The following is a 72,089-nucleotide window of genomic DNA, read 5'->3' on the forward strand; positions in this document are numbered from 1 at the left end:
TGTGTCAAAAGTTTACTCTTTAATTCATTATGTGATTGTGCATTGTCCTTCTCTTTATTGTTATTGGTGCTAATTTTTATTTTTTCATTTGCATAGGTTTATGCATTTTCATAATGGAGATTACATAAGAATCTCAAACCATATACGGCCATAGTTGAAAATAGAAAAGATATTACAAATGGATTGTTGCCATTACTTATCTTCTAGGAATCACAATATTTTTGTGGAGTTTGATGTCTGCATTACATAAAAAATCTAGGCTCTTTGTTAAATATTTTTATGATGCTTCATGTGAGTTAGTCCCATTTCTTGGACTTTGAGATTGCTTTTTGTCTTGTTTGAAAGTATAGTTACACTTACACTTGTGGTCATCGTCCACCTATGGGGATAACCCAAGAATGTATTCTCAACGTGCATTTATTCTTTATTTGTAGTAAATTGAGCTATTTATGCAGCCTAACACATTACTATTTTCCACATCACCCACAATCATCATCTACTCTACATGTGGGGCCACATTGAGATCCTCATATAATTCATACACCTTCATTCTTATCATGTTCTCATAGTTCTCTCCATTCATCATTTTTATATCTTGTATGACTATAAAGGGATAAAAGTGCATCTTGTGGCACTTTAAAGCATGCAAACAAGCCTCTTTCTACTCTGTGACAATGTTGAATTCTTTAGGAAGTGCAAGTGTCCATTAAACTCAAATGACTCCCCTATGGGTATTTCAATTGATTGTCTCTATTTTTGTAATGAATTTGTTATCACTCCATTATATTTCTTTACTTGCAACCTCTTAACTACACATTAACAAGAAAGAGAATGATCAATATGAAAAACAAAAGGTAAAACTTAGTCTCATGTTTCTCTATATAAGACAGTAATTACAAGCAACATTATCAAGCTAAGCCTTGTTTATCAAACAATTACAAGCAACATTCCATTTAAAACTTAGTCCCATGTTTCTCTATAGAACAAAACATTACAATCAATATTATCAAGCTTGAACATGGCATATAAAATTTCTTTTTTTTTTAGAGAAAAGAAATTATGAACAATGCATTTACAATAAGAAAATTCAATTTTCTATTTTATAACAAGAAAACAATGTATGCACCATTAGCGTCATATTAGAATTAACACACTTGTATATTCCATTGTCACCTCAATTTTGTAATACCTTAGAGGAAGGTTATTGTAGCTCCATATGTGTACTACCAAAGCACATCATGTCATCTTTTCCACCCTTGCAAACATCGAACAAAGGCCTTTGCACTTTTTGTAGTATAATGAGGATGTGCACAACCAAGCTCTTCAACACTTAGAGATGCTTTCATCTAACACAGATTATTTATTGGCTACATTTTCCTTATTGTCTGTAATCGTTTCTCATTTTAATAATTCATCATTGGGCTCTCCTTTCTTGCTTGCTTGATGGTATCCTCCTCCTTCCAAAGGTTTTGTGGCACATAGGAATGACTAAATAACATGGTACTAAGTTGGGGGGAGTCTCTTTCCCTCCGGAGTCCATCCCCATCTCCTTCTCTGCTCCATCTATTTTGTTCACAGTCCATTCTTTTTGTGATTGGTGTCCTCTACTAGCTCTAGCTTTAAACTTCTCTGGTCTTTCAAATGCAACCCACCACTGACTTCGTAAGCTGCTTTAATTGTTCTGCATAAAGGGCATCCTTCATGTTCTATTGAAGTTCCTCATTGGCCTTTCGTGAAATTATTTGACACATTTTCTTTGAACAGTTCACAACTATTCTTGTGGTTCTTTTTCCATAAACTCCTTTTATTTGTTAAACTATTGGGAAGTCACTCAATTGCAAAATTTTAGCTGAGTGCTACCCTGATATCACCCAATAAGAGTATGTGTCTATGTTCTTGCTAGTTGCACTACTATCACCAATATTTCCAATTACTCTCTTTCCTTTGACTTCTTGGTCGACATGTCAGTGCTGTCACTTGCCATGTCCGGTTTTACAACACAATGTCAAACACCTTGAACAACACAAATACTCCAAACACGACCACTTTTAATATGCTTCATTTACTTTGCATTTTAGAATGACTAAGATTGTAAAAGGAACACAAAATTTTAAAAAAATCCATCCAAGATTCATTTTTAAATGCAAAATTTAGCCCTAGCATTTCAGCTCACACGCAAGATCAGTTTTGAAATTGATCTTGACTAGCAATGTAGGGCTAAGGCTAGGCCCTTCATCTCCCCCTTAAAGATTGGTTTTGAAACCAATCTTGCATGGAGGGATGAAGGATGAAGTGTAGTGGATACTGCTTTAGTCTTGGCTCCGCAACTTTGTCATGGCAAAGCAAGAAGCAATCAATAGTGGCATTGTCTTCCATCGAAGTAGAGTATAGAGGATCCACCAATGCAACATGTGAAGTAATTTGGTTCAGAAGGCTTCTTTTAGAGATTGAGATTCTTTCTAGAGACCCTGCTGTGCTCTATTAAGATAATATGAGCAGCATTCAATTGGAAAAGAACCCATTGTTTCATGCTAGAACAAAACACATTGAAGTGCATTATCACTTCGTTCATGAGAAAGTTCTTAGTGAAGAGATCGACTAGCTACATTTTTCGACACAAGAACAAGTAGCACACACCATGTGCCAAAATTATATGTTCTTTCATATAGTCTTTCACCCACTCAAGACCGATTATAAAACCACTTCTGGATAGGGGATGAAAATGCTCACCCTTTATCCAACCAAGAAATCTAATCTAGGAGAAAGGTAAAGCCTAAGTATTTTATCTCCCTTTTGGCTAGGGATGAAAGGCAAAGGCTTTGCATCTCAGCAAGATTGGTTTTAAAACCAATTTTGGTTGTAGGAGTTTAAATTTCAATGGTGTTAGATTTAAATTTTAACTTTAAAATTTGAAATTTGAAACCCAAATTTGAAATTTGAAAGGCTTATTTTTTACTTTTCACCAAAGATCGTTTTTAAAATTGACCTTGGATGGGGGATGAAGGCAAAGGCTAGGCATTTCAAACTTCGAGTCGAGATCTGGGTTGTGAGTTTGAAAGGCCTATGCTTTGACTTCACCAAGATTAGTTTTAAGACTGATCTTAGATGGGGGAATCGAAGGCAATATGCTTACTCTCACCCCCCTTCCATGATTGGTTGTAAAATTGATCTTGATGAAAGGCATAGCATTTGAAAGGATTATGTTTTACCTATCACCCAAGATATCTTGGATGGGGGATGAAGGCAAAGGCTAGGCCTTCCAAACCTCGAGCCCAGATCTCAGTTATGAGTTTGAAAGGCCTATGCTTTGCCTTCAGCAAGATCGGTTTTAAAACCAATTTTGGATAAGGTGATGGAAGGCAATATGCTTAGACTCTCATCCCCCTTCCATGATCGATTTTTAAATCGATCTTGGTGAAACGCAAGGCATACACCTTTCAAACCCACAAACCAGATCTAGGTTTAGGGTTTGAAAGGCCTAGGCTATGCCTTTCACCAAGATTGGTTTTAAAACCGGTCTTGGTTGTTGGATCAAAGGCTATCGATCTTGACATTTTATCCCCAAAGCAAGATCGGCGGCTTTAAAACCGATCTTGGATAGGGGATGAAAGGCCATATACTCAGCCTTTCATCCATAAACCAAGATCGGGTTTTTAAGCTGATCTTGGTGGAAAGTTTAAACTTTACATAGAATTTAGCAATCAAATTTGCAATTTGGATTTCAAATTTCAAAATTTTCAATTTATTATTATTTTTTTTGTATTCCTAAAGTATATTTTCTATCTTCCACCAAGATTGGTTCCAAAACCGATCTTGGAATAGATTTTCAAATTTAAGTTAAAAGACAAATCTTAAATTAATATTTCAAATTCAAAATTTTAACCTAGGCTATGGCTTTTACAACCGATCTTGGTTGATGGATGAAAGGCTATCAATCTTGGGCCTAGTCTTCATTCCCTTAAAACTGATCATGGTGGAGTCAAATTTTAAATTTGTCATTTAATTCTTACATTTTTATTATCCTAAAGTATATTTTCTATCTTCCACTAATATCATTTCTAAAACCGATGTTGGAATAAATTTTCAAATTTAAGTTCAAAGAAAATTTTGAAATTTCTATTTCAAATTCAAAAATTTTTGAATCTGGGCTTAGGGTTTGAAATGCCTAGGCTGTGGCTTTCAACAAGATGAGTTTTACAACTGATCTTGGTTGATGGATGAAAGGCTATCGAATGGGCTTGGCCTTCATTCCCAAACCTAGATTGGTTTTATTACCGATCTTAGATCGGGGGATGAAAGGCCATATGCTTAGCCTTTCATTCATCAACCAAGATTGGTTTTAAAACCGACCTTGGATGTGGGATGAAAGGTAGAGGCTTAGCCATTCATCCCCCAACCAAGATCAGTTTTAAAACCGATCTTTGGCAAAGTTTGAACTTCTATATAGAATTTAGCAATCGAATTTGCAATTTGGAATTTAAAATTTAAAAATTTCCTTCCATTCTTTCATTTTCTTAATTACGTTAGTATATTTTCTATCTTTCTCCAAATCGCTTCTAAAACCGATCTTGGAATAAATTTTCAAATTTAAGTTAAAAGACACATTTGAAATTTATATTTCAATTTTTTTTTTGAATTTTCCACTCTTTTCAATACATTTCTATATTTAGGGGGGCGGAGAGAGAGAGAGAGAGAGAGAGAGAGAGAGAGAGAGAGAGAGAGAGAGAGAGTAGAGAGAGATTGTGACAGAGCATGAGAGAGAGAGAGTGAGATAGAGCATCATGGCGAGCCTACCTCGAATCTCCCTTTCACTAATGACAGCAATAACGAATCACGCAGTGACTTGAAATGTGAGTGAGAACAAAAAGAAGAAAGAAGGTATATTGTAGTCTACAGAATACCAAATTTCTATGAGACTTAAGCAACTAGAATTATTTAAGGACTGAGATTTCATCAAGCCAAAATGTCAGCTAAGAAGATTGAGAGTGTATTAGAAGACTTATGTATTACATCAGGTATAGACTGAGTGTCTCCACATCTACATTGGTGTCTTAGTCAATTTAAAATCCTTAATGAGAGCAATGCTTTCCCACTTGCCATTCTTTTGAGATTCCCATACTTTTCGAGTGAAACACAATGTCCAAAGGGTGTGGGTTCACACTATTCATAGTGTGTTTAAACATAAGCCCTCACACACTCTTAGCCCCCATTACCCAAGAAGGATATCATATTAGATGCCCTAGAGGAAAATAAGAGATGGGAAACAAATCCTTAAATGTTTTGGTTAGAGGCCTCTTAGTAGGGGATACCCTTATGGTATATGCCAAAGCCCTATTCACCATGATGGGTGTCAACCTTACTTGTGAGGTAGCCTAGATGGTAGGCAAGGCCAATGCATTGGTAAGTGAAATTTCAGAAAATAACAGATAAGTCGACCCTCATGAGCATGAGGGCAACATTGAAGGAACAAGAACTTTCTTGGATGATGATCTCACACTCCTACAACAAGAACACCAAAGGGAGGAGATGGTACATGTGATGGTAGCGAAACACGAAGGGAAGTGGGCTACTTATAGAGTTGCCAACATGGTTATCCAAGAGAGGGTTGAAATAATATAAAGGGAAGAAAGGGCATAAGGGGAAGTGGATAGCACATGATGGTGTTGGGCCCATCAGATGAGAGCAACTGGGCACATGCAACATTTTTGGGGTGGTTCAGGTAGGGAAGGTAGTCAGAAGCCTATTGGAAGGCAATCGGATGCCGAACTCATGCAATCGGACTACACAGGCAAGCAGGGTCTGGCAAGAAAGGGATATCCAATAGGAATGCTTCTCTCACCTACTCGATTTCAATCCTAACATGTGCCTGTAACTCTAATAGGGTCTGATGAGCTTCAGGGTGCCCCTAAATCCGATTTCCTCTGGTAGGAATCTACTTGACAGATGCTATTGGAATAGACTTCATGTGCCCAACCTCTCTCTCTCTCTCTCTCTCTCTCTCTCTCTCTCTCTCTCATTTCTCTTCTTTGTCCTCTTGTGCTCTTCTATGTTTCTCCCTGTCACGCCGCATGTCATGTGTAGGTATAGGCCATCTCGATTGCCACACCATGTGTCACCTTGTGGCATTCCGTGTGCCACTTGGGCCGTTGATCAATGTATTGCTGCTCCGGTAGCGCACTTGACACGTGCACCGTCTGATCTGCCTAGTGCGAAAATCATCTCCGTCCATAGTTTGCATGCAAGCTTGGAAACTACTGACCCATGTCATGGTCTGTCCCCACTACTAGTCTGACTATTGCCCCACATACGACATGTGGCAAGTGAGCCCTCCGTTTCCTCCGAACCTCTCATCCACGTGGCACCTGGTGCGCTCATCCCCTCTCTCCCCGCATCCGAGCCTCCCTCTGAACCTCCCTCCAAGCCTCGAAACTGCTCCTCCATTGCCAAACCTCTTGCGAAGCTCCATCCTTGCAAGTTTGGTAGATCCCTCCTTAATATATAGTAAGATGATTTGTTGTATGTAGAGGCCGCAGTATGCTACAATATGTAAAGGCTTGCCTTTGTTGGAGGTGCTTGGAGCATAGAGTCTCCATATCTCAAAGCTCTCAAAGCATCTCTCTCTCTCAAAGAATAGAGTTAAATAGCTCTCAAGCTCTCTCAATGAGTGGAACTTCCCCAAAACAAACTGAAATTCTCTCCGCATGGAAGATGACTCTCAATCTAAAATTAGAACTAACCTAGGAGAAAAAACATGAGCTCCTAAGGCATGCCTACAACTAATCTAGGAGACTAGACCTAAGCTCTGATACCATGACAAAGTGCCAATCGTGTACTTAGCCTAATCTATCACTCAGTGAGCATAAAGATCACAGAGGATCAAACCATAGAAGAAACTCCATGAGAGAGAGAAAGGAAGTATGAAACACTCAATCTATTCCATGTGCTATATCAACAATACATGATAGGCCTCTTATATAGAGAGTGCCCTTGGAAAGTTAACACTTGTGGGATCCTCTGATCCACATCTCTCCTTGTGGATATCCTTGATCCACATCTCCACATCATGTAGTCCACATCCTAGGGTGGCTACTTTAATACATTCCTTATCACATGCCTGCATTTAATCTATGTGCTCATGGCACCATATCTCAACAGTTCATGACTCGGGATTCTCCTGTCATCACATGGTTCTTCTCCAATAGCTAGCCTCGACCTCCGAGTGTTTTATATGTTGGCACCTATCCTGCACCCAATCACATCCAATTAGGATTACAAGAGCGAGCATCTTCACCGAGCACAGCACCAGGTTGGGTTTTGAACGCGAGCATTTTTGGGTTAGTCAGGTGAGGGAACTGAACTGTCAACAACCATTGATACCAAAGTGCTGGACGAATTCATGAGGTTTGCATCATCTCCAAGGGGGGTCGATATCTCATCAGAACAAGTGGCTCATGTAGACCACATCAATGGTATGGTCAAAGCATATTTCAACATGAGTGGGGGCCGGAGGGTCATGTACTAATATGGCTAGCAAGGTGGTCGAGATGCTGAATGTTAGATAGGAATGATCAACGCTAGTTGGGGGGAGGGATAGTAAGATCATGCACATGTGATACAAAGGCTAGGGAACCCATTAGGCAACACTTTGTACTCGCTTCCCCTCCATGTGGAAAATAGATAATCCCTCTAGATAATAGCCATCTACGAAAGCCATTCTATATGACCAAATCATGCACTGATCCCATCTCTAGTAGGTGTCAGCTATATCCTGTGACCTATGGTGCATCCTCTAAGTGCCTCATTATCCCAAGCTCTGGTTAGATCTATCTCTAATATACTGAGTGGGTTAAATCCAAAGTCAAGCAAACCCACCTATCTAGTCCCAATGCGCACATTGAAGTCACCTAGGAGGAGGAGATCCCCTTGCCTAGAGAACTGCATGATGTCACCATATAGTTTTATGACCCTCTAGCATGGTAATCTCATGCACATATGACAATCTATCTGAGGGGAAGTAGCATACTGCAATGAAGATCGGTCATGTGTTAAGCAATTTCTCTCATATCCACATGTGGCATGCATACTTCTCCTTCCGCATCACATATATAAACAGTCTCAAATGTGATCTAAAGAGTATTGCCACTCCCCTAGAGCCTTGTATCCCTGTGCTCTCTCCCCAAGTGTCCATGCTTTCTTACACCCTCAACCATGAAATCCACCTCATGTTACTCTCAACTTTTGCAAGCATTCTCTCCCTCTCTCTTGCTCCTCCTCCCCCACTCTTCCTCTCTCCCTTTCTATGTTCTAGTGCAATTCAAGAACTTCAATCTCTTCTACCCTTTCCCCTTGTCCCAAACCTAATCCTCAACCCTTTTTCAAACCTTACATCCATGTTTGAATGTTGAACCCTTATTCGCTACATCCTTTTTCAATCCAAACTCCTATATTAGCATTTCTAATGCTTTACCACTTTAAGTTGGAAATTTGAGATTCATTTCTCCATTTTTATTGTTTGTACACTCCATCTTTCCTAGAACCCCTTCAATCATCCATGCTTTACACCTCCTTATATCTCTAACATTATTAAATGTAATTGTCCAAGCTTTGACACTTAATTGCTTATTCTATGTCCGTGTCATTGTGGCTTGCATATGAAATGATTGTATGTGTTGTTTAGAATACTTGTGATCTGGTATAATTAATAGACTAGTGGGGAACCCATGAGTTGTTGCAGTTGACAAAATAATAACTCATGAATTCCATTTGTGTTATACTCCTTTAGCTATCACCACCTTTGTTATAAGTAGCATTGAGATTTGGATTTGCATGTTGGTATTCTTCTACCAAGTTTCCATCCTCAATAAAGAGCTGACATTGATTGTGAAGGCCCAAATTGTGAGCAAATGTTAAGGATTCTTATTGCTAGCAAGCAATCATAACTCAGAGGTCTACACTAGCCTTCTTGTGGAACATCAATTGTTCATGCTTTACACATCCTCTCAATAGAGCATGGATCAAGGACCTATGCTACATACTAGTGAGCAATTTGAGCTAACACGACACTTGTAGGTGAACAATACCCCAACTTGAGCTAGCACAACCTATGTTACATAGTGAAGTTGGTACCTTAAGCTAAGACAACACCAATTGCAAGTTACACAAACCTTGCTATATTAAAGAGAGAAAAAGTGACAATATTTTATTACAATGATCACATGCTGAAGATGGGGATCCAAATTTATAGGCATCTCTTGAATCCATATATAGGTTGTTTGAGGAAATTATTATTTAATGCAGTGGAAGCTTTGCTAAAATGAAGCTTACTATGCAACTAATGAATTCATGATCATAGAATGCTTGGATACCAAAGCATTGAATTTTGTATAAAGACAAATTTTGTATTCTATAATTGTGATTCTTTATTAATTACGTTATGTTTTTTAAAGTTTATTTGAAGCATTGTGAGTTCTCAAAATTAAAACCTAAGCATGGCTTAACATAAACATTATGATGTACTCCTTGATATAATGCATATTTTATCTTTGAGAAATGCACATTATTGTAATTATCATAGTAAATAAATGTGTTTAACTATAAGTAACTATAATACATTTTTTGGTATGATGATGTCACATTCTAAAATTTTGCATTTTATGAAGTTTCTAAATGTGATAATTAACTAAACATATTTAGTCATGTCATTAGTACATGTAATGAAAGAAAAAATGAATTGCTATTTTATTTAAAATGCACTTTTTATGATTATCAACACCTCCTTAATTCCAATTGGTATGTTGAGGAGGATCTATAAGCACACAAAAGTATTCAAGGCACATCAATCCACATAATTGTATATGGAACAAAGTATACCTTTAGTTGCCACATGCCCATAATTGTGTATGGAACAAATAGTACTTTAAATTTTCATGTGTCCATAGGGATATTTACCCCTCAACAAGTTCACACCTTATGGGGTGGTAATATATCCCTAATATTCCTCCATATGCCCAAATTTGAACAAATATATGATGACAAATGAATTTTGGGTCACACAATTGGCCCCAAACAAGACTTTGTGTGGGATGTTATCAATTGTTTGCATATATAAGATCATTCCACATTACTCAGCCAACCATCACACACATAATTGGCCAAGTATACATGCTGAATATGTGCCTCTAATAATTTTTGCTCATATTATAAAGTCAAGATGTGTGCCTCTACTAATTTTAAGCTCAAACTATAAACTCAAAATGTGTGCCCCTACTTATGCCAAATCATTAAATCATAGTATCAAAAGACCAATTATTGTAGTTGCCACCATGGGTCCCAATTTGCAAGTGACACCACCCCACCAACACTATAGTTCAACCTCAGGTGTACCATTTAAGACATATTTACCACTATAGTCCCCAAAAGAAAAAAACCCAGTATGTGCTAGTAGGAATGCAAAATAGTTGTATAGTTAGTCTCTTGTAGGCTCTAATCCCGATTGTCAAAATCAATGTGTTTCCATCATTTCCACATAAAACCAATACAAGAAACATCTACATACTATTCCAATCTTTCAAGGCCTAGTAATGAATTACCTCTCCAATTCCCATATTGATAGGATGATGAGGATGCTCTACAAGTCAAGTCAATAGATCCAAGGCATATCAACCACACAATTGTACATGGGATAATGAGTCCCTCAAATTACCATATGTCCATGGGGCTATCTAGCCCTCAACTTCACCCCTTGTGATGGTGGAGGTTTGATCTAACAGCATGTATGCTCAAACAAGCAACATAATGTGTTGTTGTAGAGTAAGATAAATGAAGCCACTATTCTCAATGAAGATGCAAGGGCATGCGGCATCCCTAGTTGTAGCATAGGGAAAAGGTAGGATTAGTGGGGTATTATTTCTAGAGATAATATTGAAGTATTATCTTCCTAGTTGTTGTAAAGTAGGGAAAAGGTAGAATTAGTGGAGTTATCTCCGAAGATAAGAAGCATCACCTTCATTCTTGGGCCCCATGGTGTAGATTCTCATTTGAAGAGACAATTGTATATAGCCAAGCAACCCATATTCAACCAGCAACAACTTCCTCATGTGAGCTCTATTTGAGGAATAGATTGGTAGGCACTTGGTCCACATATAAACCAGAAAGTCACTTAAGTTTGGGTGAGGGTTTAGCATTCCACACATGCTAGAGTAAACATCCCATAGCCAAGTGTGCTTGTCTATGCTTTGATGTCTAGAAACAGGTCATAAGGGACTAATAAGTAGTTGAAATTGGAATCTAGTGGATTCTTTGTGTAATAGGATAGCTATATGTCTATCTAAAAAAGCATGGTCGTCCAAAAACGTGGTGGTCCAAACAAGCATGATGGCTTGAACAAGTGCCATGGTTGAGCTTGTGGGTTTCAAAAAGGGGATATTAGAGGGGATGTAAGTTCAGATAAATCAGCTCAATGTGCCCATTAATCAGGTTGAATGCATCCGTTAATTTTTTTGGCTCACGGGTAGACTAATACTAATTCTATTTTTTCAAGATCGTGGTGACCTATTAGGCAAATTTTGCTTATATTAACAAGTGAACACAAATGCTTGTGCACACTGTCCCTATAGTTAGAGCATATATGAGCAATGGTAATTTTTTAATGTCCTTTCAAGAACTAAATGAGCAACTAAATTCGTAAACCATTTCCCATAATTATGTGCTTGGAATAAGTGTGAACTTCAACTATAGCACAACCATGGTATTTGATATCATTAGAACAATCTTCCTGGAGATACTACAATGTAAAATTGGCACTTTGTGTTTCTTCTTCTAAAACATTCATGAACAAGTTTTTTTAAAAGAGATCATTGTGAAATAAAATAGTGTTACTCAAGTCTATTCCTACATTCAATCAACTATAGATTCATAAAGCACACAAAATCTAACGACTAAAAACCTTCACTCAGTTCAGAAGGCCAGGTTTCTAAAAGGGGATATTAGAGGGGATGTAAGTACGGGGACACCAAGAAAATATTCCATCATGTGTCCTCTCCCCATATTGCATTTTGTCAAGCTATACTAAACGAGGATCCTCATTTGATTTTTTTTTCTCATGTGTCAAATAAACCTACCTATGGTCCTAACTAAAATTTTTAATCACTTGTCTCAATATCTACCGAATAAGAGAGAGAGTGATTTTTTCAGTATAAAGATATTAAAGTCCTTGAAATTTTATCATCTTCAGAGGTGAACGTCTTGATAACAATGACTACGAGACATCGGCAAAGGACACCCCTTAAAAAAACTACACCTGTCTGTAATGATGTTGTAAATCTTGTAATGAAAGAAACTTTCAAGGTGATTTCGGTTTTGTATCATTGAATTGAAACATCGAATAATGCTTTGTATCATCAAGAAATTGACAATCCATATATGTGTACGGTTTCGGTTTATCAAAAGCTCCATTTTTGAGTTCTGATAATTTGTATTTGTATAAATTCATTTCCTTTTCTAAGAAAATTTGGCAATACAATAGTGTTACATGCACAAAAGAAAGAATTGCAAAAGTGAAATCATACATCCAAGCAGAGATAAATGGAGCTCAAAGTGCACATACAACATCCAAAACATGCATCTCTTCTAAGAAAGGTTTTGTGTGAATACTTGCATATCAAATCTTGATTAAAGTCACTATAACATTAAATTTTATTTAATCTCAAAATTAAACCTAAGAACTTCTCACAAGTAGTAACATCTTGTATGCATTTCATATCATCAATCCTATAGCTCAATTTTTATAGCTTTACCCTTCATTTAAAGGTGATAAAAAATCCACATCAAATAAATAAACAACAGTGGAATTTTGTGAGACTCATCCTCGTCCTCATCCTCATCATGCTGATCCTTTTGGAACAATCACTTATCATCCTCATCCTTATTAATTAATTCCACAAATACATCATTTTTCACTCTTAAATTAAAGACAATGGCTCTACTTAAGTAAGAACCTTGATTTTGATGAGAAGTTGTGAAGGCTCTCTAAAAAAAAATGTACATATTCCTTCACTTTTTGCACCTTTTGTAATAAATTTGTTTTAATTTTACAATCATCAACATATTTGAATTGATGCATATAACTGAAACTAGAAAGAAAAGATTTGAGGGATGATTAAAACAATTTAGAAAGTACTTTTAAGTATAATATTGTACTTTAGACAAGAAAAAAAAATGTGGAAATATGCAATGTTTAATACCAAGATTTTATTCTACAGCATTTAAACTTTTATATGTAAATTAAAAAATGACAAGCTCAAACGTCTCAATGTATTTGATGTATGGAAAACCGACATAGTGCCACATATGCATTTGAAGAGAGGAAATTCCAATAATATGAAACCGTTGTTAGCAATTCGATGAAGGTGATGTGAATTTTGTGGATTTTGTTAATCAATTTCTGACCATAATGGACATCACTTGGGAAAGTAATTACCTCACATAGTACATGATATTTTCTTCTATGCAACATTTTCAATTTTGCATGCAACTGATGAGTTCCATGCATTGCATGCTAACTGGGTTTGTGGATTAGCAACAAATTTTATCTGTGCCCTTTTTCCCTATTTGGATCTCGCAGAGGCCTTATGATTATTTACCACAATAAGAACAAACAATAACTGCATGCTTTGATTTAAATCGGTCTACAAGTAAGGCTCATACAAGGTCGATGCTCATCCTTGCAAGGCACCTGATAATCTTGGATACTCGTCGTATAGTAAAACTCGAAAAGTAGCACCATGTTGTAGGGCAAGCTTGCGAGAAAAATCGCCTTCATGCCATCTTCATTGACAATAGTTGCTTCATGAGTGCCTCCATGCTCCCCAAGATTATCCTCCTCACTCAGAGTTGAATTTGTCATCCATTTCATCAGTGAACAGGTGAACCTTTTGGGAAGTGTCCTCGTGCCTGTGACGTGTTAGAAGGGGATGAGGATCTTGTAACATTGTTCACTGTTGATCTTAACCTGCTGCAAGTTTTGGTAAACATTCAATGCAGCAAATCTCAGCCTTCATGTTGTTTTGGTTGGAATCAAAGCTCTAAAAGTTATGTGCAACTACAGATCAGTTCGCAGAAGCTTAGAGTAGCATGGACTTTCCATTTTTCTTCAGAATCGTTCTAACTCTCAATATTGTCTTTCTCCATATCATCTTCAAACTAAAGAGTACTTGGTTAAGCATGGACTTTGCGTGTTTCTTCTCAAATGCTTGTCTGAGCATTTTGCTGGTCCTTTCTCCTCAAGCAGGTGGCGCATATGTAGCTTCCATACTTGAAAATTTCTGCCATTGAATACTTCTCTTTTGGTTCTCTCAAACAAAAAGATCAAATGAAGATTGCAGGTACAGATTTGGACCAATCTAGGGAAAAATGAGAAGCAAAAACCAATCCGGGGAATCTGGCAAATCAGGAACAATTTGGGAGCATTGGTCCAATGCAACAAATCGGGTACAATCCGGGAGAATCTGGTCCCGTTAGGAACAATACGATAAAATCTGGGCCAAAACCGAGTTTGACGTATACAGTAGCCATTTGCAAAAACTCCACTGCAGCAGTTTGACGATGCTAGGGCTTCTTCGCAGAACTTCTTCAGCGTCATCACTTACTACCGGATTCTCTCAGTTTGCTATCACAGCATCTTTTCTCGGATCCTGCGGTATCTTTCCCAGATCCTTGATCTTGCCCAGGACTATCTATCCTACTGTCGAATGTCCCGCGCTCAGCCTTTGGGAAGGGTCCGTGGAAGCTTTGACACCAAGTTGTAGGAAATTTCACTAACGCATATCCAAGAAGCCAGTCGTGAAAGGAGAAAAGACCCACGTCAAACAGGATCCAGAAATGGAGAGAAGAAACAAACGACTAAATGCTGCAACTTATCCACCTAAGCAAAGAGAAAGATGCAGAGATATTCGACATGCAAAAAGAAGATACTTCCATTACTACATTACGCCTTACATCATGAATCGTGCTGTAATCTTGCCACCCATCTATATGTTTACATCATTGCTTGCTTCATCATTCTACTAACTCCACTAACTTTGGATTACAACTATCCTTGCTACAGCAAATACTCAATTAGGAATTTGACTACACCTTCATTCAAAAAAAGTCCCACCATGGTCGAGGATCATCATTCAGGTTCACCGATTTTGTGCTTTTTTACTAGCATAAAGTTTTTTTTTAATATTATTTTTTTCCATTTTGTAATTCTTATAAGAGAGGTCCTGATACCTGCACAACGTCCTTGCAATTGGTGGACTAAAATATTTTTATTAAAAATAAGTGTACTTCAATTGCATACTTCAAATTTTGGATACTATACCTAAGCATGAGAGCGCTCAATGAAGCAACATAAAGCATGTGATATAAACCAAACAGGATACTTGCCAAGTTCCTAGAACTTTTCATTCACCTAGGAGCAATTGTTTGATGATATTTCCAAAGTCAGACGCAATGCATACTTACATCTTTAATTCCTATGGATGATACTAGCAACAATGCTTTTATTTTTTCTAAGGCCAAGCCTTACCTTTATTTAGATATCCAATATCCAAAACAGACATAAGCATCTCATGCGATGATTTACAAATAAAATACCTTACCAACTTTAAACAGACCCATTAAGCCTTTAACCCTACAAGTCTTAAATCGTCAGTTGTTTTCAGAGTTCCTGGTGGGAGAAATTCTGCTAATCTTTTGCCATGCTCTATAAGAAGTCTCTGGCGCTCCTTTTCAATTGCAGCCTCTTTCATTGCAGCCTCTTCCTCATCTTTCCTCTGCTGTTGTGCAGCTTCCTCAAGCTATTCACATGAATACAAAAAAAAACAGCGATTAACAAATCGTTTTCATCCAATCACATGAAAGCACAAACACACATCTTGCATGAAGTCCTGCAAAATGTTTCTATCAAGTGCTTGTTGACATTGAGGACATGAAGATGAATTCATCTCTTTCACCGATATGTGCTTTTCATTCTCTAGCATGAAATATATTAACCTCATCGTTAAGAACACAAAAAGTATATATAGAAACTAAAATGCAGCCTTTCTGTTCAAATGTGTGTGCGTGCACACATCACCCAAAAAAAAGTGTATGCGCAAGCTATTGGGCACTATGGACTCATGGAAGGGCTGAAACCATAGGGTCTTTAGTGATCAGCTGCATGTCCCCTCCTTGGGGACTTTTTTTTGTACTATAAAAACAAATAGATTTCACCCAAAACAAAAAGTGTTTGTATGTGTGTGCGTGCACGTGCGCGTGTGCACATGCGTGTGTACGCGTTCCCTTGGTCTCATACACTTTCTGAGGCCTTCCACAGATGTTAATCAATGACAGACTAGTAGTTCGAGCTAATCTCTTGTAAGGTCAACCGTGGGTTTGATTCCTTGTAGGCGCACTGATTGTTGGCCCCTCCTTTCAGACAGTAATCCTTTACGGATGTCCAGCTTGGGAACCCAGGCTCTCTGGGATTTACTGGGAAAGAATAGAAACTTTACATAAATGTTTATTGATAGGGGAGTTAGGGGTTAAGGCACATACACCCTACCCCATCCTACTGGCTGAAACACAAACCAGAGCCTCACACCAAGACCCACGCACGTTTTTAAAAACTTGGTGGGGAAGGATGGGTTATATACATGGAGATGGAGAGTTTTTACGTCAGGATACAAACCGGGAGCTGAATTGACTCATAAGACGTTGATCAGGGATCGAACACACACACACACACACACACACACAACAACACAAACCAGAGCCTCAACTACCAAGACCCACGTGGGTTTTACAAAACTTGGTGGGGAAGGATGGCTTATACATGGAGATAGAGAGTTTTAAAGTCGGGGTACAAACTGGGAGCCGAAATGACTCATCAGATATTGATCAGGGATGGAACACACACACAACAACACAAAGCAGAGCCTCAACTACCAAGACCCAGGTGGTTTTAGAAAACTTGTTGGGGAAGGATGGCTTATACATGGAGATCATATATCAGGGAACAAACCAAGAGCTGAAATGACTCATCAGATGTCGTAGAATGGAACACACACAGAGGTTCACAATAACATGAACCAGAGCTTCAACCACAAAGACCCACGCAGGATTTACAAAGCTTGGTGGGGAAGAGAGAGAGAGAGAGAGAGAATCTACCTACAAAATTTTGCAGTCTATGAAAAAGGATTGCTCATGTTTCTTCAACCTAGCACACATATTTTGAAACGGGAGTTAGCTACCTGTGCTTCAAAGGCGTCCTGTTTTGCACGCCACAGCCTTTCAGCTTCACGTCTATGCTCCTCAATTTTCATCCGTCTTCTTTGCTGGCTCAATTGCTCAAGTTTATGCTCCTGCATTGAAAAAACGTGGCCAAATCATGGATTTAGATACCCAAAATATGATTATATTTCTTTTTCAAGGCCAACTTGACTAAGGCAAGAAGAATCACTGCTGCAGGACAGACAAAACAACATTCTTCTTAACAGAACCACATCGACAGTTGGCGCCTGCCTGCCCCTGCCCAAAGCTGTATACAATCAGCAAAATCATCAAGAATCTAGAGATGAATGTGGAGGTTAATGAGATCAACACATACAGCAAAAGGAACAAGAAGACGTTCTACAAGATAGAATGTAAGCCAAATATGGAAGAAAGAATTTGTCGGCCGAGATTGAACAATCAGTAGGGAAAAAGACGACATGTGCTGGCCATGCTAGAGGCATAAAAGGTTGGACGCACATGGTTAAAAGATGACAGAAGTGGGTATGAATGAAGCTGAAGCCTCTCTGCAGGTTGATGAAGCACAAGTGACTCGTTTTCACAGGCAACAGTCAACAAGGAGCTAATCAAGCATATGGAAGACCATCATGAAAGCACAGTTGACTCGTCTTCAAGACCATCCATGGTCAACGATGGAAAACTCAAGAAAAGAGGGGCACCTAGGTGTCATAGGAGTTCATTGATGCCTTTCCCATGGAGCAATGGGAGGACAAGCAGTAGACAGTGGACACAGGCACATGCAAGAATGATGCAACAACTATGTGTTTGTTTTGAAGAGAGTCAAGGTATAGACTTTATTTTTGCTTTGAAGCTTAAGCATGGTTGTTTGTTAACAAGGCAGGTCGTTTGAGACATGCATAAGAGCCTTGTGCAACCCCTGGGCTTTTCCTTGTGTAATGCTTTAGTTTTTATGAAGAAAGCCCAATGTTTTCTTAGATTCATAAGATTTGGAAAAAATTAAATCTTGAAATATTCTTCACACATCTATTATTGCTAAAGTTATCATCTTTTACAAAGCTATGGCAGGAACTGCAAAAACAAAGATTACTATGAGAACAAACTTTAATAACAAGTATATGTCTAACCTCGGCCAGTTCCTCCAACATGATCTTCTTGAAATACTCTTTTTCTATCATCTCCTCCCGTTTTCGCTGCTCCTTGAGATTTTGATATATCTCACTAGCAGCTCTGAGATTCTCACGGACGTGCTCTCTCTATTAAGAAATTAAAAAAATATATATTTTTAATATTAATCTTCACATTACTTAGTGTGTGATGTCTTGCTCAATCATTCAGTATCTGAAAAGCAAAAGCAACGAGGAAATATCCCTGCCTGTATTTGCAGCTCCTCTTGCCGCTTCTGATATTGAGCCTCAGCTAACTCAAAGAAGTAATCATTTATGGTTTTCTCAAGCTCCTCCTTCCGACGCGCCTCCTCAAATTTTCCAGCTGAGAGTGCAGCATATACCCTGTATAACATAATGGTAGAAAGTTCAGTATCTATGGTGCCTTTCTTCTCATCTCTGCTATCCATGCTACCAAACACCTGTACATCCTGATTGACAAGACCTCTAGTCAAGATATTATCTTGGTACCTCTCATCTTGTTCTTTTCTAATTTTTGCCTTTGCTTCCTGCTCAGCAACACGTTGGTCCAAAAGTCTCTGGTAGTCTTGAATCTGCCTCTCTGCTTCCTCTTCCTCTCTTTTCTGAAGTATAAGTTATCAACATTGCAAGGAGCTTTAAATCTATAGTTAACTGATCCACACATCCCACATATGATGAAGGAGTTTCATAATTGTCACTTTCACTCTGCATTAAGTTACAACATAGCTACCCTTGTCCAAGCTTTCCCAGCCCCCGGCCCCCACCCTAGTCTAGCAAACCCCTTCCTCTTTCTTTTTGACCCCTTCCCCCTCTAAACCCAACTATTGCAAATCGGATTAGAACTTTTTGTTGAGTAGAGGGATCCACAAAGATACAACTATTTGAAACGTGCATGTTTCTCAAATACTTTATGAATATTTACGTTGTTTGGTCGGTATTACAGAACATCGAACTAGTGTAAGACAATATGTTTAACTTTTTAACATCCATAATATCTTCAAGGTTTGAATTTGTGTCTGTAGCAGCCATGTACATACCGATGCCAAATGAAGGAGGCTTGCAGTTACTACTTATGTAGCAAATGTCCCGGAGTAAAACTCAAACTAATAAAGAATTATATTAGATCTAATACTAAAGTACGAAATGTGGGGGTCTAAAATAAACAGTCCCATTCCTTTGTAAAACCACATCATGCGGGGATCAAAATGATCTCTACCCAAACATGAGAGAGTGAAAAAACAAAACAATGTATCAAGAGGAGAACCTATATAGGTTTGTTCCTGTGGAGGCTCCGCATCAATGGGGAGCCCTTTCTCGCAAGAGGGGCCTTTGAAAAGACCCAGCAATGAAAGCACTACCACCTCCTCTATCTGATCTCATGACTTTGATCTTTCTGCCTCTCTGGTTTTCTACCATGGCTTTGAATTCTTAAAATCTGAAAAACACTTCAAATTTCTCTTTCAAAAAGTAGACCCAACAATATCTGCTATAGTCATCAATGAAAGTCAAGTAGTAAAGTGAACCATTGATGCTGCGGCTCTGGGTATAACCTGGTCTCCTCTTGGATTTCCACTCTTGATTCCTTCTGTTGCAGTATCCATGAAAGCACCAATAGGAGGCTACGTACCAAGCTCGCGGCAGCGAGAAGGACCTGGTTGGCCACTAAAGCTCTACCTACTAGGGAGAGATTAGCCAAGCTCTAGTATAGAAGCTTGCACCGAACACCCCTGAAACCTTGATCTTCTGTTGGAGCTCGCCCCTATGAAGGGTCTCGAGGTAGATCTCCTAAGGAAGGGACTGTGGACCCTCAACTAGTTTGAGTAAGAAAATCCATCATCTACCACAACAAAGGAGGCTGTTGTGTCTGGTGGAGCCTCTAGCACTATGCCAAAAGCGTGACCAATGGAGGGGAGGATGGCCTTGCAGTCTCTCGGAAGCCTCGAAAAGTGAAGCGTCACCGAGAAGTGTGTTATCTGTATCCTCCATTGTAAAGCCATGGTACCACAAAAAAAGGTAAACGGGTGGGAACCAAGGTAGATGGGGCTATGCTCCACTGTAAAGCCATGGTACCACGGAAAAAGGTAAATAGGTAGGACCACTTTCGTATATTTCTCAATTCAATGATGCTTGGAATATGATTACAATAGCAATCTCAAAAGTTCGAAAGGAACCAATGAGTCTAGAAGCTCCTAAACATATATCATATATAGTTCAAATTTCTCCTTCAGTCAGTCAAGGAGTAAATTTCAAATTAGGAGGAGAAGGATAATCTACAAGAGGATAATCCTGATTTGCTAGAAGCTAACAACTAGGGCATAGGAATGCATGTAACATAGTAGAATAGGTACTTGGGAACATGAAGTTGCCTAAAAGTCAAATTGCCATTTGTGGGCGGCAGTTGATTTCAACAAGAGTGTACTAGCAAGGAAGAAGTTAATAGTGTAGTTTGAGCAAGAAAATGTAAGATTTCCAAAAAGAAACATGCAAGAATAAGCCAAAAACAAGCAAGCATTTGTTCTAAACAAGGGAACATAAGAAAGCCATGAAAAAGAGAAAAAAAGATGAAAATAGCTTGTTTGGCTTTTACTTATGTATTAATCATATAAATAATTATGCTAACATAAATTAGATAATAACTCATGCTAGCCAACTTGGAACCTTGTCTAATGGATTCATGGAAGTTGGGAACATGGTAGCTTATTATGATGAAGCAGTGCCTGAATTTTGAATAATTTGAAGGAAGAGAGAATCCCAGATCACATAGTGTTTTCTTAGTTTCTACCTTGATCACTCACATGACCTAATCTTGGGTTTCAATTGTCTCAACCTTCCCTTATACGATTCTTTTTGCTTCTACTTCTCCTACTTCTTGGCTGCAATCTATTTATCAACACTTCTGTCTTGAAATATAGTTGCCCATTTGTTTTGGATACATACTGAATAATCAAGAAGCTAAAAGAAACCCACTGGCCCCTCATTCAACCAATTCCTTATTTTTCTCCCCTGTACTTTCAAATCATCGAGCTGCATGTAGCTTATTGCCTTCTTCGTAGTAGTGGGCATGGCCTTCTTTGCTGCATGAGATATCCTATCCTTTTGGCATCTTTGGCACTCTTGAGTCTTGGTGTTCACTCTGGTGGAAATTTAGCAAACTCACTATTCACGCTCTCACACAATCTCACAACCACAAAAACTAGAAAGTCTATGGTGATCTAGGGTTATATCTCTAAGCCCAATCAAGCTAAAATCTCTAAGTTTCATACCTACCAGAAGCATACATAGAAATGAAAATAGCCATTCAAATTGATAAAAACAAATAAACTCAAATCTCAACAAAAGAAAGAGAGGATAGGGTTCGGAGACAAATAGCAACATCGCATGGGATGCGAACAAGGATCACTCCCTTCTAAAGATAGACTTTGAAAACTTCTATTCAATAATTCTTGATATGATTATAATAGCAAATCAAAAGTTTGGATGGAACTAATGAGTCAAAAAGTTGTTAAACATATATCATATATCTATTAAAACCTTCAAAAAGTATCCATGATGAGTCCCAAGGTAGAACTAGTGATGCCAAATATCAAAACTCAGCCCAAGAGTGTGGCTGAAATAGTAAGGGCTGAGTAGAATAGGTGCTAGGATGCTCTTTATGATGTGGTAGACCAAGTGAAGGGCCTCAGATACGTGCACAAGAGCTCAAGGAGCAATCACAATCAGGAGACGAAGGCTAATTTGCAAGATAAGGGCTGATTCACTAGAAGCTGAACACTTAGTGCATAGTGTTGGCATGTAACAAGGTGCCACACACTTGGGAGATAGGAAGATGCCCAAAAGGCACTCAAAATTTGTGAAGAGGGGTATATTTCAGCAAGATCAAACTAGAAAGCTTGAGCAAGAAAGTGCAAGATCTCCACAAGCATACATTCAAGAATGAGCCAAGAACAAGACAAGGTGCCACACACTTGGGAGATAGGAAGATGCCCAAAAGGCACTCAAAATTTGTGAAGAGGGGTATATTTCAGCAAGATCGGAAGTTTGAGAAAGAAAGTGCAAGATCTCCACAAGCATACATTCAAGAATGAGCCAAGAACAAGAAAACATCTATTCTAAGCAAGAGAAAGCAAGAAAAGCTAAAGAGACCTATGAAAAAAACAATAAAAAGCTAGAATTTCATTTTTTGGCTTTTACTTGTACATTGATCATAATTTAAATAATGATGCTGACCTAGATTAGGTCATAACTCATACTGGACAACTTTGATTTAACCCAAAGTGAAATTTAGGTCTAGGTCTAGATGTGCACTATCTAGTGGTGATCAAAGTAAACTTCTAGAAAAGAAGAAGACATACATTGCCTCACAGAAGCAATCTCATCTTGACCTCCTTACCCAAGCATCATTGCTCAACACACCAAGGCTCACCCCCAAGACTCAATATGAAGGTGTTAGGAACTAACAAAATGTCAAAACCCTATGGATATGGAAACCTTGGGGATGTGTGAATCATGTCATTCTCGTACTGCATGCTAATTACCTACGATCAATGGAGGCTGATCGGTAAATCAAATGAGCCCTATAGCTGATTATTTATTTTAATGTGGAACCACCTTATGCACTAGCTTTCAACATTCTGTCACCTATAGTGATTAGTTAGCACTAAAAAAAGTGTTAGCTATGGCTAGCCTCCCGAAAGCAGCACCACTAGAGCAAATAAACTGTACATTAATGGTGAAAGCCATGGAGAATGATCATTGAAGCTAGAGAGTACTAACGCATTGAATTTGCACTAGCTAATGTGTGAAGTCTTGAAACAAGAACTCATACAAAAACTCACACATGTGATCAATAAGAAGATGCATGAATAAATAAAATAAAAATAGAAGTGGATACCCATGGGATACATAGGCCTGTCACACATTGTCTATGAGTGTTCCTACGTGTTGGTGAAGACCGAGAAGTGTTCCACTACTGTGGTTATGTTGTTAGAAGCTTTCTAGAGAAAATGAAATTTCTATTAATGTCAAGACTCAGGGATGACAGCATCTATCTCCAACATACTCATGCTGCCCCTCTCAAGTGTCAGAGGGCTCTCACACATGCCTTTGTCTCGTTGGGGAGTTGACTCCATGCTCCGAAATAACTAGCCAGGCCACTGTCACACTATGCCCAGCCAATGTGCATCCTCCTCAATCGTTGTCAGAAATTTGATGGATTTGATCCAGTGGATCCTAGCCATTTGCAAACCAAATTGGGAGGTGCATCCCTATGAGGACCACCCCCTGAGAGTGAAGAAAATAGTCCAAATCCTATGCCACAAAAAGGAATAGGAATGGAGCAAGACGGCAGCCTTGGCACAAAGAGAGAGAAAGAGAAAAGGCCTCCCCTGTATGACCAAGAAATTTGCAAGAGCATCTTCCATGTACAAAACACATACTTGGAACTCCATGTTTGCATAACTCAAAAAAATGATTTCCATGTGTTAGGGCTGCACTCTAATACCAACTATAGCCGTATGTCCATCGCACTTCAAGTAGGTTGGCACGTTCATTGAGTTTGGGACAAAAGTTATAGGCCTCTTCTTCATGAGCGCAGTTCATGCTGTACACCTTCATATACTTCAGTTGCTCAACTATGCTTGATGGCTTCGGCTGCTTGACAATTGCATCCACACGCAACAGGAATTTTACATGCGCTGCTCGGTGAATTCCTTTAGCTGCCTTGATTCTAGGTTTGATAGTCTTTTGTTCAACCATGTATAAGGGTTCCTGCTTAAAGTTATTCGTGCTTGTAGGGAATTGCCAATTCAACTCCTTTTAATGATGCAAGGTGTGTGAATCATTCCTTGATACACTAGAACGTTTCATTTGGGGACTTCAAGTCAATAGTTTCCTATTTAACTACAGGAGTTGCTTCCAATACTTTTGATGCACATGATTCCTTAGTGCACATTATGACCTTAATTTGGACGATGTCAAGGGGTGGAGCCACCATATCACATAGTGTCTTCTGCACTTGGTTCAGCATGATGCATGATTTTGAAGAAGTATACTACATATGCATGCATAAAATGCGGACAATTTTTTTGGGATTTCCAAATGTTTGGAATAGGTACCAAAGGTTTGCAAATGTTTAGAAAAGTTAAACATTCTTAGACACTTCAGACACCCAGTACCATTGGGACTCTTGATGGAGTTTAGTGTTTCCTTTTGAGTCGAAGGACAAAGTTTGAAAGACAGTTTCCAGTATCACAGCGCGGGAGACGATTTCTAGTATCACAAAGTGGTATATCTAGGTTGCAGGATGCAGTCTGGTGATGGGGGGCAGCAGACTCGACCTATCACCACCACCATCTATTATGGTATGGCATGATATCATCTAAACCCTGCGAGTTCTTGGAAGCAGGTATGGAGGCTTCTAGAAAGCCCGCCAAAAGGTATGAGCAAATGGTCTGCAGATATTTTTCATATTTTCATGGATTAAGGTATTTCCCCCTTACCTATAGGTGTCCGCTTCCAGGGTACCTAGGCAGTGAGGTAGGACCTGAGAGGTCGACTGCAGGACAGCCAGCTTTCTTCAGCACCGATGGAAGGCTGAATCTTGAGTTTCAAAGCTTCTAATAGACTTTTCTTCTCATGAAAAAAAAGACGGGCTTATTCTGATGAGCCCAGCACAACCCAGTAGGGTGATGAGGATCTTCAATTTCCAATCTTCACTTCATACTTGCTATTGAAGCGTAAATGGTCTTAATTTCACATTGTTACCAAGTTGACAATCATCAAACAACATCTTCAACAGGAAAAAGTCCTCTATGCTAGAACAATATACACACAACACGATGATAATGAATGTGATTATTTACAAGAGTGTTACCTTCTTCATTTGCAATCTGGCTTGCTGCTGGAGATAATCCATCATATACCTCCGTTGTTCTGCTTTCTTGGTTCTGCCGAAGTCAAAATATGACCAAAAGAAGAATAACATTGTTGATTCGAGGCGAAGAATGAGCTTATGTATGGCATTTATTTTCTCCAAAGTACTTTGAAAATATCCTTTAAATCAAAGGAAGTTTATGCTGTTTCCTGTTCAAGTTCTTCTGTTAACTTTTCTCAGTCCAGCTCAGAAAAAGTCACCATGCCTCTTCAAATTCTTTATTTCAATGCCCCCACTTTTTTGAGGTTCAGTATTCAGCTTCCCCAAATTTATTAAATTTGAGATGCAATTCTATGGAGATCAAAATCAATGTAAGGCCAAATTTTTTACAATTGCAACAATATGAGCTACTAATGTTTGAAGAAGGAATGTTCAGGTTTGAATCTTGATACATTTTGAGTTTGGCATCACGATCAAAGTCTTCTTTAACCTCAGCTATGAGCTGCACAACACAGGTAGCCGTGGGAGCATGCAGCTATTTAATTTTAGGATCTTTTCAAAAGAACCATAATCAAAATAAATTTCTAGGCTTTTTGTTTACTATGCATTGTAAGAAGTTCCGTTTCAACCCAAATTACCTTATCCATTTTCTCATGTTCCTGAAATTTTTCTTCAAGTTCTTTTTGTTTTTGCTCTTCCTTCTCATGCAGCTGCTTGTCTAGACTTTGCTTTGCTATAAGCTGCAGTCACCTGAAAAGTCAGTAAGAATTCATCTAAGCCACCTATGTCATTTGAATAGAAAATGATATATTATTTCTAGAATAATAACCACAAGGGAGGAGAAATGAAAATCTAAAATCCCGAAGCCCAAATAAAACAAATGAGAAGTTTCAAATACAAAGCCCGGAGAACTACAGGACCATTATGATTGGACATGTCATGTCCAAGATTTATGCATCAGTACTTGATTCTAAGGTCAGCAGATTTGCGGAGTGTCGAGGACTTAGAGCCGCACGACAGGCCGGTTTCAGGCGGGATCATGGGACCATGGACCACATTCTCGCGCTTAAATGTATCATCGAGGAGGCCAGGGCACGGAAGCAGAGGGTTTATTGTTGCTTTGTGGATTTTCGCAAGGCATTTGACACGGTTCCAAGAGCCCGCCTCATACGACACCTATAGGATTTAAGTTATGACCAGGAGATCATTTGGGTTGTCATGGCACTTTATGAGCGAGTTTCAGGCAGAGTCCGGACACGATCTAGATGGATAGACGAGATCATGAGCACTATCGGGGTCAAACAAGGGTGTCCATTATCACCTACCTTGAATGGCCTTTACATTGACGAGCTCGAGACAATGATGTAGACACAAGGGAGGGTAGGTTGCTCTCTCGCGGGCGCGCTGATCCAGATATTGCTTTACGCACATGACGTGGCTCTCTGGTCTTCCTCAGCAGAGGGGCTCCAGAGACACCTTGACGCACTACAATCCTTTTGTGAGTCTCATGATTTGAAGGTCAACTTGGGTAAAACCAAGGTTATGATCTTCAATACATCTCGAGCCGTCATGCGCCAGGAGTAGTTTGCATTTGATGGGTCCCCTCTTGAGGTGGTTTCATCATACACTTATCTTGGGGTCGTCTTTTCCGGACCCATCTTCACTATGAGACCCGCGATGCATGCATGTCTCAGTAGAGGATATGCTTCATTGGCTAGACTAGAGAGGTAGTGCTTCCGCTCTCACTTTCAAGATCCATGGACCAAAGAGTTTCGTTTTGACTCCTTGGTCTGCTCAGCAGGGATGTATGGCAGTCCATGCTGGGGGCCAGACTTGTCGGATACAGAGTGGGTGTGGAGCAGCTACAGGTTCTCGTATTATCACGGATGATCCGTGGTAAGCCATCCGTTCCTCACCCACTAGATCATTTGGGCAGAGTTTGGGTCACTCCCATTAAGGCTAGATGCTGCATTTCAGGTCATCACGTATCTGTACCGAGTCTGGGAGTATGGGGATCATATCTAAGCGTAGCAGGATACCATGGCTAGCACTGTCTTCTTCTATGGCACTTGCAGCAAGGGGAGACCAGAGGTGCTGGTATGCACGCACAGAGAGATGGTTTGAGGGGCTAGGGCTCCACATGGACAGACTACCTCCATTCCAGTACAGCATGGGTGCTCCGTTCTTTCCCCTTCTATCACACAAGGTCAACCAGGTTATCCGGATCTACTACAGCTATACACATTCCGGACTTGGTCGGGCCTGAGAGATCTTCTAGTGAAGCTGGGCTTCCACAGAGATCACTTCTTACATATGATAGCGGAGGGTTTCATTGATCCACCAGGATACACGCAGATTCACCTACCCCACTTGCTGAGGATCTCTCTTGGGAAGTTCCGGGTCTCTTCGCACAGACTTCGTATCGAGAGCGGTAGAGCAGAGCCGTTACCCAGGGAGAAGCACATATGCACACTGTGTGACATGCAGGAGGTTGAGACAGAGGAGCATTTCATCTTCAGGTGTCCTCTTTACTATGAGATAAGAGGGCATTTCTACTGCCTCTTCAGAGATAGTTATGGGGTTTTGGCCCGTTTTCTCTCCTACCCAAACCAGCAGTGTTTGGTTGGTTTCATTCATGAGGTGCTTAGACACAGCGAGAGTATTCTCCGAGCACGGAGACAGGAGCCAACTCCTTTCTCGACTGATACCTCTCAGAGCTCTATCACGGAGTTCTTTCAGCTAGATCACATAGACCCCCATGAGACGAGACCTCGACATGACCGTGTCTCTGACCCAACAGCTCAGACAGAGGGTTGACACACAGATCATACTTGGGGACATCCCCTCCTTATTTAGGACCGGAGCCCGACCAACGGGGGTCACAGTGGCCCTGGTTAGATGCAAAGCTACGACCAGGAGACGTGCCAGGACTGCACCCTTGAGGGACCAATAGTGCTCTATTGCTGACCTCATGCCTCCATTGCCTCATCCATCCTGATGTCCTACTGCTGCTGCTGCTGTTGATGATGATCATTATGATGATGTTCATGATGATGATGCTGAGATTGTTATATAGTCGACTATCGACATGACTTTGTCGTACTATGTTGTACTTAGTACTTCCATTTTGCATTTTGTTCATTTTGCATTGGTGTGGATGCTCATTAAGTAGCTCCACTACCGCAGCTCATTGTATCACGTTTTTCACAGTCTCATAGACCCATTGGTCTTCTGAAGACTTTAATAAACTTTCTTTCTTTCTTTCTTTCTTTCTCCTCTCTCTCTTCTACGTATTTGAAATTAGGTGAGTCCATGGATGCGATGTGTACGCTGCTATAAGAAGAGATTCAAGGACAGCCATTTTGGGTAGAATTGGCAAATGACAAGAAGGCTCATGTACACACTACTTCAACTACATTCTCCCATTGGACATTGGTGCATGGATATAGTGCACGGTCTCCCCTTGTTTATGTCCCCCAATAGGGTGTTGCTGGTTGGTTAGTTGGGTCTGGCCAAGACTAAGGAAGGTCAACTCTCGTACTTGGGTCTGGCAAGGACTAAGGAAGGCCGACCCTCCTACTCAGGTCAACTGATTGGCTATTACGCCAAAATTTGTGCCTTTGGTTTCTAGAAAGGAATTGACGCTATTCAGAGCAATTTCAACATCATGGGTATTTGTAAATAGTGCACTAACCTATATAGTATTAAAAAGGAAAAAAAGTTAGAAACTCTAGCTTATTCCCTTTCCTCCATCTCCACTCTCTCCTCCCCCTCTCAACTTTGTCATGGCATTACAGCTTTAGGTTGCTTCTGCTGAGGTATTTTCTGTTCACTCTCGTGGATTGCTAGTCGTACTTGTAGAGGCCTCCTTGCCTGCATTCTGGTTCAAAAAATCTCCTCATTTCAAGCTTTGGAGCTTGAGATATGCTGTTTTGAGTGTTGTGAGGTTTCTTGAGAGTGTGAGGACACTCTAAGAGAGATAAGAGAAAGAAACATTCTTTGTGAGAGGAAGAGTGAGAGAAAGTTCTTACTGAAGGAGAAATGCTCTCCCTTCTCATGCAATTATTTCAAAGTATCGTTTGTGTGAGAGGAAGAGTAGAAGAAAGTGTCACATGAGACCTTCTGGTGCTCTCAACAATCATTCAAGGTTCCTTATTTCAGTTCCTGGCTTGGTTCAAGTTTTCAAGTACCCAATAAGATTTTAAGACCTTGTGTAAGATTTTAAGTCTTTTCAAAGGCTCAAACTCAACACATGGTGAGAGGCTAATCATCTTCAACAGTTAATGGGATACACAGCCACTTCAATCGATTTGAGCATTACAAACTACACAAATGTGACGAGATAGTAGAGCCTGCTGCATTCCTAGGACTCCTCCAGTCTCATTCTTATTGTAGCCTTTGAAGGCTTTAAAAGGCTTACCATCATCTCCTCAAGTGATTATCCCAAGTTAGGACCTATTGTTGGAATGGTTACCTCCCCATCTGTAGGCCCCCATATGAGGAGGGCATGGGGGAGGTAGACCTAGAGAGATTGGGGCTGTCACATGGGCAGCACATGAGCTGCCATGTGGGCAGCTGTCAAAGCAAAGGACAGGCATACAGCCTGCAACAGGGCCCTGTGAAGGGCGCACTGACATCAGAAGGGTACGGCCCCACTGTACGGGACTGTACGGAGGCTTATCAGATCTGTACGGCGTTGGAAAAAGGCCTGGCAGAGACGCAACAGGGCGGGGGTGACCAGCAACCTGATCAGCCAGTCATAGGGCTGGTAGGGCTGGTTCCAGCCAGCCTACCACGCCTAGAAATGGCAGGGCAAAAGGGGGCTGGACCCTGCATATATAAGAGGGCATCAGCCCCTGAAGTGAGGACCAAAGCCCTAGTTTTGTGGGCCAGGGGCCCTGGTTAAGTTAGCCCTTTTAGGGCAGTTTTATAGCAGCCTGGTCGGCCTGATTGGGTCGGCCAGATTCAGGCTGCTGGTCGGTTTTTTGGGGCAGGCCTTGTGCCCTATTAAAGGAGGGCCTCTAGACCTCATTCCATCATCACTTGCAGCAGCAGTTGGGGAGCAGACAGCAGCAGCACCTAGCCCACCCTGGGACCTACACGCAGGAGGAGAAGGAGGCTGACATAGGGCTGCAGACTGAGCTCAAGGTGCTGCCCACCTAGGCTGGCTTCCGGACAGCAAGGTGGAAGGGATCTAGATTCTAGACAGAGAGTCTACGTATGCTCGAGGTGGAGCACGTGGGCTCAGAGATCTAGAAGTGCCAGGCTTGTAGTTGAAGAACCTTTTGGTATTGTATCCTGTCCTACTTTGTGGACAGACGGAAATAGAGAAGTGTTGCTTCTATATTTGTCACTGAGCATTGTCTATTTACTGGCTTGCACATCTATGCACATAAGTTAAGAAGTTTGTAATTCCACACCCCACATCACACTGTGTGAGCTCCTGGGCAATTCTGTCAGTCTTCCGCTGTGCGTACCCTCTGTTGGGTCATTTCTAACACCTATAGCAGTTAGACAACCTAGTCATCTTCATCTAGCAATCATCTCAAGCACACTAGTTCAAGCAAGCCCTAGACCATCATTCTAGGCACTTTTGGCTCATATTCTCAAGAGAAGTGAGTGCAATCGGTGAAAATTTCCAACAGTCGAGTAGCTTCTCGGATTTTTGGCACGTGATAGCCCGCTAGTCCATCAAATTCATTTTCACACTTCATCTGTCAGCCTAAGGGTTCTCATTGGAGTCTCCTGCTCTATGGCACTCAAGGCCATCGGCAGCTCCTTGCTTTGCTCATGAGCTGAGAACTTTCAATTAGTAAGTTGATAATCTAAAAGTCATTTATAAGGCCACGAAAGGCCTATGCACCCATAGTTCTCAGATGCCAGAACCTTGACCCACATTAGTTCATGTGCTTTATGCCATTAAGCTTGAGTAAGTCCAGACTTCAGGATGAGACCGAAGAGCACCATCCACAAAGTCTTGCTTGCAACAGAAGCGGGCCCCTTGCAAGTTTGCATTGAGAAGAAAGGACAGCCTGAAGTCAGAGAAACTGTACACCTTAGTGCCATAATCAGATAGCCCAAGAGGAATCCTCTCTCTCATAAAATATCTGATGTGGTAAGAGAGAGCCAGGCCTTCAAAACTTGGGAGGTGAGACATCACACGTGAAGCTTGATGAACAGCTAGAACAACAAAAAGAGACTATAGAAATGGAGGGGAAAAAAGCTCTTGCTAAGGTAGACGTGCATGCAGATGCTAGTTCAGCATTGTCTCTCAAAATCCCAAGAAAAAGTCTCAAGGTGAAGGCAAAAGTGGAGATTGCAAAATATGATGACTCATTCAATGTTGATCTATTGCTAGATTGGTTACTCAAGTTGAAGAAATACTTTGAAGCCCAAAAATTAGATGGTTTGGATAGATATTCACTTTGCAACACTGAAAATGAAAGGGTATGCTGCCATGTGGTGGAAACACACAACAAGAGAAGAGATACTCTCTTGAGTCCTCATATTGCAATGAAGAGAATTTGTGGATGTGTTGAAGAAAAAGCTTCTTCCTTTTTATCATGGTATGTAACTTTGCAAGTTTTATCCAAACTGAAGGTGACGATGAGACCAAAGTGTGAGGGATAACATGGAAATATTCTTTGAAATTAGATGTGCAGGAAGCTACTGAGAATATGCAGGCCATGAAGTTTATTATTGGATGAGAAAAGTCCATAAAGGGAGATGTTTTTTTTTGAGATCACGAATCTTGAGAAATCTTATCAGATAGCATTGAGAGTAGAGGAAAGTCTTCAGCATGAAGCAGGCCCAAAAGTCCAGAATAACCAGCATGAAGAAACCAGCCAAATAGTTGGGGTAGAAACCAGCATTCTGGTTATGACAGAGAAATGCAGGACACCAATCAGTCCTTTCAAAGAGGTTGAGATATTCAAAGGTCTAGGGTAAGGTATGCATCTCGTGGGAGGTTTGAAAGAGGCCAAAGAATTGGCATAATAACATCATATGCTACAAATGTGGTGTGCAAGGCTACAAGTCTTTTGAGTAAATGCACGAACTGGAAGAAAGGGAAGACACTGGCAAAGCAAAGGGAACTTGCAAGAGGCTGAAAATAAAGGCAGTGAGTATCCCAGGGCTGAAATTGCAGAAGAAAAGAAGAGTTTCTTGATGGCCATCAATACACTGGGATACACTCAATGCAAGAATGCACAAAGGAAGATGATCTTCCAGATACAATGCAGGGTGATAGGAGAATATGCCTCATTATTATGGAAGTAGCACCGATAACTTGGCAAGTCAAAAGGTGGTCCATGATCTAAATCTAGAAAGGATTCCTCATCCACATCCATATAAACTTGGCTGGATATGCAATGGGCATGAGTTCTATGTAGCATATCAATGCATTATTCCCATAGTTTTGCGAAAATACAAAGATGAGGTATTGTGTCATATTTTCCCCATGATATTTTACTTTGAAGACTTTGGTAGTATCATAGAAATGCCATGCATAGGATCCCTTGAAGGATGTGACATTTAGAAAGCGAAGAATGGTAGTCAACGTCGAATGTTGTTTGTTGCAAAGCATATCAAAAAGCTTGTCAAGAAGGACAACTACTGGAGGGAAAAGAGGATTCCATCAAATGAGGGTGCTATATGCTCAGGTTGGAGACTTTGGAGCACTGTACCATCGTGGATGTAGAACGTACCAAGAGTAATTGCTTCAAGGTGGGTTCTTATTCAAGAAAAAGCATAAACCAAGAGGGTCAACGTGGGAGTAAACCATTATGGATCATTGCAGCTCATCAAAGCAACTAATTTTGGCCTGGAACGACTTTCCAAATTGGCAAGTTTGTGGACTTTATCATGGGATTACTAAGATCCGTGAAGTGGAACGACAAGATCGGGTTATTGTGGGTAGATCCAGCAAGATGAACTAATTATTATTTGCAAGAAGACTATTAATGTTCTAGAGGCTCCTGAACTCTTTTTCAACAAAATGTGGGAGTCATGACTTGCCATCAAGTATCACCTCAGATAGGCATACTAGCAACAAGGACACCCCATATTGGGGGGCTGATTTCAGAACTTGGATTCAAATGGGTGCCTCTGTCAGATATTTTGGCTGCCAAGTCGGCAAGGGCATCTCTCCCAAATAGCACTTTGCTACTGTGTGGAGAGTATCGGGAGAAAACTCCTCTTGTGGAGTTCAGCTAGACTCTAGAGTGGTAGTTATGTTGCTAGCAACAACTTGGTTTATTGGTTCTTGTAGCTGCCACTCTAAGGACTTCATCACTCAGCTCAAAAGGCTGATAATGAATTTCTTGTAGATTGGGCTTGATGGTTTGGCAGATATCAGAAAGAGACTAGCTTGGTAGACCTAGATTCTCTGAACACAAGTAGGCCTCAATATTGTTGATCCGGGCAGCTTTAGGATTACTCTTTGAAGAATACCTCCCTCTTCTCTGGAAGAAATTGGCAGGCATCTTGTCATATGGAATGACAACATACTTGATGATCATGGCAACATACTTGATGTACTTTTGGATACATACCATTGTCCAGTTGAGAGAGAGGACCTTCCTCTGTGGATTCTTGGAATTCAAAAACCTTCTACATGATTGTAACTTTTAGTTGGTAAGTCACCTCATAGGAAGACTCTTGGATTGGGTTTTCAAAGATGTCGGGCCTTACCATTGCTCTACTTGGCTTGGGGCCTTTACGAGATCAGGTATCCAACTTCAGTGTTAGAAATGACCCAACAGAGGGTACACACAACGGAAGATTGATAGTATTGCCCGAGAGCTCACACACTGTGGTGTGGGGTGTGGAATCACAAACTTCTTAAACTTATGTGCATAGATGTGCAAGCCAGTAAATAGACAATGCTCAAAGACAAATATAGAAGCAACACTTTATATTTCCGTCCGTCCACAAATTAGGACAGGATACAATATCAAAAAGGTTCTCCTACTAGATGTCAAGAACTTCTAGATCTCTGAGCCTATGTGCTTCACCTCGAGCAAATGTAGACTCTCTGTATAGAGTGATCCTCTCCACCTTGCTGTCCGGAACCTCAGCCTAGGTGGGCAGCCCTTCTCAACTTAGTTTGCAGCTTCTCTGTACCTCCTTCACCTCCTGGATATAGGCCCAAGGTAGGTCTAGTGCTGCTCCTATCTGTTGGCTGAAGTGCTGCTCCACAAGATGATCACAACACCTTGCTGCCCCAGAAGACAGCCAAGGTCTAGCCTCTAGGGAACTCAGTCTGCAGCACACCTTCCACTCTCCTTCACCCCTAGTGTGAGGACCAAGGAAGTGTCTTCTCGCTGCTCCTGTCTATTCCTAGTGAATGAGGCACAATGGCCTCCTTTTATAGGTCCCCAAGGCTGGCAAAAACTGACCAGCCTGCCCCAACCAATCTGGCCGACCAGTCTGTGGCTGGTCCAGCCCTATGTAGGGCTCACAAACCAGGGCTCTTAGGCCCACTCTTCTAGGGCCTTGGCCCTCCAATCAAGGCAAGGGCCCAGCCTATATAAAGGCAGGTCCCTGCCTCATGGCAGCCTCCTTTGCTGCTCCAACAGCCCTCATACAGCCCTATACAGCCATGTACCCTGTTCTGTACAGTTGCACCACCTGTCCTAGGTCTGCACAGCCTTGTACCCTGCTTCGTACGCTTGCTGGTGTCAGCGCCACCTGTACGCATCTATTCGGGGCCTGTTCCAGCCCGTACACCTGTTTTGCAATTCCGTCTTGCCAAGTCAGATCTAGGGCGTCATGCCCCCGCCATCTCCTCCTGCACAAGGTCTCTTGTGCTGTCCACATGACAGCTCATGTGCTGCCCATGTGGCAGCCCCATTCTCTGCCCATGTGGCAGTCTATACATTCCTAGGTCCACCTCCCCCATGCTCTCCTCATATGGGGGCTTACAGATGGGGAGGTGACCATTCCAACACCCCCTCTCACCGACTTTTTGTGAGAATAAATATTTTATTGCTGTGAAATAATTACATTCATAGATACTCCAAAAGCGGAGTAACTACTACTCAACCAAAAATCTCAGTATAAGCCATATATACATCATGATCAATCAAATGAGTCTGAAAACAATCATAAAACGATTGCCGCGGAGATCGTTTGAAAAAAACAAAAGATGGAAAAGTAGGATCACCAAAGACTCTATGATTTCTGTCGATCCACAGAGTCCAAAGTGCCCAGTACCGCACCCAAACAAAAAATAAATCAAAACCTTGTCTAGCGGGATGAAAACCAAATAACCAGAAGAACCTGCCAAAAGTAGCAGTAGGAAATCTTGCTCGAAGCCCCTGACGAATGAGAGTGAGGAAATCAGAAGTATGTGGACAATGCCAGAAGATGTGAGGCACAGATTCAGCAGAATGTAGACATCGGTGGCAAAGAGAAGGGGCAATATGTCGATGCGCGAGTAACTGCCCACATGGAAAAATTCCAAGCAGGACTTGCCAGAGGAAAAGCTATTGCCGAAGAGGGACTTTATAATGCCAAAGGAGACGCAGCCGCTTTCTCCACCACTATGATGGGCGATCCATATGCCAAACAGAATTGGCTCGATCAGAAACCCAAGACAGAGGTAACAACACTTTATACAGAGAAGGCACTGTGATATGTGACAACTTCAAAGGATGGGCTGAAGAAGAGGAAGAATGGAGAGTCCAATCCTCAAGCCTATCCTAAAGTTTCAAACGAGGTACCGACAAGAAAGGTTCAAGCATTTCTGAAATTTTGTGCCATAAAGGACGATAATGAGCTTCCAAACCATACTTGCTAGCAGCCGCAGAAAAAGATAAAAGAGTGCCATCATCCTGAAGTATATCCGCCACAAAAGCAATACCTTTGAAAGATATAAAATAAGAACGCCTAGGTTCTTGTATAGCCAAAGGAGGGTGGAATACTTTGGACCAATAAATATTCTCAGCCCTCAAGGAATTTCCCAACAAAGAATCCCTGCCATTCCATTCCAAGTGGGATAAAATATGTTTCCAATCAAGAAGCAAACAAGAGACAAAAGGGCAGCCTCTGATCTTTCCTTGAATAGAGCCAAATAGAAATCCCACTGTGTAGGCTGCCAATGCCCAAAAGCAGAAGTATCAATATGCAACAAAAGAGAGTGATCATGAAAGCCCAAGGCTGATCCCCTTGCATAAACATCAACATCATTTTCCCCCTGTGAGCAAGTATATGCACTTGAATATTGAGGAGGTTCAAACCCCCGTGCATCTTTGGAGAACAGAGACGATGCATAGAGAGTAATCTGAGACTTTTCTTGCCATTTCTTTGAACGCTAGAAAATCTCCATGATAGCAGACATAAAGGAAACCAGATCTGCCTTAGTAAACATAATGAGGGGCAGATAGAATTGAATGTATGCTATCAAAATGGATTGCGTTATTCGCAAACGAACATGTAAGGGCCAAGTTGCAAGCTTACAATATTCAAGTTTTTTCCTCAGCTTTGTGAGCACCCAATCAGTCTATTGAGAATGAGTGAGCCCCCAACCTAGAGGATAGCCCAGACGTCGAATCAATTGAGAAGGTGGAACAATTTCCCCAGGCCACAAAAGACTAAGCTAGTCTTTAGCATGCAACGGCAATAGCTTGGATTTCTGAAAATTCACATGAAAACCAGCAGCTAAGCCATATGTGGAAAGAGCCTACATAATCAAGGAGAGATCGCTCTGAGTATTTTTCGGGGTAAAGAAAGAATCATCAGAATATGCTTGAACGATCAAGCTACGGCTGCCAGGAATTTCCAATCCATGCAACATGCCAGTGTCCAAAAGGTGGTCCATATATTGAAGCATTGGATGAGTGGCTATGGCAAATAGTAAAGCACTGAGGGGACAACCTTACCGAACAGAACAACCAAGAGTCTAGGTTGTAGAAATATCCCCTGAAAGTATGCAGGTAGCTTAACTATCTTGATATAGCCAATTGATAACTTGCTGCATTTTTGTGCCAAATCCCAAGGCCTGCATTGTTTGTGAAATAAAGTCCCACTGAATAGTATCAAAAGCTTTGACAATATCAACTTGCAATAGCAAAACATCCTGCTGCATATATTTAGCATATTCTATTCCAACATAGGCATTAGCAATGTTATCTGTGATATGCCTATGAGGAACAAAACCATATTGCGCAGGATGCAACCCATCATGCAAATAGCCTTTTATCCGATCAACAATCATTTTGGTAGTAAATTTGTAAATAACTGGCATAAGCGTGATAGGTCTCCAATCAGCCAAAGATTCACAGATTTGCTTTTTTGGAAGGAGTTTAACAAGACCTCTCTTCCATGTGTCTGGCATTTTCTGATTTTGCCAAGTAGAAATCACCATATGCAGCAAAGTATGCTTCAAAAGAGGCCAATATTCTTTAAAAAACTAAATTGTAAGACCATCCCATCCTGAAGATTTCCATCTACCATAGGATTTGATTGCATCTGACAATTCCCTTTTAGGCCCAATGCCAACACGTCGATGATGATGCTTGAGTAACTCCCTGGTCGTAGTCCTCTGGAACACTTCGATGTCGAAATCTTTTCCTGGCTTTTCATCCAGTGGCTCCTGCTCCACCAGGTCTGGTTCTGCTTCCGCACATCATCTTGGTACACAAGTCCATCTTTGGCAGCACCTCCTGGCACCACCATCTTTAGTTACCTTCCTACTTTCGAACTCGAGCAATCCAGCCGTCACGATCTTCCAGTTGTCCCCCTCATAATGAGTGAACAACTTGGAGTCTTCCAGGCACCATGCTCTGAGGGTCTGTTTCAACCCGTCCTTCCTTTGGCAAGGTCTGCAACAAAAGAACATCTCTAGATAACTTGGACCACGAACTTTAAACGCACCTGACTGAACCTGAGTTACCCTCCTTCTCGTAAGGGCATTGTCCTCCAGTCATGGAAGTCCATTCCCAAGAGCTTCTAAATCAGGGTCGTCCTTCAGGAAGGTCCCTACCTTCAGGCTCCCACACCTGTGAGCCTCCTACTTGGGCTCTGATACCATGTTAGAAATTACCCAACGGAGGGTATGCACAGCGGAAGATTGATAGTATTGTCCAGGAGCTCACATAGTGTGCGTGTGGGGTGTGGAATCATAGACTTCTTAACTTAAGTGCATAGATGTGCAAGCCAGTAAATAGACAATGCTCAGACACAAATATAGAAGCAACACTTTATATTTCCGTCTGTCCACAAAGTAGGACAGGATACAATACCAAAAAGATTCTCCTACTAGATGTCAAGCACAGCTAGATCTCTGAGCCAGTGTGCTCCACCTCGAGCAAATATAGACTCTCTATCTAGAGTGATCCTCTCCACCTTGCTGTCCGGAACCTCAGCCTAGGTGGGCAGCCCTTCTCAACTTAGTCTGCAGCTTCTCTGTACCTCCTTCACCTCCTGGATATAGGCCCAAGGTAGGTCTAGTGCTGCTCCTATCTGTTGGCTGAAGTGCTGCTCCACAAGATGATCACAACACCTTGCTGCCCTAGAAGACAGCCAAGGTCCAGCCTCTAGGGAACTGAGTCTGCAGCACACCTCCCACTCTCCTTCACCCCCAATGTGAGGCCCAAGGAAGTGTCTTCTGGTTGCTCTTGTCTACTCCTTTCCTGCTGGATAGTTGGACGAGTGAATGAGGCACAATGGCCTCCTTTTAAAGGCCGCCAAGGGGGCTCGCAAAAACCGACCAGCCTGTTCCAAATCTGGCCGACCAGTGTGTGGCTGGTCCAACCCTATTAGGGATCACAAACCGGGGCCTCTTGGGCCCACTCTTCTAGGGCCTTGGCCCTCCAATCAAGGCAAGGGCCCAGCCTATGTTAAGGCAGGTCCCTGCCTCATGGCAGCCTCCTTTGCTGCTCCAACAGCCCTCATCCAGCCCCATACAGCCTTGTACCCTGTTCCGTACAGTTGTGCCACCTGTCCCAGGTTTGCACACCCTTGTACCCTGCTCCGTTGCTGATGTCAGTGCCACCTGTGCGCCTCTATTCGGGGTCTGTTCCAGCCTGTACACCTGTTTTGCAGTTCCGTCTTGCCAGGTCAGATCCAGGGCGTCATGCCCCTGCCATCTCTCCTGCACAGGTCTCTTGTACTGTCCACATGACAGCTCATGTGCTGCCCATGTGGCAGCCCCGTTCTCTGACCATGTGGCAGTCTATAGGACTCTATACATCCCTAGGGCCACCTCCCCCATGCTCTCCTCATATGGGGGTTTACAGATGGGGAGGTGACCATTCCAACATTCAGGTCATAGTTCTTCGACGAGGTTCAGACAGGGATGCTTTGGTTTGCCATGTTCACTCTAGGGACAGGCGGTTTTGGGTCATATGGAGCAGCATTTCTTAACTTTAAGTACTACGTAGACCCAAACCTGGATCACAGTCCCCTGGGGTCATGGAGTCGGACCCCAGGGGGTGGCATGGGATTGATGCAGGGAACCATGAGAAGAGCCCCCCTTTCTTTTGCTACAAGGCTAGCAATGCTAGGAGGTTTCAGGTCAAAGGGGTCGTCGTTCTATAATATATGTAGGTATGTATGTAGATGGATAGATATAGATATATGTCTTTGGAACGTGTCTGAGATCTGCATCTGTCTTCGGTCTGCTCCACTGGTAGGTAGCTGGCCATGATGACAGTTACCTAGATAATGCAGGCCACAATGAGTTTAAATGACTCTAATACCATGTAAGAGAAAGAGAGGAGGAAATTAGACAGCAAACTCACACAATGTAGGTCAAGAGAGAGAAATGAAGAAGCTTCAAACTATGATATAATATACTCATATTAAAGTCCTCTGGAGACCCTTCAAGATGGGACTAGTGACCACTATCAAAATGAAAGTGGTTCAGCAAATCCAAATATCTGAGAAAACCTTATATATCACTTGCTATCTTATGCTGCAAGGACGTAGTTAGCTAACTACTGCACCTTGTCGAGGACGTGTTGTGGTGTCCTAGGATTTCCTTTATGTAGGCGCCTGGCTCTTGGGCCAACATCCCTAAGAGGTTTTTCAGCCTGTGGTATTGCTGCTGTGTTTTTCCCTGATGTGTGCACATGCTCGACAATGAAGGAGTGTATGCTCTTCATTTTTCATCTCTCTTGTGGGATAAATTTTACAGTCTTGCATTCCAGGGGGTTCTGGGTCTCTTCCACCTACCCTTCTCCATCTCCAGTTCATGAGAGCTGGTCCTTACTTCACAGATTAAATGTTGTTTGTACCATGATATGTCCTTCGCAAGATAATCCTGCATTTCAGATCTGTCCCTTTGATTGATTTCTCATTTGAAGAAGACCCTTTTCGGCCTTGGGTCTTCCCATAGCATTTTCTGCACGACCAAATTTTGATTTCTTCTCCATCCGTTGGGATATCGGCAGCCGGTATTTCACACTGTCCCATCGATTTAGCCCCTTTTTTGTGCCACCGTGTGGTTCTTGTGGCCTCCATTGACTTGCATGGGATCCTACTTGCATCCATCTTTCTGAGCTTGTTGAGGTAGGCTATGATTGGCATAATGCCTCCCCCTCAAGAGGTAACATCCCTATCTCTGCAAGCAGGATGGGGTATGAAGTTAACCCCCAAGTCACTGATGAGAAAACGTTTGTGGATGGTCTCTATCCTTTCTTTGATATGCCCTGGATAGTCTGGGTGCCTAGGTTGGGCAACTGCAGAGCACTACCGTTTGTATGTGCATGGTGTACACAAACTTTCTCATTTCCCACTTACTGCATTTGTTTTGAAAGATGTACAATGCCTTCAACCCTCCCGTGACCCTTCTTTCCACGCACTCATTCCACCTATAGATATCCCAACTCAAGTCCCAAATATTTGTATGAGGTGGTTGCTTCCAAGGGTTTTCCTTCAAACATGAAGGACCTCTGCTTGTTTCGTGTACCATTGGAAAGGTGTACTTGCATTCCTGAGTTTACAGAATTTTCCCAATGCATCTTGGTGTGCCTGCATGTCTTTTTTATCCTTCGCAAAGAGAACCACGTCATCTGTTAGATGAGTAGGAGTAGGACATAGGCCGCAATCAGGATCTCCCTCCACTGTGGGCTCTCAACCATTCTTCCAATTGATCAACAAACAATCCGAACAGGGTTGGTGAGGCTTGACCTATTTGTCACTACTTATGATTACCTTCCTCTAGTTGTAGAGGCCAACAACTAGTGGTTGTGCCAGGTCAGCTAGCGCCTTCTCATATAATCTAAGCATGGCTTCTCTGAGTGCTTGTGGGACTTGCAGCTTTTCTAGTCTTTACCATATTATTTTGTGTGATACTGTGTCAACCACATTTTTGAAGTCCACGAAACAGCAGTACATGACTTTCTTCTTATTCTTGATCGCTTTTGTTGCAGCCTTTATAGTGACGAAATGGTCCACAATTGAATGTTTGGGCTATTAAAGTTAGTTATCTCCTAGCTATCAGTTAGGGAGAGAGGGTTTCTATGTGGTTGTGCCCGGCCAGAGAGAGTGTAGCACTTTATCCTTTCTCAGTGTATTTCTACACATTAGGAGGCATTCTATCCAAGGCACATTGCCAGAGGCTGAGTCACAAGGTTTGATTTAGGCCAGATAAGCATGGTTAGTGCAGTTTTAACAAGCCGGATCCAGAGGAAGAGGATATTGGCATCCTCAAGCAGGAGGAGCAGGAGACTTCGACCCAATTGTGGGATCAGGTCAATGGCCGCTTCTTTCATATTCCTCAATTGTACCCCTCAAGTGATCCACCATGTGAAGCACTTCATGCTACTGGTGAGGAGTATTTGGGAGCATTTGGCATTTCTCTAGAATGGTCTCCCCAACGAAGGGTGTCTCCTAGGAAGTCCAGATGCGAGTGTGGAATCCCGAAAAGTCAGCCAAAATGCGGGAACACGTCAACAAGTTGCAACTCTTTAGTAGGACATTCTTCAAGCAGGAAAGGAGATCTCTTTGGAGGACATGCATCTTTCCAGACAATACTCAGAATTTTACTCATCCCTGATTATACGTAGGAGACTGAACACTCTCACGTTGGAAGAGTTGGTGCTAATGGTGTTGGACTAGGAGGAGCACTTCAAAAACACACAACAGGTGGAGGATCGGAAGCCTTGGCCACCCCGCCGGCAAAAGTGTGGAGCAACAACAAGGTAAACAAAAAGTCCAATGCAGACCATGAGGCCTTGAAGGCGAATAGGTCATGTAACCAATGTGGTGAGAAGGTTCACTGTTGGAGAAAGTGCCCTCGGTGAAGCCATGAGCAGGGCACCAGCTTGTCAACAACAGCCGCTACAAACCTAGTATTCATACATCTAGAGATTGGAGTTCCATCTTCTCCAAGTTCAAAGGGGGTAGGTTACGTTGGTGGTGAGTCTCGAGAGTGGATTGTGGATAGTGGTGCTTCCAAGCACATGACACAGTCCTGAGAAAAGATCCGAGACATTAGGTGGCAATTGGGTGATGTATGCATTGGTGATAATTTCACTGTACGAATTGAAGATGAGGGCAGGTTGAAGAAAGTCCCCGATGACTGTGGGAAGAAGCACACCTCCTACAGTCTGTATGTTCCAACTCTTGGTTGCCACCTGTTGTCAGTGCATCAAGTGTGCCAGACTAGCAAGCGCATGGAGTCCGAGTAAGAGTCGGTGACCATCAGGGACAAGGAAACAGGCCGCGCAGTTTCGAGATCTACCGACTTGCTGTAATCTCTTCTTCAGCAAATACTCATTCTAGTTTGGCATTCCTGACACCGTGGTGAGGGAGTAAAGCGTCAAAGTAGGAGTCCGACGAGGGAGGAGATCCACTCACACCTAGATCAACAAAGGAGGACAAGTGAGCAATCTCTTGGAGGAGCAGAGAGAAGCAATCACCGAAGGTTAAGAAACAGGTAGCTTGTAGAGCTGCGAACAAGGTGGTATGGCTACTTGGTGAGGAGACGCAATCGGTGCAGGACATGAAGCTTTTACAAAGGTTGCAGAATTACTCCAACTCCTTGGGAATGGTTCGACAGGAGATGAGAGGGGGTGTTAGAGTTACTCATGTCCTGGATGTCAGTTAGGGAGAGAGGGCTTCCATGTGGGTGTGTACACCGAGAGAGAGGTGTAGCATTCCTTTCTCAGTGTATTTCTATAGGTTAGAAGGAAGCCTAGCCAGGGCACATTGCTAGGGTTAGGAGTTGAGTCACAAGGCTTAGTTTAGGCTGATATAGACATGGTTAATGGCTGAATCTGGGGCCAGTTACAGCAAGCTGTGGACTGGTTTGGGGCCCTGACTAGGATAAGGTCAATCAACTTGACCAAGGTCGGGTTGACCAACTATAACAGGTCTATTTAACCAACCAGATTAAGTTGGTTGGGTCGGCCAGGTCAGCAGACCTGGTCGACTACATCAGCAACTCCCCTGCCCCTATATATAGAGCTATTGTGCCCTGGTCTTTGTATAATTCTTGGGCAGTCTTGTGCACAGTCTCTAGCAGTTCTTGGACAGTAGTGTGTGTAGTCGGCAACTCTACAGTTGTGACCAAACTGAGATGCATTTAGTTCTAGCCTGGAGTCATACCCGTTTGTAGGCATAGTTCAGCCACTCCATGTGAGTTCGGAAAAGCAGTTCAACCTACTCCACGTGAGTTCAGAGAAGCAATCCGACAGTCCACCAGTGGCACAGTTCTGCCCTGGGTCTGTGATCATTCTTTTGAGGTTTTCTCAGCAGTACATGCAGAGGATTTCCTGCACACTCACATGCAGTCTATTTGCTCTCTAGTCGCAGCTTTTTGTCTCTCTAGTAGCAATTTGTTGTTTCTCTCTATTCACAGATCTGCTCTCTATCTCTGTTCGTATATCCCGCTGCACTCTGACATGGGCCAGAATCCTGCCTGGATGGCACGCTTACCTGCCAATTTTCTGCTCAAGGATGATGCCATACAGTTTAGCCAGAAAACTACTCACCATGATGGATCTGTAGTTTGTTGCTATTTTGTTGTCCCTCCTTTCTGGATCTGCACTATCCTATTGACTTGCCACCCTTTATGGAACCCCTCTTCTAGTGCTTTGTTTATTAGACTGGTGAGCGCTTCTTTTAGTTTGTCCCCTCCACACGTCAGCATCCCCGCAACTAAGCCTTGTGGGTTTAGTGTCTTCCCATTGGCTAATTTCTTCAGCCAGTTACCTTAAAGATTCTGTAAAGAAACTTAAAATTCTCAAAATCTAACGATTTCTATCAAGAAAAAAATTTCAGATTATGAAAGATAAGAGTCTCTTATACATACCTGTAGCATGTGTTGATGATGAAGCTGCTCTTGCGCCTTTCGTTCTTCATCTGCAATATTCTGCTCCATCACCTTATGAAAAGTGGCATTTCGAGCAGCTTCCTCTAGCTGTAACATCTGCTTCTCTCGCAACTGGAAAGGTCTTGAACACAGTTCTAAGGCCATCAAATCCTCTTAGCGCTTTCATGTGCCAATCTAAGCATGAGTAGGAATACCCAGTCTGTAATATGCATGTGCTCAAAGGAGTTTCAATAACCCAGTAGAAGAGAAAATTATTTTATACCTGCTGATGCCGTTGCCTGCTTATTTCGGCAATCTGTAACTTTGCTCTTAAACTTTGCAGCTCTGGTGAATCTTTGAGTAATTGATGAATTACTCGTTGTTCTCTTTCAATACCCGTATCATTCTCCTCTAAAGTCTTTGCGATCCACATATCTTCTTCATTAGACTGAACCCAATAAGGATACTTAGTGTCATGAGAGTGGTTGGTAAAGACAAAATCGTGTGCTTTTGTCACAGTTAGGCAATCACAAAATGATAATCCTGCCTAGACTTGAAATCTAAAAACTAGTCAATTTTTGAAAGACATCGCATTTGAAGAAAACTGCCCTGGTCGCATGAAGTTGTGTTACCAATCTCCGTGAATGTAAGCACATCTATTATAAATGGTTTTTAGGAAAGTAATTAGGATAATTGAGACATGGTTGAAAATCTGGAATCAGTGATTATATGAACTGCAATCTGATGCTGTGAGTCGATTCTAAGTAACTCATTGGACATCATAATTGCTAGCTGATTCAATAAATGCTAGATTGCAGCCATGCACAACCATGCATTGCTTCCATGGCTACATTTTCTCACAAGGGACATGAAATGGAAGTCACAGTACAACGTGCAGCATTAGTAATGAAGATCTCTCTAAATGAATATAGATTATCATGTACCTTAACGATTTTGAAAGACAGTCACTTCAAGACGGACTTTCACAAAAATCTCGCAAACTCCATTTATGCTTTGCTGATTCTGGACAGCCTTATTCTAAATTAAAATTTAAAGTCTCGGGTCATATCTAATGTCACTTTCATCAATGCTTGTACTGATGCTTGAAAAGCTTTTTTGGATTATATGTTTCTCTGTAAGTGGTGCTTGAAAATGGGGAGAAGGAGAAGACAAGGGGAAGGAGAAGGAAAAAAGTAAAGGGAAAGAGAAGGAAAAGGGAGAAGGAAATGGAGAAGAGAGAAGGGAGATGGGGAAAAGAAAAGGGAAGAGACAAGTGAAAGGAAAAGGGGAAAGAACCCTTTCAGACTACTATTGGCTGAAGGTGGCTGAAGGTGAGCATCTGAGGAGACCACCTCTTTGCATAAGCTAGGCCCTAGGTGGCAGCAATACTTTTGCAAGTGTCGCAACCCACTCTTTAACATATTTTGTCAATCACATTGGGACACTTCTGGCATGGGAAGGTAATTTGTGACAACATTGCATTGTCTTGTGAGTAGATCTTGGCTACGATGTTTTTTGTCTACTGTTGAAATGTGAAATGCAGTGGAAAATCTTCTCTCTAGGAGCTGCTGCTGCTCCCTGACTCCCTTGCTACCCTCTCTCAGTCTCTTCCTGAATCCCTCCCCGCCCCTCTCTCCTCCCTCCCTTCATCCCCCTCCCTGCCTCACCTCTCCCTCCTCCCTCAGCCTCTCCTTGCCTCCCTACCCCTGCCCCCTCAGCCCCCTTCCCCTGCCATCTCTCTCCGCCCCCTTCCCCCGCACCTCAGCCCCCTCCCCCTCCCCCGCCCCCTCAGTCCCTACCCTGCCCCCTCCCCCCACCTCCCTCACCTCCTCTCCCACCCCTTCAGCCCATCTGCCTCACCCGGGACCCCTCCCTTCCTCCTTTGGCCCCTCTCCTTTTATCCGTCCCCCCCCCCCCCCTTTTTTTCCTTTCGAGCCTATCCCTCCCCCCCTTCCTAGCCTCTTCTAGCCTCTCTCTCAAACTCCCCTCTGCCTTCACCCTCTTCTCTATCCTAAGCAGCTTTTTTAGTTGGACGGAGCTCAATATTGTTCGAGTCGGCCTTTCCACCCCGATTGAGGATGGCGCCAATCCTCGGCCGCTTCCCTCGGCTGCAACCATCACATTCTCAAAAGACGAGTTGCAACAACTCAAAAAAGATACAGAGCAGGAGAGCTGGACATCGCGCTTTGCTCACATCCATGGGTCCCACCCTACCAGGTTACAGCTGGATGTCAAGGATTGTGCCAAGTCGAGTAAGCTTCTTTCAGGGCATACTTTTTGGTCACCCGCCTTGGGCAGGTACTTGCATTTTTGTTTCTTCTTCGATGCTACCCTTGGACATGGGATCATAGTTCCCTCTAGAGCTCAATGGGTCATTCTTTTGATTGGTGGGCGTAAGGTTGGTTTCTTAAACCTTTATGCCCCCAATTCAAGAGGGGACCGTGTCCTTTTATGGAAGGAACTGTTTTCTTGGTAATGCATTGCAGAATCTTGGATCATTGGGGGTGGTTTCAACATGGTTGAAATGCCCACAGACAAAAGAGGAGGTAGGAAAGGTGGTATCCATTCCCTAGAGAGAGCAGCCAGGGATGCCTCCATTCCCTAGAGAGAGCAGCCAGGGATGCCTTCCTTTTTCGGTACAGTGGCAGAGATGTATGGCATGATGATGCTTTCCACACTCAGCCATAGTCACTCCTGTTTTCTTGGTCAAACAAGAGGTTGCAGATGCCTATTCACGCACAGATTGACAGATTTTATGTGGATGATTGGGCTCTGGTCAGAGGAGGGACAATATGCATTACACCTGGGGTGTCCACTTCATATCACTTTCCAATTGTTCTATTTGTTTCAGATCCTCATGTGAGGAGTCGCTCTGCCAGTATCAGGATTCCAGATGCCTTCTACGCAGAGGAGGGTGTTTATCAGGCATTCCCTTCATGATTTCATCGTCTTTACTCTGCATAGTTCTCATTGCTGTCATTTCCTTTATGAGCTATTCACTTTTTTACTTTCATTCCTCCATTGCCTTGCATGCGGCCTCTGGTAATGTCTTCATCTCCTTGAGTCGTTTCAACTCCACTTCCATAGCTTGCATCTTTCCCTTTGTGCTGGTCCTTTCTCGATCCCATTCAGCCTTTCTTTCTCCAGATTTTCTCTTTTATTCTTCTCCTTCCTAAATTCCTCCTGTATCTTCCCTCGTTGCTTCTTCATCTCAGCTAAGACTTTACCCACATGTGCCTTTTCATACATGAGTGCCACATTTATGGATTCCAAGCTATCAATCTTCCCAATCAAAACAAGACATTTTCGTGAGATGCGCGAGAACATCAAAAGTGACCTTATGTGGTGTCCCAGCCAAGAAAACGGTCATTGCCTATTCAAGTGCATGTTTCCTCCATGTGTCCTCTATGCAGCCTCATGTCATCATGATGTGCACATGTAGTCTTGCACTTTTCATGCTCATTCCTTCTCTTTCAAGTCTCCTGCTCTTGTAGATTTCTTACATGATAGATTTACTTACCCTTTCCGATTTCTTACATGATTGATTGATTGTATGACTATAGGTGGGCTTGGGATAGTAAATGGCCTAGGGTGCGTCGCCTCAACAAGATCAGCAGCCATGCAATCAACATTAGCTTCAGCAATTTCAACCTTAGCAACAGTAGGCTGCACAGTAGGAGGCAACTAGTTCTAGTACTCTTGATAGCAGCCACGTCCAACAATGTTTGCCATGACAAGAGTCACAAGCTGTGTTGGGGTGAGGGGGTGTAAGGGGGGTTGCAAGGGATTGGGAGTCGGCTAGGAGGGGTTGGGGAGAGGTGCCAAAAATGTGTGACTACAGGGGGGTTGAATAGGTGGAAGGAGGGTTTTCGGGAGTTGGGAGGGGATTGCAGGGGTTTAAGAATGGCTTGGAGCTGGGAAAGAGGCACAAGACGCGCAACTAAAGGGGGGGATACAGGGAGACAGGAGGGGTCTGGTGGGCAAGGGCTTGGGAAGGAGGGGGGGTGAGGGGGATGGTGAGGGGCTAGGAGAGGCACAAGGGGAAATTTTGAGCTTCAAGGCAAGCTTGCTAGGTGTTAACTAGGTCATGTACGTGTGTAGTTGTATGAGATCCTCTCGAATGACTTGGTCATGTACGTGTGTAGTTGTATGAGATCCTCTGAAATGACTTCGAGAAGGCTAAAAGACAAGATGGAGTGGGATTTTCCGGAAAGCACCATGCAAAGGATGGGTTTCTTGGCAGCAATAGATAGCCTTGTTTCTAGAGGGTGTGTGGTCTCTTTAGTAGAGGTGGCCAACCAAATCCTCTTGGCCACAGCCTGGTACATAGCCTCTTACTAGTGTTTTTACAGGGGATGCCGGGGGTAGCTCAGGCGCTCGGTACGCAATTGCTTGTGGGCAATCAGATGGCAATCAGATGGTACCCAAAATGCTAGAGCCATACGTGCTTGGTAGATGATGTTCTTGCCCCCACGTGGAGGAAGGACTCAGAATCATAGACCTGGAGATGTAGACTAGAGCCTAGTTGGGCAAGCTTGTAGTGTGTGGCCTCACCCGAAGTTTTGAGCCATAGAAGCTCTTACTTCAGTGAAGACTTCTCAAGAACACCCCCTGCATCATGGGAGGATAGCAGTAGCAGTCTCATAAGTGGATCTTCTTAGATGTTTTACTTACAATAAAGGAATCACCGCTGATGAGGAGTTTACATAAGGTTTGGCAGCACTTGTTTGGGTTTGAGCAAGCCCCTATTGTCACGAGGAGCACCCTTCTGGCATCCAGAGCTTCATGATCATGAGGGCTTGTATGCTTGGGCAACAAACACACATTAAGTGTCTCTGATCTGAGAGGGGCAAGTATGAGGATGCTAGAGATCGATGCTACCATCCCGAGTCTTGGAGGGTGTTCTACACAAAGCTTGGGATTCCCCAGGTTAGTTTGGTCAATTCTCTAAGACAAGGTGCCTCTACAGATTCTTCATTGGAGGAAAAGATTCTTCATCTGTAGAAGCCAGGGGGTTTTCTTCAGCCAGATATAGAGGGAGACCCAGAGTTGGATGAGGCCTAGATATGCTAGAGTGGTAGCGGATCAGAGGAGTGGGGTTTCTTAGTAAGGGTTGGACCATTGACTTGATACTAGTCACTGTCACGGTAAGACCGGTCTCGATGGCAACTTTGGTTGTGGAAGGAGTGCCTCCTTCAAGAGGTATAGTGGGATCCAGGTGAGTGGTTCTAGCCTTCTAGAGCAGAGCACTCAGAGAGGATTATAGAGGTGCCCTTTCCCTCGTACAAGGTATCGATCAATCATTGGTTGTAGCTCGATGCGGTCGCCTTGACACCGAGAGAATGGCACTGGGTACAACATTAGGAGGTCATTACCAAAGTTGTTTTGCTTATGGACTAGCCTCTGTCCATGGAAGATTACATACTTCTTTTGGATGGTGGCTCACAAGGCATGCCCATTGGACCACATTGGAGCTAAGTAGATGAAGGATGGCAACAACTTTGAGTTGTTCCAGATGCCTTCTTCATGGGAGCTGATGGAATATCTGCATCGACATGTTGGAATTGGGCCATATTGTGTTGGTGAGAGGGGGTGTTGGAGCATATATGGTCACCTCCCTATCAATGAGCCCTCAAATGAGGAGTGCAAAGAGTAGGTAGACTCGGGTAGATTGGTTGACATAAGGGTAGTGTTTGTGCCTGCCACATGGATAGGACTAACGGTAAAAGCTAGGCTGCCATATGGACAGCACATGGCCTGCCATGTGGGCAGCAAGCATACAAAGAACAAATAGGAAATGAGGCTCCCACATGGGCAGCACATGGACTGCCATGTGGGCAGCACATCCACGAGCGTACCTGGCTGGTTGGAGCTTCGCTGGACAACAGTATCTGTACAAAACAGGCACATGGCATGCAGAACCAACACGGCATAGTTTGGTGCAGGTCTGGTGGCCTGGAACAAGTTGTCAGCAACCTAGGACCCTACAAAAGATATACAGAAGCATGGCGCTTGTGTATGGATCAGTACGGAGGGCTGCAGTGTTAGAAATTGACCGAGACATTCTGAATGCTCTCTCTCTCTCTCTCTCTCTCTCTCTCTCTCAATACTTCATTTCAAATCATCATGTACTTGTACTGAGTCAGGGAATACGGGGATTACACCTCTGGGCGCAACAGGCTACCATGGCTAGCACTGTCCTCTTCTATGGCACTTTTAGCAGGAGGGGACTAGAGGTGCTGGTATGCACGCAGAGAGATGGTTTGAGCGAATGGGGCTCCACATGGATAGACTCCCTCCCTTCCAGTACAGCATGGACGCTCCACTTTCTCCCCTCCTATCACACGAGGTCAACCAGGTTATCCGTGACGATCTCTTACAACTACACACATTCCGGACCTGGTTGAGACCGAGTGAACTCCCAGTGAAGCTTAGCTTCTACAAAGTTCACTGCTTACTTATCACAGAGGAGGGTTTCATTGACCCACCAGGATACACATAGATCTACTTATCCCCCTCTCTGAGGATCTCTCTTAGGCAGCTCTGGGTCTCTTCACATAGACTTCATATCGAAGCGGCAGAGCAGAGCACCTATCCAAGGAGAGTTGCATATGCGCATTATGTGACATGCAGGAGGTTGAGACAAAGGAGCACTTCATCTTCAGGTGTCCTATTTACTATGAGATCCGAGGACGTTTCTACTGCCTCTTCAGAGATAGCTATGGGGTTTTGGCCCGATTCCTATCCTACCCAAACCAAAGGTGTTTGGCAGGCTTTGTTCATGAGGTACTCAGACACCGTGAGAGGGGTCTTTCAACCATTGGCTCATACTTCTCGAGGTCCAGTCCTCCACATTAAAACCGTACAACATTCCAACCAAAATAAAAGTCCAGAATACCTGGACTACGTGCTCCCAATGAGCTCTCGAGCAGATACTCCTCTGGCTTCAACACAATCTTTCCTACTCTAGGTATCCCTGTCTTCACTAGCGAGGTTTCAACAAGTCCACCATGTCCAGAATACTTGGACTATGTGCTCCCAATGAGCTCCCGAGCAAATACTCCACTGGCTTCAGCACAATCTTTCCTACTCTAGGTGTCCCTGTCTTCACCACTGAGGTTTCAACAAGTCCAACATGTTCACCTTCTAGCACTCCGCTTCCGAGCTTTAGAGAAGCACCAAGACTTCCCCCTCTAACTTCTAGTAAGACATACACCTTTCAATCCCTCAAAACTTGAGAAATGCAAAGCACAGAAGCTGCCAAAAGCAAGTTATAAAGGTTCAAATGTAAACAAGGAATGCATAGACTAGATGATCCATCTACTTCTCTGCACGCTTTGAAAGCAAACCATACACCTCATGGAGGTAGACTCAGCTTCCTTATGCAATCCTATTCTGCCGCTCCAATATCAAATCTCTCATCTAACCTAGAAACCATGGGTCTTTCCACAGACTCCTCCCTCATGTCAGTGATAACAGCCAAGTACCCAAAGCAATCCCAAGAGTTCAATGTTGTCCTTCACATTCACAAACGTTTTTGAATCCTCTCCAGACATTTTTCGTGTAACACCGGGGTCTGGATTCCTTACCTCAATGATGTCACCAAGAAAAGCTGCTCTAAGACTACCACATGTATTGATGTAGATTTGGTCTCTTCTAAATCCTAAGCAGAGTCCTTCTGATCCACCTTCTTCTTTCTGCAGTCCTTTATAAAATGTCCCGGATGATCATAGTAGAAGCACGGTTTGATGGTCTTTTCTTCTTATTATCATCATCAAAAGTATATCCATCCTTCTTAGATTTGACATCCTTCTTCTTTTTGTTGCTGGGCTTGCCGTCATCGGGCCTGCCCTTGCCTTTGGCCTTGTCCTTGGCATAAAAGGCCTTTTCACTGCATCTGCCGTACTTCATTTCCTCAGCTTCCTCCTGCAAAAGCAAAGGTACTAGCTCCTCGAAAGTTACCAGTGCCGACCGCTGCCCTGTTATCATTGTCATGACAGAGCTCTTATAGCTCTTGGAGAGCATGCCAAGCAAAAGCCTAGCAATACTCGCCAGATCCGTTGTTTGACCAACTTGCTCAAAGTTTCTCCCTGAGTCATGACCACCTTCATCTCGGTGATGTGGTCTTGTACTACATCCCCCTCTTCCATAGTAAGACCGTACAACTCCGTCTCAAGATCTAGAATCCTCACGTTGTTATTCATCTCATACATATTCTTCAGTATGGTCCATACGGCAAAGGAAGTGTTTGCCAACTGAATGTACACAAGCACCAAATCTGTAGTGGTGCCAGAAATAATGGCAAGGGCTAGCCTTTCACTGCCAGAATCTGTCGGTACCATCACCACCACTACAATCGTAGTGGCCACAATTGTGCCCACTATGGCATTAACTCCACTCCTGTTGTAATCTCCCAAGTTGATCTCACGGCCACGTGGCTCCGGATCTTCATCTTCCATTGAGGGTAATTTGACCCATCCAACTTGCGCATTTCCACAAACTTTGGAATCTGATATCTTGCACCATGATAATGAAGTGAATAGGAGTTCCATACACCAGCCTGAATCTAAGTTACCCTCCTTCTCACAAGGGCACTGATCCTTTAGACGTAGAAGTTGATTCCACAAGCTTGAATCAAGGTTGTCCTTTCCCAAGGTCCTTGCCTTCAAAACTCCCACCACTCTTGAACTTCCGTCAAGGCTCTGATATCATACAACAAAGGATACAAATAATGAAATCTAACCTTATAGTAGAGTTATGAAGCCCAGAAACTCACACAGTGGCATATTCAAAACCAAAACTTCTTTCCTTAACATGTACTATGCATAGATGTGCAGTAAGTAAACGAACAATGCACAATAGAGATACCAGGGACGTGATGCGGGGACATGATGGCGAAGTGATTAAACTAACCGCCACTGAATTTGGCCTAGGGGTGCCAGAACTGTGCCGTACTGGTCCTGCATGCCATATGGCTGTTCCATACAGATGCTGTCCTCCTCGGAAGCTCCAACCAGCCACGTAAGCTCCTGGATGTGCTACCCATATGGCAGCCCATGTGTTGCAAATGTGGCAGCCCCATTCCTGTTTTTTCTTTGTATGCTTTCTGCCCACATGGTAGCCCATGTGCTGTCCATCTGACAGCCTAGCTTTTACCGTTAGTCCTGTCTATGTGGCAGACTCAAACACTGCCCACATGTCAACCAGCCTACCCTGGTCCACCTCCCCCTCGCACTCCTCATTTGGGGGATCACAGATGGGGAGATGACCATGTATACTCCAATAAAAAGGGCGTTCAGACCACTACTTAATATCCAACATGAACCTGTGCACATTTTGCCCTAACTCTAGGCTACTGACCTTCAGAATGGTCTAGAAAGCAAGTAATCCTGCCACTGCATCTTCCTGTCTTTGTAAGAAGGGCTCACAAAATGCTACATGTAGACTGTCGGGAGGGGATGAACAAACAAGCAAACAAATGTAGACTGCATGACAAGTCTACCATGTACGTGTCATTATTGATAGTTGCCTACGAATATCGAGATAGTAAAACAACTTCCTATTGCAGAAATTCAAAAGGAGATCCTTTTACAGGATGGGGAACTTCCATAAAGAGAGCTTTTGAGGAGAGATGGGCCACACATGGAGAGTTCTACAATAAATTTAAGAGAAGAAAGGAAAAAGAGGGCATTCAAATAAAGGCCAGTGCCCCTAAAAAAACTATTCGCTCCTCTGAACCTGAAGGCTTGATGTGCATTTGTTGATCTGGGGTGAATTGTGAGTTGTTTACAGAGGGCAGCCAGTAGAGGTATTCGTGTTGAATGCAACATTAAAGAGATGTGGAGAAAAATCTGACCATTGCAGTAGCCCTTCGTATTCTCTCTTCCTTTTCAATTTCTTCTTTCTTGGAGACCAGATCTGCTCTTTCATCAGCCTTCATTAAGAAAACAGAGTACGTGAGCATTCTTGAAAAGAACCTTGGATGTTAAAGAAAGAGTATGCAAACAGGTATTACTAATGTAATGCAAAACACCCATCATACAAATGCAAAATTTCATTAAATAATAATTGGTAGAACTTGCCTCTCGTTTGCGACGATACGCATCTGATCTATCCAGAAAACTGTTTGCCTCACATGCAAGTTTGTCATCTTTCAAGTATCTGACACAAAAGTATGGCGTATGATTTCAGGTTTTCCAGTTTTTTGTTTTGCCTGAACATAATGTATTATTATGCACATATAGTAATAAAGAAATACCTAACAATCAAATCCTTTTGCTCATCATTTCTTCTCTGCTTCTCCAATCGCGCATCAAAAGCTATTAAAGCAGCAGAACTACATTAGTGAGCAAGTTCTCATACATAAACTTTCACTTCTTTAAATTGCATTAAGAGAGAACAGCCATAAGATATTGTGATGGAATCTATGGGAATGCCGCAGCAGCTAGTCCATCATAGAGTTGCGACAACAGGGATAAATGAACCATATCTTTTATCTACCTTAGAGACCAAACACAATCCCAACTCAATAATTAAAGGCCCTTTTTCTCAATCTGAACGTGAGAGCGATGTCACTTAGTGATGTATGACAACAAAACTATTTTTACAATAAGTGACCCTGCACAAGTAATCTTTAGGTTCCATCGCTCCATCTAAACTTGAGAACCTCTAGAAAAATAGATTATCATGGGTTTAGCACTTCGCTAGGTAGGTCAGATATGGGTGTACACAGGTCTTCAACGATAGTTTACTTGCTCCATCCTATTTCCTTCTGTCCATACCTTCATGCATATGCTCCTCCCAAGGGATCTTGCCCATTTCCTTATTTCACATCTTGAGTCAGGATATCTCCTCCAAGTGCAGAAATGTTTTTTTTTAAATCTAGGTTCTGCCGTTGATAAAGGATTGTTATGATCTGATGTCATCTACAAGCTGCGGTAGTGTTTACCTACCAGATCTTCGATCTTAGTTGCGCATAACTAATGCCTGGATAAAAAAAGTTGGTGCATTCCCAAAAAGCTTTTCGCTCCGCCTCTACCAAGCTATGCAGTAATTTATTACTGTTTGATTTCCGTGGAAACAGCCCCAACTCATTAAGCGAAAACAAGAACAGACTAAGTGCGATACTTAACCTCAGAATAATCGCCCACAATAATTCATCGTGTATGGCAATGACTAGCTCCTACTACAAGGCCACTGAGTGCATCTCAGCAATGCTAAGTTTAGATATACGGCCTTAATATCGACAAGCTTCAACGATGTGGGCAATGTTCAATTACGATGAACGACTAGGCTGACCTAAATTCTGTTCATCTAAGTCACCAAGTTTTGGTATCGTTAAAAAAAAAGGTGGCATCGTTAAAAAAGAAATCGAAGGATACGAGATGGAGCATACCTGCACTTTTAGAAGGATTAAATCGCGTTCCTGCCTGGAAGGACGTAAATGAATCGATTAGTGTATTGTGTACTACGACAATTATCATATTACTTCCGAAAAAACTCTTGTGAACATGAAATCACAGGGCGTATTCTGGTAACCATGCATTTGATTCGCGAATAACAGGCCGGCAAAGTCCTTTACGTTCCTAAAAATCTCATTGTCACCTTCTTCGAGGATTTGCAAGGCAAAAAGGTCTCTCTGCCTTCCGCTGATATACTACAAAACGAACAACCAATTTTTTTTTGTTCCTAGACTCTAGTGCGGTTGGCAAGGTAAAGCCAGGAGAACACACAAACCATTATTGTATGCGTAGATCCTTGACGTCAGCGGTTGCTCTCGTCACTCGTCATCTTGCCCAACTACACGTACCAACTGCTCAGACAAATCAGTCAATGGTGCCATGGCATTGACTCTCCGTCACCGTTCAAGATGGTGGCAGATTTACTTTGCAAATCCTCACGACTATCATTCATTACAATTCATGATGAGGTTTATCAACGATCGTCCAAATCAAAGCGGCAGTTGATGAGTGATGCAAAAGAATGTGACGCACATGCCACATACATACATATTGCAGCTCTCTCTCTCTCTCTCTCTCTCTCTCTCTCTCTCCCCTTTCAATTCACCCCTTTTTAGCCCACCATCTCGGGTAGGCCACATGAATGAACACGCACGCGCACACACACACACACATATGTATGAAAATTTCATGCACCATCCACATGAACGAATTTCATCTTGTTCTTTACATACATACATACATACGTATGTATGTATGTATCTATGTATGTAAATTGAAAAAGGGGTGTTCAAGTTTAACACATCGTTTCTTGAATTAATAGCATTGATATAGTAGTTCATCGTGCTTGGAAGAAGGAGGAAGTATGCCATTCAACACCTTTCAGTAGATATTGTATTGAAATGGTTACTAAGATTACTAAAGATTTTGGGAGAGAGAGAGTAGTAAGAATGAGGAGACAGTGGAAGGCCACGGTTTGCGTGAGTTTGTAACTATTGCTGAGAATCCATTAGATCTTATTTTCCTTCGTTGCTTTCGTCGATTGAGCTTTTCTTAAGAGCTATAGAGCATGCAGGAAGTATGCCATTCGAGACCTTTCAGTGGATGGAATGCTTGTATTGAAATGTTACTAAGATTGCTAAAGATTTTGGGGGAGAAGGAGCAGGAAGAATGAGGAGACAGGGGAAGGCAACGGTTTGCGTGAGTTTGTTATTGTTGTTGACTATTGCTGAGAATCCATTGGATCTTATTTTTCCTTCATTGCTTTCCTCGATTGAGCTTTTCTTGAGAGCTATAGAGCATGCAGGAAGTATGACATTCGAGACCTTTCAGTAGACTGAGTGCTTGTATTGAAATGGTTACTAAGATTGCTAAAGATTTTGGGGGAGAGAGAGCAGGAAGAATGAGGAGATAGGGGAAGGCAACGGTTTGCATGAGTTTGTAATTGTTGTTGACTATTGCTGAGAATCCATTGGATCCTATTTTTCCTTCGTTGCTTTCCTCGATTGAGCTTTTATTGAGAGCTATAGAGCATGCTAGGCTGGGTGCAGCTAAGGTTCAAAGTGGCTTCAAGAAGGTGACACACCGTCGACATTCTTCTTTAGAGTGGTTAGAGAGAAAAGTAAGTTGAGGGCAATCTAGTGTATGAGGAGTCAAAATTAGCTGAGATTTTCATGTAGCATGTACTAGGCCAGTTGAAAGCACAAATTATAAGGTAAAGCTGGATGCATTCCCAAACAATTTGCACGGCACGTGGTGATGCCTTATGAGGCTCTACTGTTGCAAAGGCCCTTCTTCAATTGAGATCAAATATGTTATTTGATGGCTGGGATCAAATATGTTGTGTTCTCTATGGCTAGAGGTAAGTCAATTGGGCCTCGCAGTACACCTATTGAGTTCTATCAACATAACTTGTGGAGGATATGATGGAAGTAATTAACTGGTGCTTTCAAAGACGTGTGATGCTTCAGAGTCTTAATATGGGTATGATAAAGCTCATTCCTAAGAAGCATAATAAATGGTTACCATGTCGTTGGAGACCTTTATTGATGCTCAATTGTGTGTGCAAAGTTATGGTCGAGGATTTGGCCAATAGAATCAAGCATATTCTGAGTAGGGTGGTGCATGCTAGACAATATGGTTTTGTATATGGAAGAATATAGGAGATGTTTTTAATATATTATTGGCTATTGATCATGCATTGAATCATAATGAATCATATTGACTTTTTGTCTTTTTGTCTTTGCAGAGATCGTGGCAGCTATTGTAGCTCGCAAGGCATCTAAGAAGATATCACAAGTGTAGGTCCCAATAGAAAAGAAAATTTGCCGGTACACATGGGAGTTTAATGAGGAGTATGGGCTCAGTTTGGTTGGAATAGATCCAAGGGAGATATGAACAAGTTCAAAAGACATCAGCCTTGCAGACTAGGAGTCTATATTTGCATGTCCCAAACCGGTTTCTGGGCAAAAGAAAGTAAAGTCATATCATGTACGTGATGAGTTTGCCCTGAGAAGCTTGTGTAGCATCACTATGAAGTCTATCAAGAGAGGCCACCCAATTACAAAATCGGGCTATTTTTGCAAATTCCTTTGCCTTGGAGAACTACAAGTTAGCGCAAAGAGCTGAGGACATGCAACCTTTCACCATTACATGGCTCCATTTGTTGCAGAGAGTGCAATGGAACATGCTGAGGTCCGAGGGCATCTAGGTGCAAAGCACAAGAGGTGGGAAGAGAATATGAGATCTTTACATGGTGTGTTCCCTACACCCAATGTAAAACATGTCGTTTCCACAACACCAGTGAAAAACCTATTTTATATGAGCGCATAATTCCAAAAAAAACAGGAAGATGGCATTGCTGGAATGACAAGTGCAACTTCTAAATGATTTTATTTTATTTTTAATTTGTCCTATATAGCACTTAATCTAATTTCTCAAGCATTCTACATGAGCTATATATCTCATACAATTTGCTATGTATAATATCTCTTATATAAAGCATGTAATCTATTCTTTCGAGCATTCTTAATGAGCTATATTATATAGCTCATACTATGTGCTATACATTATTTCTATTATATATTGCTTTATTTCATCTTTCAAGCATACTGAATGAGCTATATAGCTCATACTGTGTGCTATGTACTTTATCTCTGGTATATACACTCACTCTATTCTCTCAGCCTACTAAATAAGCTCCATAGGTCATGCTATGTGCTATGTACATTATCCTTGCTCTATAGCACTCAATCTATTTCTCCAAGCATACTGTATGAGCTATATAGCTCATACTATGTACCATGTACATTATCTCTACTATATAATAAGCAATCTATTTTTCCAAGCATACTGAATCAGCTATATAGCTCATGGTATCTGCTATGTACATTATCCCATGCTATATAGCATGCAATCTATTCTTCCAAATATAATGTAGCAATATAGCTCATCATGTGTGCTATATACATTATCAATACTATATAGCACTCAATCTATTCTCTTAGTCTACCGAATAAGCTACATAGGTCATGCTATGTGCTTATCCCTACTCTATAGCACTCAATCTATTCTTCCAAGCATACTGTATGAGCTATATAGCTCATACTATGTACTATGTACATTATCTCTGCTATATAATAAGCAGTCTATTCTTCCAAGCATACTGAATCAGCTATATAGCTCATGCTATGCGCTATGTACATTATACCATTCTATATAGCACACAATCTATTCTTCCAAACATAATGTAGCTATATAGCTCATCTTGTGTGCTATGTACATTATCTTTGCTATATAGCACTCAATCTATTCTCTCAGCCTACCGAATAAGCTAGGTCATGCTATGTGCTATGTACATTATCCCTTATCTATAGCATTCAATCTCTTCTTCCAAGCACACTGTATGAACTATATAGCTCATACTCTATACTATGTATATTATCTTTGCTGTATAGCAAGCAGTCTATTCTTCCAAGCATACTGAATAAGCTATATAGCTCATGCTATGTGCTATGTAAATTATCCCATGCTATTTAGCACGCAATCTATTCTTACAAACATAATGTAGCTATATAGCTCATACTGTGTGCTATGTACATTATCTATGCTATATAGCACTCAATCTATTTTTCAACCTACTGAATGAGCTATATAGTGCATGTGTTGTACATTATCTCTGTTATATAGTACTTAATCTAATATTTCAAGCATGCTGAATGAGCTAGATAGCTCATGCTATGTGCTATGTACGTTATCCCATGCTATATAGCACTCAATCTATTCTTCCAAACATAATGTAAGAGCTATATAGCTCATACTGTGTGCTATGTACATTATCTATGCTATATAGCACTCATTCTATTCTTTCAAGCCTACTAAATGAGCTATATAGCTCATATGATGTACATTATCTCTACTACATAGTACTTAATCTAACATTTCAAGCATGTTGAATGAGCTATATATCATAACACATATCATGTGCTTTTTGTATGCTACACAGCTCATTATTTTTTCTATGACGCACCTAAGTATCTCTTCACAAGGTTGGTTAAAATACATATGTTTGGAGGTTTTGGAAAGTTTTGGTATTTTGTATATATTCGCATGTTTCAGTTTTAGAAATAGAGAGGATGATTGAGGAGGCATAGGCCCACATGGATTTTTGCTAACAATTGAAGTCTAGGGCTGAGTCCCAAGCCCCCCATTGCTATTCATCCACATCCACCGATTGATGGTGTAGGTGGTTTGCTTTTGAAGGCCGGTGACTACAGCCACTGCTCAACCTGTGGCTCCCTTTTGGTACTCAGTCATTTGAGGTGTTTGGATTTTTACAATTCAATCACATGTACTCATTTATATGATTTGCTCATATAGTAACATAGATTGGTACGTATGTACATAGTGCATGTAGGGAGCCCATTTCTGAGAGATCCAAATCAATTCTTAGCATTCCAACTTCCTGTAGATTTGGTATGTTTTAAATTATACGTGGTTTTTCATTGTAGCAAGTTGGTTGTTAAATTATTGAATTTTTGTTATGTTCATGTGCAATGGCCAACTTGATCCTGAGTTTACTTCTCTCGATGGCAAGCATGTGACGCTTATTACAAGTGTGTATTGCGATAATATCCTCAACTATTCTTAGTGTCCATTTTTCTATGATATATATAGCACATAGACAAAGATGTGGAACTTTACGTTAGAACGTTGCTAGATTCCATGAACCATGTAAGTTACAGATGCACAAGCAAGAATAGATGTAGAAGATTGGGAGAAAGGGGAAGATACCATAAAATCTTCCACATTACATATTAGAAACTATGCATACCTCGTCAATGAGGCCATGGTTGCAGGGAAGATTGATGGATGGTTCCATATTGTGCTTGGGCAAAGAAGAGGATATGCAGACAAGAAGCACAGAAGACCAAAGTCGAGGTTCGGAGAGACAACAAGAGAGATAAGATGTAAGATTGTAGCATATTTGAATTGTGAGACAAACAAAAACACCACAGGAGAACTAAGAAAAGACTGGGTGGGTCTCGTCGACATGGTTTGTAGTTACAGTAGATGCCCACCTTCTAGTTGTGCGTAACAGTACTTCTTTAAAGAAATATAATTGTTATTTTGTGCTTTCATAACTCGTGTCTAGGACACAATTATTTTGGACACCTTACCTTGCTCCAACCCTATTGCAAATTCCTTTCCTAAAGCCCAAAGTAGGAGACCAAAAGGTATGAGCACTATGAAATTTACCTGACCAACGGCTTTAAACAATCTTTAGCATCCAGCTTGTGTTCTTGAATAAAGAGAAAACCAATATAAGCTTTGCAACACCTATCACATTCACAAAATGTGCACAATTCGACATCCTACTAAGGCTTAACTTTGTAACGCAACTCTTTGCTATGAATGCCCTAACTCCAGATGTTGACATCATTTGGAGGATAGAGACATATGGGTTTCAAAATTTCTTATACATGAGTTCTTCTAGGTTTTCACAGTCATTTTGTTTGTCATGGTGACCATCCACACAACAAGATTCCTTTGTTATATGCCAGAAGAGGTCTATCTACACATCATCTAATCATTAATCCTCCAGCCCCCACAAATGATGTGTTGTTCATATATTTGGACTTTTTTGCCCCATTGCTTTATTGCACAGGAGAAAAGAATCTCAAGGTCCCACAAAGTTCACTAAGAGAATAGGATGCTCTCCATGTTTGCATTCAATCCATTCAATGATTCTTGATTCCTTATGATATAATTAGTATAATGAAGGCCAATTTTGTGCGAGCAAAGGAGCATCACACTGGTATGCACATAGCAATCACCCCATCTATAGTTGCTCACTCAAACTTGCAATGCACTATTGAAGAGCAAGATTAGAAATCTCCTTACTTCATTCAACAGGCTACAACCTGCCATGACATGTTAGGTCATCAGTGATGAACATTAGGCCCCTTTATACACAAAATTTAAGAACAATATTTGCCTATACCCAATGAGTATGTGCCATATGTGAGAGTATGGACTTTATATATGGCAAGCTTCTCTATTTTGTAATGTGTGAGATGGCCCCTCCAATCCTAACATATTAAAACACATATGACACTTTAAGCCCGGATCTAGTACTTGCTTATGGATGAGAACGATGAGCTCATGATTTGATCTGGCTTTATACCAATTATAGCTTTTTGTGTACTCTCTTTGGATTGCAAAAGCAAAGATATGCCCACAAAATAGCTTTTTACAGTTTCTATCCAACTTGAGGTAGCTTGTCTCCCAATCACAAGGTTGAATCTTTGTTGTGTCCTCAAAGATTGCCTTCTTTTTGGGTAGATGTTTTTTCATCAGACTGTTTTGACTAGGATGGACAATATCAAAAATCTTTTAGAAGTTTGACATGTTGACATTGTAGAACAAATGTATCAAGGATAGAAACTTACAAAAAACGTGTTTATTCTTGCAAATACAATTACGTTTTTTTGAGGTGAAATGGATTTGATTGTTTGCAACCTCTACCTCTTTTAAATTTTGGATTGCTCACTAAGACAAACCCTTGGGGGCTATTGCATAAAGATGATAAACATTATAAAGAAAAGATTTGTCTCCATCTTGAGCAATACATACAAAAGTTCTATACACTTCCATAGGCTTGTCTTTTGTTGTTGATTTTTATCAACACCTATTTCATTAATTTTGGACTAGTGCACTATCCAAATTCATTTTTTGAGGTACTTCTGAATTTAAAATGCCTAGAAAAAAAAGAGGCTCTTGAAACAAAATATTGAAGCAAAAAGTAAGCTAAAGAAGATTCAAATTAGGAAATCTGACGTGACCATTAAAAAAAGAGTTCATCATATTTGTAAAAGTAGTTTATAATATAACTGAGGGATCCAAGTATAAGTAAATCTTAGAGCCATATGGTGTCAAAGAACACCTTATAGTAGTAGGCATAAGTTACAATCCTGCCATCATGTTTGCCATCTCTATCTCGCTAGTTACACAATCCTTTGTGTCGTTTTTTCCATCTTCATCAATATAATTATAATATATAAAAATGCATAAAGAATCCAAGATTCTTTCTTTCAATGATTCTTGTTTATTCCTAATACTTTCAGCTTGGTTTGCTGAATATCACCCAAAATGAGTGACTCTATAAGACATCTCTTTAAATAGATGTGCAAGCTCTTCTCTTGTTGAAGAGTACTTTCGTAGATCTTTTCTGTAATGTCTTATCTTCTCATGCTCTTCCTTCTTGAGCTGCTTCTACAAAGCAAACTCATCTTTCTCATCTTCTATCAATGGTTCTTGACTCTACTGCTCCTCTCGATGTCTTTTGTTCTCGAAAATTCATGATATGTTGTTGATTGAAAGCTCAACAGAACTAATACTTTTTCCATTTGCAAGGTATGCGAGTAGAAATACGAGAGGAGAACTAAAGAGTGGTGAGAAAAGATAGCGAGGAGATAGGAGAGGAGATCAGAACTGAGTATGCGAGTAGAAATAGGAGAGGAGAACTAAATTGAGTATGCGAATAGAAATATGAGAGAAGAACTAAAGATGGAGATAGGAGAGGAGATGAGAATTGAACTGACTATGTGAGTAGAAATAGGAGAAGAGATCGGGACAGGAGATGAAGATAACACTAAAGATGAGAAAACATAGATGAGAGAAATAGAAAAGGAGATCAGAAAGGAGATGAAGATAACAGTAAAGAGAGAAAATATAGATGACAAAGGACAATGTGCAAAAGTTTGGAATATAGTAGTTTAGAGTTTGACTTGTATAATTACTGTGCTTCGGGATATAAGACATTTTATATATAATTATTAAAGTGAAGTGAAAGATTTGCTATAAAGTGCTTGGGATAGGATATTCATAATTAAAAAAGTGGCACAACATTACACTTAAACTTACATTTAATAATTATATGAGATGACATTTTAACTTACATTTAAAATAATATGAGATGAGATAAGACATTAATGGCATTGAACAACACATGAACATCATGAGAATATGAACATACTTTCATCAATGGCATTGAACAACACATGAACATCGTGAGAGTTGAACTAACTATGCAAGTAGAAATAGGAGAAGAGATTGGAAAGAAGATGAAGATAACATTAAAGATGAGAAAACATAGATGAGAGAAATACAAAAGGAGATGAAGATAATAGTAAAGAGAGAAAATATAGATGACAAAGGACATGCGAAAGTTTGGAATATAGTGGTTTAGAATTTGACTTGTGTAATTATTGTGCTTCAGGATATGAGACATTTAATATATTTTTATTAAAGTGAAGTGAAAGATTTCCTATAAAGTGCTTGGCATATGATATTCACAATTTAAAAAGTAGCACAACATTACACTTAAACTTACGTTCAATAATTATATGAGATGACATTTTAACTTACATTTAAAATAATATGAGATGAGATAAGACATTAATGGCCTTGAACAACACATGAACGTCATAAGAATATGAATAATACTTTCATTAATTTCATTATATTTAAATGTAAATTTATATTTAATATGAACAATGCTTTCATTAATTTTATAAATTACATTTAAAAATTAGATAAGATGACCTGCAAATTTTTCATTTAATATGAACAAAGCTTTCATTAATTTCTTTAATTACATTTAAAAATTAGATAAGATGACATCCAAATTTATATTTCATAAAATTTACATGCAAATTTACATATACAAAAATAACATTATACATGCATCACAACTCTTGTGATGCTTCGAGTGAAAGGTGTAATGCTCTAGGTGTACACTGAGTCTCTACTTCTTGTGCAAGATATAGTGCTTTTGGAGTAGACTCAGCTTCTTCTTCCTTTGCAAGCTCTAATGCTACTTCAATTGCATTTTTTTTTCAATGGTAGCAATTAGGTCTCGAATGGTTTCAGCCCTAAACAATTGTAGATCCTCCTCTGAATATTTGACCTCTAAACATTCTTTTGATGAGACCTGTGGCTTCAGTGACAAAATTTCATTGAAGATCAGCATGCAGTTATAGGCAACTCTCCACCCATAGCTATGCCCATCCTCTTGATCCACTACTAAACGCCTTTGGAAATCTGTTGAGTCTTCGTACTATCATATTTCTCTAATAGCAGATACCAATTTTTTGACAGACTTGCCCATCATGACATAATAAAAATATTTAGTGTGTCTATTGCATAAGATATGTAACATGGAAGTAAGAACATATTAATAAAACACTTACATTTGCACTGAGCCATGAAAGGCTACAATCGAGTTGACAAACTAACAATGGTTGGCTTCAAGATGAAAAATAAGGTTCAGCTGTTGATACTTACGTCTCATGATATGCCATAAACAAGAGTTGCATGCTCTCTAAATGTAGAGGTTGCAACCATTTGCAAACATCGTCTGCTATCTTTCTGCTATCACTAAGTATAGCAGAAAGGAGAGAATCCAGCATATACACATAGTTCTGGGCTGATCTAGAAAACCGTGAGATAACTATACTACACCAACAAATAAATGAATACTAGCTTATTAGATTTAATGCAAAGTATTGAATTATCAAGCCGAGAATAAGTTTGAAACAGACCTGAGAATTAGCTTATTGGATTATCAAGCCAAGAACAAGTTTGTAATGGATCTGAGAATGGCCATCATAACATTTTCATTTACCTCTTTTGGAGGAATAGAGAGGATTGAAACCTCCTCTCTGCCAAACTCAAGATACCGAGGTCGATGTTGAATCATAACCCTAACATTAAAAGAGCTTCGCATTTCTTCAAATGCAAACTTATTTGTAGAATTAAGCTCTTCTATTTTCTTTGTCTCTTTGAGAGCATTCATTTCACACTCCTTTAAGCCGTTATCTATTTGACTTGGGGGACGGTCCATAATGATGCCCATAATAAATGCTCGAAGTACATATTATAAATGCATGTAGATGAAGTCCATATATCTTGATGGTGTGATTTCACTCTGCATCTAAAAAATTTGACCAAGTACTAACAAGCAATTGTAACGGACCCTCCACCCACAATTGTGGCTATCCTTTTGATGTGGTACCTAACGTGTTATATACTCTATTTGTTGTGTCAACTTGAAGTCACTATACTTTGTTTGCTGAGTCAAGTCACCTTACCGAATTAATGCTTCGATAGTACCTACCAACTTTCGAGCTAACCTGTCCATCATAACATATAACAAGAGTAAATGTGTGCATTCCATATGATGCATAACATGGAATTAACAACACATCTGGTCTATACCTACTCTCTGACACATTGCCATGGACGGATGCTGTTAAATTAGTAGCAAAGAGACACTTCTTGGTGGCAAATATGTCCACGGTCACCAAACTCCACTGTTAGCTGCATTATCAATAAAGAATAATTAATGTGTTTGACATAATTCTAGTAATGCAAGAGAAAAACTAAGTAGGATTTGTTGCTTACTTCTCATAATATGTTGTGATGATAACTCGTGTCTCATTCATAGGAACAAGCTTCCACCATTTGCAAACATCCTTTGTGATATTTTGTTTGTTGCTAGAAGCACTTTAAGAATAAGAGGATCGAGCATATATGAAACTCTTTGTATAAATTTAGGAAATGGTGCTATAACATTACTACAAAAAAAACCCAAAGTATTAGCTTGTTATGTTTAATCAAAATACGAAAGTATAAAGCTAAGGAAAAGTTTGCATCAAACCTTAGGATGGTCGTAATGTCTTTGTCATTAATCTCTTTCTTAAGATTCAACAGGTTTTAAATCTCCTCTTTACCAGATGCAAAAGTATCAGGTTGTTGTCGAATTAACAACGTAGAATTAAATGAACTTCCAACCTCTTGCAATATAGTCATTTTTTCATGACTCATCTTATTAAGAGAGTGAGCTACATCGTATTTTTCTTCACTTGCTATGTCCTTGACATCCTCCTACTAGAGCTGTTGTGCAAAGAATTTGTTTTTATGAGAGAGTGCTCACTGATGAGTCTTTGTACATATGAATGCACATTTTTTGGGATTTCATTGGTCATACAAGAAGTGACTTCTGATCCATCCTCATGTATCCTTACCCACTTATTTTCCCATGCCTTCTCTTTAGGTGATGATATAGGTGATGCAATCTGCTTCACAATATTAGTGTTAACTTCACATTGACTGATTGGAATGCCTTTCTCTATGACCAAATATTCGATTGTGCTCTTCGCTACATCATGATTCACCTGCTAGATGGTACAATATTCCATGCAATGGGTGCAAAGTATCATGTTCATCAGACATTGTTTCTATGATTGGGCACATATATTTTATCATTTTTCACCAGGTCTCATACATGAGTATAAAAAAATATGCATCAGCGTGCTCCTATCACATATGCATATGTCCCATGGGTACGATACTTTGCACACATTTTAAAACGCTGCCATGGGGACTGCAATGACCAGATTGACCGAAACAACCAGAACCATCAAAACAACTAGAACAATCAAAACCATAGGAAAAACCAAAACAACCTGAATAACCAAAACTAATCTACCTCTTGCTGTCGGCGATTGTAGAGTTGTGAATAGACCTCTCATCATCAATTTCCCTTACCTCATGGTCAGAGGGGATGGTGCAATCAACACTCTGTAAAGCGCCTCCAACTTCATGCTTTGAATTCTACAAAACCTCCTTCTACTCCTTGAGGGGATCTCCGTAAATCAAAATGGACTACCTAGGCTGTCGAGGCAACCTTGTTGCTAGAGCTAGAGGATCCAGAGGTCCTTGTGACTGTGTTCACATGCATGCTGCTGGTTAGTTCCACTATTTGTCTGGGCATACATTGAACCTCTGCATTTAAGCGCTAGATTTTCCAAACCAGTGCACTAACGAGACGCAAGTCACCAAACTGAGCATCTTGCGAGCTTGTCTTGATAGAGAATAGCTCCATTTGCACCTCACAAATCTATTGTCGCTTGTTGGAAATGATCGATTTTAGTCTGTCTACGAAAATTATAGGTTGTGGTCAAAAATCAAATGTTGCACCACCCAAGAATGAGGGCACGACTGGTTCTGCATGAAGATTCATACTCGGCTCCGCATATGCAAAAGGTGAAATTGTGGTCACCAATGTATAATGCCCTAAGTGGAAGGTGCTATGGGATACAAGAACACATACTCACGTGAACGGGAATACATAGAGAAAAAAAATAAGCAGATTTTTGTAGCACAAGACAAAGGCAAAGCGTCGATTGTTTCTAATGGCTCTATTGCACATGTATCCCCTTCCTTACCTTCACCTTCTCCACAGCACAGGTTCCAAGGGGGGGGATTTGAATGATGTTGGGCAAAATTCTAGGAAAATGATTTCAGCCAAGAGACCTTCGCCTTCTCGCACTTGGAATGGTGCGTCATCGAATGGTAATACTCCTGAAGAAAATTCGGGCATTGGCATTACATGAGTTATAGTGACAGCATGTCGCACTCTTTTCCTGGAAGAGGAACTTGCTACTTTGTTGTCTTCTCCTCAAGCTATCTCTTCATGTCAAGGAAGAGTTTTAGATCCTGAGATTGACATGCAGTCTTGAACAGTTTTTGGTTGCCTTGTATATATTTCTCACTTTTTGTTACATATCTGTAAATATGTTTCAGAATATCAAATGCCTTACTCTCAATGTACAGGGTCTGTGTAATACTAGAAAATGGAAGTTGTTGTGGTTGTATGTCACTAAACTCCAGCCTGATATTGTAGCACTTCAAGAGCATAATCAGCATATGTATGCAGGCCAGACAGGACACTTTGCTGGCTATGATATTTTTTATGTGAGACAGCATTCTTTTTTCGGTGTACTCTTTCTTGTCAAGCATGATCTTCACCTAGTTGTTGCTTTTAATGATCAACATTGTAGATGGCTTGTGGTGCAGTGTCTCATCCAGGGAGAGGTTTTAGAATTTGCTTCTGTTGATGCACTTCAATCCTCTTAGAGTAGAGGCTCTTTTACTCCATGTTGGCCTTCTTGATTTTAAGAAAGAATTAGAGCCCATGTAGCTTGGTTATACCTTTCAACATAATGCACATTCCTCTTACTAGGCTTGCTTGGATTGCTGGTATCGAGTTGATCCACAACATTTCGATAATTTTACTTGCAAAATATGGGTTGATTATGCTTTGACATACTCAGAACATTGCTAGATGACGGGCTCTCATTTTAGAAAGGATGCTCATAATCAATAATAGTTACCTGGGACATGATACTTTCAACGCCATGGTTTCTAATGCATTTCAACCTCTTTCCTGTTAGAGTCTCATTGACATTGATTATGCTTGGACTGATTTTGTTGCTAGAATGCAAGTAGTTATTCGTGAATATGGGAAATTTTATATGAAAAATCGGAGAGACTCTGTTGCTCAGGCCAAAAGCATTTCTCAATATTTGATTGAGCTCAGCCACTTTGGTGCTCTATCAATTGAAGAAAATATGTCCTTATGGCAGGCAAAACATTGTCTCCAATCCAATAATCACATGAAAATTGTAAAGTGGGAGACCAGAGCACAGCCAAGGGCTTTTTTGGACAAAGGCTGCTCGTCTAAAGAGTTCTTCAAGAGTCTACATCACAAAAGACAATCTGAAAATATATGCAGAGTTCTCCTGCCTGATGGGGTTTGGACTTCTTCTTGAGCCTAGCTTGCTGAAGTTTGTGTTGATCATTTTTCTCGACATTTTGGGCATGCAGATTTTTCTACTCATGAGGTGACCTTTTATTGCATCATGTCAATCCCATTATTTCTCCTATGCAGGCTTTGGAGTTGGAAGCTCATTTCACTAAAAGAGAATTGCCTGATGTAGTAAAATCATGTGGTAGATGGAAATCTCCTGGTTGGAATGGTGTCACTATGGAATTCTTTCTTAAGTATTGGGATTTTATTAAGCCTACCTTGCTGTGTATGATTAATTCTACCTAGCAGAACCAATGCATGCCTGCCTCATGGAAAAAAGGGTTGGTTAAGCTTCTTCCCAAGAAGCGACTATGTGAATCATTGACTAATTAGAGGCCTATCACTCTTATGCCCATTATTTATGAGATCATTGCGAAGATGGTTGTTGATTGTATCAAAGGATTTTTGCATGATGGCCTTCATCTTGCACAGTATGGTTTCATTCCTCATCGACATATTACAAATAACATTGCCAATGCATATGTTGGCATAGAATATGCCAAATACACTGAGCAAGATGTTTTATTACTACAAGTTGACATTGCTAAAGCATTTGACACTATCCAATGGGATTTTATCTCGCTAACCATGAGAGCATTGGGTTTTGGGCACAAAATGCAGCATGCCATATATTGGCTCTACAGTATCAGTGCTGCCCGCTCAGTGCACTTTTATATGCTATTGCCACACACCCGATGCTTCAATACTTGGATCACTTGGTGGCTACGGATATGCTCCATGGTTTGAAAATACAAGGGAGTTGCCCAATGATTCTTTTTAACCTCGAAGAATACTGTGACAGACCTTTCTTCCCTTATGCATGCTCTCTCTATATATGGCATGGCTGCTGGTCTTCATGTCAGTTTTCAAAAATCAAAGCTCTCACCATTGCATGCTAAAGACTGGCATAGTCTTTTATGGCTGGGGGAGATTGTTCCACCTACTCAATTAGTTCGTGACTTGGGTTATCCTTTGGGTTGGATGATGACCCGTCGTCAACAAGCAGACTGGGTTCTTGAAAATTTGAAAAAGAAGCTTGAATATTGGAAATTGTTGACTTGGCCATTGCATGTTAGGCTCCAGATAGTGCAATCTATTTTGGTGGCATACGTTCAATTCTACTTGCCTTTGATCATGTTTGGCAAGACAAATATTGCTTCTCTCATGTCCATCATAATGGAAACTTTCTGGTGTTCCAAACATGCCAAGAAAAGTTTACGCTTGCTTTTAGTGTCTCATTTATGTTCACCCACGATGCATAGGGCCTTGAACATTTTGAATATTCATGCTCATATCCTTGCTTATAAAGGGAAATTGATGTTACAGTTCATGCATGGGGTTCAGCCTTGGGTTGCCATGATCCGTTTCTTGCCTTTGCAAATCACCACCCTTGCTTTTGGTCATTGGCAACCCACGCAATGGGACTTTCTCTTTGGTTCTATTGAGGGCAAGGTCAAAGGCTGTGCTTTTGTCTCCAACTTGTTATTTGATTGGAAGCACATTGTCTCCCATTTGGAATGGCATGGTTGTGCTTCTTTGCAAGGCAACTCTTTGAGAGCTAAAAGCATACATTGGTCTAGAGCTTTTGATCTGCCTCTTGTAATGTAGGAGCCTAGACACTCCTATTTTCTCACTTTCAAATTATTTATTCGGTGGCAAATGTCATCGATAATGATGGTCCTCTCCTTTCTTTTCCTTTGGTAGCTACAAAATATGGTCTAAGGATGCATTATTGTCCTGTGTGGCATACCATCGATCCTATGCTTTAGCCTTTTCTACCGGTTCCTCCTCTCGAGATTGAAGACATGGACTATTCAATCTTCTGTGTCCACATCCTGTCCACCGAAACTGTCTCATATTACAG

General features: G+C 41.2%; 1 protein-coding gene across 1 annotated transcript; it reads right to left on the reverse strand.

Annotated features, from left to right (window-relative positions):
• Positions 1 to 15,654: 15,654 nt before the first annotated feature.
• Positions 15,655 to 56,521, reverse strand: LOC147880186 (uncharacterized). Its single transcript, XM_087371285.1, has 16 exons — positions 56,468 to 56,521; positions 56,288 to 56,363; positions 55,947 to 55,980; positions 54,810 to 54,870; positions 54,634 to 54,712; positions 54,408 to 54,485; positions 44,835 to 44,999; positions 44,552 to 44,683; positions 25,929 to 26,030; positions 25,743 to 25,792; positions 25,291 to 25,363; positions 18,909 to 19,021; positions 18,647 to 18,782; positions 18,399 to 18,527; positions 17,274 to 17,384; positions 15,655 to 15,839 (listed from the first exon to the last, which is right to left on the reverse strand). Exons 2-16 carry the CDS (start codon positions 56,288 to 56,290, stop codon positions 15,660 to 15,662), a joined length of 1,446 nt encoding a protein of 481 aa, XP_087227411.1. The 5' UTR covers positions 56,291 to 56,363; positions 56,468 to 56,521; the 3' UTR covers positions 15,655 to 15,659.
• Positions 56,522 to 72,089: the final 15,568 nt, after the last annotated feature.

The sequence above is a fragment of the Dipteris shenzhenensis genome, chromosome 32 (assembly GCF_047967505.1).
Source record: "Dipteris shenzhenensis isolate YYH24624 ecotype China chromosome 32, Dip_SZ_1.0, whole genome shotgun sequence".
Taxonomy (NCBI): Eukaryota; Viridiplantae; Streptophyta; class Polypodiopsida; order Gleicheniales; family Dipteridaceae; genus Dipteris; species Dipteris shenzhenensis.

What these genes read in the sequence shown, in the direction of transcription:
- LOC147880186 (XM_087371285.1), bottom strand. An exon ending in TAATCCTTCTAAAAGTGCAG is followed by an intron (nt 54,871 to 55,946) that starts GTATGCTCCATC and finishes CTGCTTTAATAG; the next exon opens with CTTTTGATGCGCGATTGGAG. An exon ending in CGTATCGTCGCAAACGAGAG is followed by an intron (nt 54,486 to 54,633) that starts GCAAGTTCTACC and finishes TTCTTAATGAAG; the next exon opens with GCTGATGAAAGAGCAGATCT.